General features: G+C 41.1%; 1 long non-coding RNA gene across 1 annotated transcript; it reads left to right on the top strand.

Annotated features, from left to right (window-relative positions):
* The first annotated feature begins 5733 nt into the window (after positions 1-5733).
* On the top strand, positions 5734-19820 carry LOC142830513 (uncharacterized). Its single transcript, XR_012905813.1, has 3 exons — positions 5734-6508; positions 14396-14471; positions 19119-19820. It is a non-coding gene; the product is annotated as an uncharacterized LOC142830513 (long non-coding RNA).
* Positions 19821-65753: the final 45933 nt, after the last annotated feature.

Genomic DNA, 65753 nt, shown 5'->3' with positions numbered 1-65753 from the left:
GCGCCCAAAGTGGCGCTGCGGGACCAACTGGCAGCACCCCAGCTGCTCTACCACAGGCGTCCGGAGAAAACCCTGGACTGCTGGGGGGGAGGAGGTACTAGCTGTGCCCCCCCCCCTCCCAGCAGACCAGGGAGACGCGGGCGGGGGACCGAGATGCACCGCGGTCCCGCCGCCCGGGTCCTCCGCGGCTTTGCTCCGCTTTTCTCCCCATCTCCCTGGTCTGCTGGTCTCCAGCAGACCAGGGAGACGGGCAGCAAAGCCGCGGAACACGCCAGCAGCGGGACAGTGGCAGCGCGTCTGGGCTGTCTGCTGCCCGCGTGCTCCACGGCTTTGCTCCCGGTGTCCTTGGTCTGCTGGAGACGGTCCCCAGCAGACCAGGGACACCCAGTGCAAAGCCGGGGAGGCGGAGTGGTCCCGCGCCTCTGAGGCTTTGCTGTGGCAAAGCCTCAGAGGCACGGGACCCCGCCGCCGCTGCGGCTTTGCTCCCACTGCCTCTGGTCTGCTGGGGACCGTCTCCAGCAGACCAGGGACACCGGGAGCAAAGCCACAGTGGCGGCGGAGTCCCGCCTCCCCGGCTTTGCTCCAGGTGTCCCTGGTCTGCTGGAGACGGTCCCCAGCAGACCAGGGGCACCCGGAGCAGCTTTTCTCACCCCAGAGGTCGAGGTGGCGGGACCACTGCGCTCTGGGCAGTCCCGCTGCCTGCGAGCTCCGGGGCGAGAAAGCCCAGTTCGTAAGTGTGGATCCGACATAAGTCGGATCCGCGTAACTCGGGGACTGCCTGTATTTTGTGATTTGTAACAGTAAACATTTTCTTTGCACTAAAATGACAGTTGAATAGGTGACTCAATTTTAATTTTATTAGAAAATATTGTTATGAACTCTAATTATAATAGCCATGATTTTTTTCCAATGAAAAACAAAATAATTATTTAAACCTTTCATCCAGCATATTCCAGTGTAAAAAGTATTCATTCAGCTAATTTAAGTGGCAGGATTGTTTATGCAAAATTTGGTATCTGTAGGTAATCGTGAAGTATGACTTTATTTTGCACAAACAAATCCACAAACAAACTCTTCAAAATATATAGAAGACATATGTGAGGCAATCTTTACTGCTTTTTCACTTCTTGGATATGCTTCATGAATGCAGAACAACCATCAATTATTATTTTTGTTAGATTTCAAAGGATTATATTCATTTTAAGTAGCACAATACATAAATTATAATTTAAGTTTTCAGTGATGTTGACTTCAATGAGACTACCTATGTGAGTAAGAATTGCAAGACTAGCTCCTATGGGTATGTCTACACTACAAAGTTAATTCGAACTAACGGACGTTAGTTCGAATTAACTTTGATAGGCACTACACTAGCGCTCCGCTATTTCGAACTTAATTCGAACTAGCGGAGCGCTTAGTTCGAACTAGGTAAACCTCATTCCACGAGGACTAAGCCTAGTTCGAACTTACTAGTCCGAATTAAGGGGTGTGTAGCCTCTTAATTCGAACTAGTGGGAGGCTAGCCCTCCCCAGCTTTCCCTGGTGGCCACTCTGGCCAACACCAGGGAAACTCTATTGCCCCCCTCCCGGCCCCGGACCCCTTAAAGGGGCATGGGCTGGCTACGATGCCCGTGCCAGGTGCAAGCTTGCCAGCACCCAGCCAGCAGACCCTGCACCTGGCACGACTCGATCCACCCACCCGATGCCCCCCAGCCCTCCCCCTCTTCCCAGGACCAGGCTGGCGGCTCCCGGGAGCTTGCCCAGGACCGCAAGATGCGGGCACCCGCCTGGTCCACAGTGCAGACATCGTGGACCTTGTCCACGACCTCCGCACTAGGCACAGGAAAGCAGCCGTCTAGGGCAGGAGAGCTGCCAGCCTGGCCACCCAGGAGCAGGTTTGCATGAAAATCAAGGTGGTCCACTGAGACCCCCGACCCTGAGCCCTGAGCTTACAATGGCCGTACTGGGTCAGACCAAAGGTCCATCTAGCCCAGTAGCCTGTCTGCCGACAGCGTCCAACCTTAGGGACGCTGGAGGGGATGGACCAAAGACAGTGACCAAGCCATTTGTCTCGTGCCATCCCTCTCCAGCCTGCCACAAACTTTGGGCAGGGACACCACTCCTACCCCCTGGCTAATACCACTCCATGGACCCAACCTCCATGAATTGATCTCACTTCTCTTTAAACTCTTTTCTAGTTCTAGCCTTCACAGCCTCCTGCAGCAAGGAGTTCCACAGGTTGACTATTTGCTTTGTGAAGAAGAACTTTCTGTTACTAATTTGAAGCCTTTCCTTTGGTGTCCTCTAGTCCTTTTATTATGGGAACTAATGAAGAACTTTTCTGTATGCACCATCTCCACCCCACTCATGCTTTTATAGACTTCTATCATATCCCCCCTCCATCTCCTCTTTTCTAAGCTGAAAAGTCCCAGTCTGTTTAGCCTCTCTTCATATGGGACCTGTTCCAAACCCCTCATCATTGTAGTTACCCTCCTCTCTCCCCCCCTCTCTTCCACCTCCTTTTCCCAGTCTCCCCCAGTTTTGTTCAATCAAGAGAGATTCTATTTTTGAACACAATTGTCCTTTATTTTGTACATCAGGAAGGGGGGATAGGGAGGGGTAAGTGGAAGGAGGTGAGGGAGGAATGGGGTACGAGCCCCCGATGGGGAGGACTGGGCTGGTTCTGCAGGCTTCTGGGGGTGGAAGCTCTCCTGCAGCCCCCCATTTGCCCCCTCTCTCCAGATGGCAGCCTGCGGCAAGTGCAGCCGGTCTGATGGCCGAGTGCTGCGATGTGCCCAGTGTGGGTACTCCGGGCAATCCAAGCCAGGACTGCTTTGCAAGCGGGGCACCCCTGAGAACTGTCTGTCCGGGGTGGGGGTCCGGTCCCTTTAAGCACAGCCCTCGGCTTGCCTGAGACAGAAGCTCCACGCTCTAAGTCCTCATCTGATGCCCTGCCGGCACTGCTTCCGGCCATCCTTAACCCTGGTTCAGGGTCCACTCTGTGTAGACATGCTAGTTCGAATTAGCAAAATGCTAATTCGAACTAGTTTTTTAGTCTGGATGCGTTAGTTCGAATTAGCGCTGTAGTGTAGACATACCCTTATTTATGCATTTTATGACATACAATAGAGTTCCATGGCTAAACTCTGTTCTTTGTTATTGCAGTGCAAACCTGAAAGGTACTTTTGATTTATACTGGTGTAATAAGAGTGACCAGATAGCAATTATGAAAAATTGGGATAGGTTGTGGGGATTAATAAGCAGCTATGTAAGAAAAAGCCACAAATATCAGAACTGTCCCTATAAATTCAGGACATCTGGTCACCCTCGGTGTATTTGAAAGCAGAGTTTTGCTTCTATTTTTGCTTTTTACCATAGCCATCTCTCATGAGAATCAGAGAAAGTCCAAAACATTGAATCTTTTCTTTAACCCACCCTCACACTTTGAAAGTTCAGGTAAAATACAACCAGAAAACAAATTATCCCTAGCTTTGGTGGTGCCAAACCAAAATCAAAACATGGCCACATTAGCCTACCTGTGGCTACGTCTAGACTGCAAGCCTCTTTCGAAAAAGCCTCTTTCGAAAAAGAGCATCTAGACTGCAAGCAGTACTTTCGAAAAAGCAAGCTGCTTTTTCGAAAGAGAGCACCCAGGCAGTCTGGATGCTCTCTTTCTAAAAAGCCCTGTTTGCATTCAAGAATGCCTTTTTTCGAAAGAGCACTTTCGAAAAAAGGCGTTCTTCCTCGTGAAATGAGGTTTTCCGCTGTCGAAAGAAAAGCCATGTTCTTTTGATTTAATTTCGAAAGAATGCGGCTGTAGTCTAGATGCAGGTGAAGTTTTTTCGAAAAAAGGCTACTTTTTTCGAAAAAACCCTCGAGTCTGGACACAGCCTGTGAAAAGAATAGAGGAAAGATGTTCTCCTTTGCCACTTAAAATGAAAACAGATTCTTCAGGTAAAAGAAAAGGATTAAAGTTTTGGAGGAAAAAACTAAAGAGCAATAAAAAATGAGATACTCAGAGATATCTCTTCATTTCTTCCGTATTTCTGTGCAGGATACATGAAAATATACAAAAATAATATTAAACATTGTGTTTGGTGATAGATGTACATGCTGGTGCAATCTAGCCAGATATTCTGAGTTTTTCAAGATTACCTTGCTCCTTAAATATGAATTAAATTAACCCTTACCATGCATGTGCCAGTAGAAGTCATATTACACACGCTATTACTGTTTATCTATCATAAAAATAAATTAGCCAGTCTACATTTTCAGGTTAATCTTCAATTTCATAATTGCATCGGTAATTACTGTAAGTTAACATAATTAGGTGCTAACACTTAACTGAGAATTATTTATTCAGGAATCTTAACTATTGTAGAATTTTTCATAGCTCCAAACCATTCTTTGCAATGCTACAGCCAATAAGCTTAATCAGAAATTAAATGGATATTATTTAGGATCCTGCAGTTTAACAGTTTTCTTTAGCTAGTGTTTAGTTCTATGGCTTCTGTGAAAACAAGAGACAAAAATCAGGTTTTTGACACACTTTATCATTCTACCTCTGTTGTCCTCTTTGCAGAGTAACCAGAACATTATCAAAAAACTTACCTAGAACACACTGAAGTCAATGGGAAGACTCCCATTGACTTCAGTGGGCATCAGAAAAGGTCCCAAGAGGTGACATCATCAATGAGTTGAACCACTTTTGAAAATTAATAATTAAAATGTGTATACCAAAACCTGCAAGGTATTTGATGGACATTGGTTCCCACCTGCCCAAACACACACAAGTAATCTGCTCTGTATCACAAATCTCCAGAGAAGAAATGATTCTGGCTATGTCTACACTACAGAGTTTTTGCGGAAAAACAGTTGTTTTTCCGCAAAAACTTACAATGCATCCATACCTCAAGTGCATTTTTGCACAAGTAAATCGAAAGATGAGAGGGGTTTTTGTGCAATTGGTAATCCTCATTCTACAAGGAAGAATGCCTTTTTGCACAAGAGCTTTTTGTGAAAAAAGGTGTATGTGGGCAGGGAAGAGGGTTTTTTTGCGCAAGAAGAGGGAAGAGAAAAAAAGCACAGGTTCCCTGGTGGCCATTCTGTACATAGCAATCATTGATTACCTGCAAGAGAGCATCCAGACACTCTGGACACTCTCTTTCACAAAAACGCATTGCTTCTTCGATGCACCTTTGCAGTGTGGACGCTCTCTTGCACTAGAAGTTTTTGCAGAAGATCTCTTTTGACAAAAGCTTCTTGAACAAAAAGCCTGCAGTCTAAACATAGCGTCTGTGTGATAATTTTGGCCTTAGCTTTAGGTCTGGGTGGTTAGGAATAAGGGCTAGTATTACTGAAAACAGAATGACACAATTAGAAAACATGCTGGTCTCCAGGAACAGGGATTCAGGATGAAGTCCCAATGTGAGGTGTATCGGCTGCATGAATGGAGTCAGTGGTAGCTATTAGATTTCTCTTTGCCACTTTGAAAGGTATCCCTAGAAGAATGCAGTGCAGAAGGATCATCAGTACACCAGAACCATTTTGATAAACCTATCACCAGGAAAAATATGAAAATATGAATACTGGCTGTTTGTCTTTTTTCCAGAAATATAAATTAATTATGACTACATAAAAACCTTTTACCATAGCTAATTAATCAAAATCTCCTCATAAACTATGTGTTGACAACACTGTATGTCTAATTATCTTTTTCATTTCAGAATTGTGCCGTGGAATAATGAAGAAAACATTACCTGATGAATTCTTTTATTTTATGGTGATATCTCCAGAGACAGAAAAGACGGAGAGAGGCTTAAATGCCATCTTATATTACATCTTGGCTTTGGCGAGCTTTCAGCTGGTTTTGATTTGCATGGAAACCACTTTTTTTCCTAAGAGTTATATTCTCTGAAAAACAGATCTTAAAGCTATAACTAGAATAAATTATCTATAGCTATTTAGGAGGCCATTAAATATAGATACTAGGAACCCTTTTCACATGTAGAAAGCAATGGTACAGCCGTTAATATCTGTCAACCTGTTCTGTGAAAAAGTCGATTGGACAGAGAAGGTTTGATTTGGCTGGTTTTATTAAAATGTCTTTCCCCTCCCTACGCCATCATGAACTACTCAACTTAATTCAATCCAGGCAAACAAACCAGTATGTCTTACAAGTCTATAGAAACAGCTTTTTTTTTTTTTTAAGTGATGACATAAACCCATAACTGTTGGCATGCAAGCTCAGGGTATGAAATTTTTCCCTATGTGACACACCAGTAGGTGGTACATATCTATAGACTGTATTACCTACACTCCCCGCTTTCTCTGGATTGCATCATTCCTACCACAATTGTGTTATACTTTTGCCACAGGCCTGAGGAGCAAATCAACATTGCTTTGGATTTGTACATTTCATCAGTCAGTCTTACGTTTACAATCTAAGTTCTCATTCAATACTACTGTGGAATTTGAAAAATAGACTACACTGCACAGGAGTTCATTGGTATGTCTAGTATAATTATGGTCTGATCAAGTCTTATTAGTTATTTAAATTAGAGCATAATTTGATCTAAGGATGAAATTTGTCTCTTGTTTACTATGGTAGAAATCCATTGAAGTTAATGGAGCAAGTTTGGGTGTACTCCTCATTTTTTGAGAAATACAAGATCTTTTGAAATGGGGCATTTCTGTCAAAAATGCCCCATCTAAACTGCCTTTTTTTTTTCAAAAAGCCCCATTTTGAAAAAAAAGCAGCGGCCGCCATTATACAAATGAAGCACAGGATATTTAAATCCTGGCTTCATTTGCACTTTCAATATGTCTAATTTACATCCCTCTGAGTGCAGAACCTAGCTCTATATATTTAAAAAGTGAGTATGCAAAATGGTGAAGTGAACGATTAAAAATGAGTTTCTCTCCTTCTCACATGCTCTGTTCTTATTCCTGGAAATTTTGTTCCAGATCATACTGTAAAACAGCCTCCAGAAATATGTTGTCTTGCTTAAGCATTAAGTTTTTATCTTCCAAATTCTTTTCTCTGTCAATTCTTGCTGTATTACTTGTAAAGGAAGCCCAAATAACATGTGCAAATTATAAAGTGACTTTGACTTTCAGCATCATTTCAGTATAATGTCTGAGGAAAAGAAGCATAAAAAGATAAGATCTGACTAAATATTATTCTGAAATATGTAAAAAAATAACAACCAACATTTGAGACTACATTTACATATGCATATACTTGATCCAGAAATCTATCAAAAATCTATCAAAAATCTATCAAAAACCAGCACATCATATAAAGCTGACACATGATAGTAAGCAATCTGGAAAAGTCCCCTGAAGTTTAGAGCATGTTACAGAGTCAGGTATTCTGGACTCCATGGTTAATGAATTCCATAAGGAGGGAACAAACACTAAACATGCCCTGTAGCTCAATGTCTTCAGCCAAAAAGAACTAATCCAATTGACTGAGACCAAAGAAAACGACTGAGAATATATGGTTCCAGAATCTCTCTGAGGTATTCAAACCCAAGTCAATTTAAGGACTTGTAAGTTAATAACTAGGACTTTACACGTAATCCCGTACTTTACAGGTAGCCAGTGAAGGCTTTTTACAACCAGAGTAATGTGATTTTCATGCATGGTGTCAGTCAAAATTTCAGCAACTGAATTCCAGACTAACAGAAGTTTCCTGATCAGTGCATCAGGGAGACCTAAGAAATGCTGATATGAAACTGCATTAGCCAACTCTAGAGAAGACACAAGCATACAAATGTATATTAGCAGCAGCAAGGCCCAAGTCAGGATTTTGCTCTATATTTTAGCCTGCAAGGAAACAAAATACTTAGTAACTAAGGTTGTATTTACACTGCACCCATAGCTCAAAATATGCTACACAATTTGAGCTATGCGAATTACACAGCTTATTTCGAGTTAATTTCAAAATAGCTTATTTCAAAATTTGGCGCTGTCTCCACAGCACTTATTTTGAAATAAATCACTATTCCAAAACGTCCCTTACTCCTTGTGGAATGAGGTTTACAGGGACATCAGAATAGCAAGCCCGTTATATTTTGAAATAATGGGCACACTCAAAAGATGCGGAATAGCTATTTCAGGATACCTCCGGTATCCCGAAATAGTGCTGTAGTGTAGATGTAGCCTAGAAAATAAGTCAGAGTCAGTGATTACATGCAAGGTCATAATAAGAGTCTTGTGATTCAGGTAAATCAGGACATCTTGCAGATTTTCATTGATATTGAGAACCACTAATATATGGTTCTCTAATTGTTCATTTACTAATGCTAGGTGGAGTACCTATATGCACAGAGTAGGAGAGAAATGGATTTCTGAATGAAAAATACCTACAATAAAAATATTCACTATTACAGCCACTCCCCGAGTTGCGAATGGTCGAGTTACAACTGTTGACACTTATGACCAAAGCTCCTATGGAGCGGTCGTACAGGCGGTCCCTGGGTTACAAATGAGACCCGCGCTTATGAACAATGTGGTCGCGTGTAACTCAATGGGATCCGAGTTACGAACAGATCAAGTTACGGCCAAGTGTTTAGTCCGTAACTCAGAGAGAGGCTGTATTCCACAAAGTCAGGTTGGTCTTTCCATATTGTCTGTCTTTTTCTTCTCAACGGCAGCTATTGTAATGCTAAGTTTTTTGAACCTTAGAAGATGATAAACAGATACATAGATATTGTAAGCATAGTACCACCTAAATTCATTCAGATGAAAATGGCTTTTCAGTTGCTATCTTCAGATATATTGCTGAAAGTTAAGATATGAGAATCAATCACGAGGGATGAAAGGGCTGGGTATTTGTAGGAGAAAAGGGATATTAAGCAAAGATCAGCAATGTTTTTACCAAAAATAAATCCTGTCAGACAAAATACCACTAAGTTCTTTGAAGGAATGGCAAAAGAAACATATGAAGAGAACGTGGTGGACATAATTTATGTAGACTTCAGTCAGGAATATAGTGGGCAATTTGAAGTTTGTACAACCCCTAACCCACTGCCTGCAGTATCCCCATAATCCCCCATGACAGACAGGCCATTGCATATGATCATTAAAGCAGTAGGCATACACAGATAGAGATTTATTTCAGAATTGTCCTTCCAAAACCCACAAAAAATGCTGACTCCCAAGAAATAAAAGATCCTGATGGCTTTAGAAAATGTTTTTCATTAGACAAAAATAATACACTCAAGTACCAACATGATAATTGCAATCTGGATTGAGAGGGCCACAGTAAATTAGAAACTAGTTTCTATTGAACATTTACGAATATCTTTTTCAAATTATCTCCTGACATCCTTCCTCTTCCTGTATAGCTTCCAATATGAAAATCAAAATCAAATCCATGACATTTTTCTTTTCCCTTTCTCTGACAAAGGTGACTTTATCAAGTTTATTCTCTCTCCTATTTTCATTCTCATGATCCGCTGAACATCACTGATTTTTCTATGTTGTTTCCTAAAGCTATGTCTAGACTATAGTGTTTTTCCGGGATACCAGAGGTATCCTGGAAAAACTTGGCCATGTCCAGGGAATGCGTCTGCTCTTCAGCTTTTTTTTTTTTTTTTTTTTTTTTTGCAGAAGAGCAGACGCACTCTTTTTTAAGCCCTGTCTTCCTCCTCTCATGAGGATTTTTTCTGATATTGCCCCAGTGTAGACGGGCCAATTTCAGAAAAGCCTCTTCCGAAAAAACTATCAGAAAAAGGTACACAAATTGCGAAGCGCAATTTGTGTACCTTTTTCCAAAAAGCCCCTTAGTGTAGACATAGCCTAAGAGTCCATCCGTGGCCATGTCATAAATAATTTCTTCCAGAATATAAGGACTACTCCTCCAATGTTGGCTTTTCTGCTTGGTTCTCTTTTATTCGATGCAAATAGTTCTTAACCCGTATTTGAAAGAATCCCCTCCCAGCCTTTGTTCAACTCTCTTTTAATAGTCACACGGTAATTATATGGTATTTCAGCTACCAGCCACTCTTTCTAGTTCCTTAAGGAAGGCCTATTTCTATACATCTTCCATGCTTGGTTGTCTGTTTAGAGGATTAAAGTCAATCAGTTGGCTAACAACCCTGCTGGTGGCAATGTAATGATTCTATTCCTTCTTAAACTTCTCTCATGTGCTGCATGATATGTGTGTTATTGCTTTCCACCATAGCATGTCCTAACTCCTTTTTTAATTTCCATCCTCCTATATTTAAATAACTAGACATTCATGTTCATCATCCTGCCTAATTTTCGGTAGAACCTTGAAATTATGCTGCTTCTTACAATTGATCCCAGTTCCCCATGCTTGCTTATCCTTATTACTCTTTCTTTCTGCATTTCAATAATATTAGAGTTAAAAATTAAAACTATGGACCTAACAGCCTCAGGCTTAGGAAGTCCTTGGATCCAAATCTGAACATGACATGATGTATCTCCATCTGAAGGTGAATGAAAACAGTGAATTTTGAACTTAGATCTGAATTTTCAGCTGAGGCATTTCCTAAAGGATACTGTGATAGGAATACTTTCTTTCTTTATAAATATGTCTACACTGTAGAGTTTTTCTGGAAAAATAGTAATTTTTCCAGAAAAACTACACTTATGTCCACACTGTTATTGTGCCCTTTCAACAGAAAAAGAAAAAAAATCAGCAGAAAATATGCTAATGATGTCGTGAGTTCCTCATTAATGTATTTTCTGCTGCAAAAACTGGTAGTGTAGACATAACCATGGTGTATCAGGTTGGCTCATTAATGTGCAATACATAGAAGATGTGATGGTTGTGCCCTGAGATGCACAAGCATAACTCCTTTTCACATAAAGAGAGGTGCATACTACTGTCTTCAAACAGAATCTTAATTGAGCATGGGCTGTTTGAGACATTATTCTGCCCCTTGTTAACTAATTAATGTAGGAGCTTTTATCATCATTGTCCTCAGTCTTGTGTGACATAAATTCATAGAAGCAAACAAACCTGGAATTTGTCAAGTCCATCCCCTGCACTGAGGCAGGACCAACCACCATAGATCATCCGTGACAGGTGTCGGTCCATTTATCTTAAAAACTTCCAAAGAAGAGGTTTCTACAACCTCCCTTGGAAGCCTATTACAGTGCTTCACCACCTATACAGCTAGAAAGGTTTTACTGATATCTAATCTACACCTCCCTTGCTGCAGATTAAGCCCATTACTTCTTCCACCCTTAGTGGACATGGAGAACAATTAATCACTGTCCTCTTTATAACAGCCTTTGACCTACTTGAAGACTGTTATAAGGTCCGTCCACAATCTTCTTTTCTCAGGACAAATCATATCCAGCTTTTTTTCCCCTTTTCCTCATAGTTGAGGTTTTCTAAATCTTTTAGCATGTTGCTGCTCTTTTCTGGATTCTCTAGTTTGTCCACATCTTTTCAAAAGCGTGTTTCCTAGAACTAATCACAGTACACTGCAACTGAAACCTCGCCAGCATTGAGTGTCTTATGTATGGGATTTCTCTTAATACACCCCAGAACTATGCTAGTCTTTTTTGGCAATGGTCAAATTGACCATTGTAACCTCCAGATCCTTTCCAGCAGTACTACCGTCTACCTAGTTATTCCCTATTTAGTAATTGTGTATTTGATTTTTATTTTCCTAAATGAAGTGTTTTACATGTATCTTTGTTAAATTTCATCTTTTTTATTTCTGACCAACTCTCCAATTTGTCAAAGTTGGTTTTAATTCTAATCCTGTCCTTCAAAGGGCTCGCAACCCCTTTCAATGGTAGATGTCAACCACAAGTTTTATAAGCCTATTCTGTGCTCCATTATTCAAGTCATCAATGAAAATACAGAATAGTGATGGACCCAAGACTAACCTCTGTGGGATCCCTCTAGATTTGTCCTCCCAGTTTGATGGCAAATGATTGATAACTACTTTTTGAGGGTACGTCTACACTACAGCGCTAGTTCGAACTAACTTAGTTCGAATTAGTTAATTCGAACTAAGCTAGTTCGAACTAACGCATCTAGAACTAAAAACTAGTTCGAACTAGCGTTTTGCTAGTTCGAACTAGTAAGTCCACATTGAGTGGACTCTGAACAGGGCTTAAGGATGGCCGGAAGCAGTGCCGGCAGGGCATAAAAGGAGGACTTAGAGCATGGAGATACTGTCTCAGGCTAGCCGAGGGCTGCGCTTAAAGGGTCCCGACCCCCACCCCGGACACACAGTTCTAAGGGGTGCCCCGCTTGCAAAGAAGTTCTGGCTTGGAGTGCCCTGAGTGCCCACACTGGGCACATCACACCACTCGGCCATCAGCCCGGCTGCACTTGCCGCAGGCTGCCATCTGGGGAGAGGGAGTAATTGGGGGGCTGCAGGAGAGCTTCCACCCCCAGAAGCCCGCAGAGCCAGCCCAGTCCTCCCCATCGGGGGCTCGTACCCCATTCCTCCCTCACCTCCTTCCACTTGCCCTTCCCTAGCCCCCCTTCTTCTTGATGTACAAAATAAAGATAACGTTTCTTCCAACATTGACTCTGTCTTTATTGAAAAAAACTGGGGGAGACTGGGAAAAGGAGGTGGGAGAGGGGAAGAGAAAGGCTGGGAGAGGGGAGGGCAACTAACATGATCAGGGGTTGGGAACAGGTCCCAGATGAAGAGAGGCTACAGAGACTGGGACTGTTCAGCTTAGAAAAGAGGAGACGGAGGGGGGACAGGATAGAGGTCTGTAAAAGCAGGGGTTGGGTGGAGAGGGTGCATTCAGAAAAGTTCTTCCTGAGTTCCCATAAAGAAGGACTAGAGGACACCAAAGGAAAGGAATGGGTAGCAGGCTTGAAACTAGTAAGAGAAAGTTGTTCTTGACAAAGCAAATAGTTAACCTGTGGAACTCCTTGCTGCAGGAGGCTGTGAAGGCTACAACTAGAACAGAGTTTAAAGGGAAGTGAGATCAAGTCATGGAGGTTGGGTCCATGGAGTCCTATTAGCCAGAGGGTAGGAGTGGTGTCCCTGCCCAAAGTTTGTGGAAGGCTGGAGAGGGATGGCACGAGACAAATGGCTTGGTCATTGTCTTCGGTCCATCCCCTCCAGGGTCCCTAGGGTTGGCCGCTGTGGGCAGACAGGCTACTGGGCTAGATGGACCTTTGGTCTAACCCAGGACGGCCATTGTAAGCTCAGGGCTCAGTGTCGGGGGTCTCAGTGGACCCCCTTGATTTTCATTCACACCTGGTCCTGGGTGGCCAGGCTGGCAGCTCTCCTGCCCTAGACGGCCACTTTCCTGTGCCTAGTGCGGAGATCGTGGACGAGATCCACGATGTCCGCACTAGCCCAGGAAGGTGCCCGCCTCTTGCGGTCCAGGGCAAGCTCCCGGGAGCCGCCAGCCTGGTCCCGGCAAGAGGGGGTGGGCTGGGGGGCATCGGGTGGGTGGCTCTGTGCCGTGCCAAGTGCAGGGTCTGCTAGCTGGGTGCTGGCAGGCTTGCACCTGGCACGGGCACCGTAGCCAGCCCGTGCCCCTTTAAGGGGTCCGGGGCCGGGAGGGGGGCATAGAGTTTCCCTGGTGTTGGCCAGAGTGGCCACCAGGGAAACCTGGGGAGGGCTAGCCTCCCACTAGTTCGAACTAAAGGGCTACACAGCCCTTAGTTCGAACTAGCTAGTTCGAACTAGGCGTTAGTCCTCGTAAAATGAGGTTTACCTAGTTCGAACTAAGCGCTCCGCTAGTTCGATTCAAATTCGAACTAGCGGAGCGCTAGTGTAGCGCATAGGAAAGTTAGTTCGAACTAACGTCCGTTAGTTCGAACTAACTTTCTAGTGTAGACATACCCTGAGTATCGTTTTCAAGTGGTTATGTGCCCACTTTGAAATAATTTCATCTTGGCACATTTCCCTAGTTTGCTTTAGAGAATATAATATAGGACAATGTCAACAGCTTCAAAAATCAATATCTATCACATCTACTGCTTCTTTCCTATCCCTACACCAGGAGAGTGTCAAAGAAAGAAATTAGGTTGGTTTGGCGTGATTTTTTCCTTGACAAACCCATTCTGGTTTTTCCTTATGACCCTATTATTCTTACAAGTTGTTTGTTTAACAATTTGTTCTTATATCTTACCAGATACTGATGATGGGCTCACTGATACTTACCTTTTTTTAAAACTTAAGTTTTTGCAACCCTCATTTCTGAATTCCTCTTTCTGAGGCCTTTCTGACTAAATTGTTTTAAAGTTTCTAAGTATCGCACTAAAATAGTTTTGAAGAGATTTGAGCAACTTGCCTTTATGTGAGGATTGTGAGACTGAAAAGATTTAGGCCAATTGTGAGAAAAGTGTTTTATAATAATTCTATGGTCTTTTCATTAAGTCATGTCTGTCCTTCAGTTGATCTTCCCAACCATCTCCTTCTGCTAGGTGGAATGTCAGAATTGATCAAATGTATATGTGTCTATCTCAACATCTGTGAGGGGATGAACCTGACTTTTGCTAGGTAAGTGCAAGTGTTTTGCAGGTTACTGCCAGTTGTCTATTATTTTGTGTCCAATTGGTGTCCAAGAGTGAGACTGCTCTGTACTTTAGTCTATAGTATCTAAGTTCTTGTATCACCATTTTACTTGTCATGCCTATTTTACACATACAAGTGAAACATTTAATTGAACTTTACTCTTCAGCCTTCTTTTAAATGTTTCATTATGATATAGGATGGTCTCTTTACCTACATATGAGTTTCCACATGTTCTGATTCCTGTGCCACACTGAATGATAGAGGCTGAGATCCTGTTTCAGTTTCTTAACACTCAGATCCTTCAGACCATCAGTATAAAATTGGAGTATGCTTCCCTACCTCAGAAAGTGAACAGTGATTGTGGAGAAAAACATCAAGCAGAGAAATATGTGTGCTCATTGAATTAATGGGGCTGCTTTGATTTTGCCCAAGAGAATACAAAAACCGAGAATTTTTTAAGCCCAAAATTGTGATGTCTCCTGGGTAAAGTGTGAGAGTTGAGAAGTATGACATAAGCATTAGTAGCCTTTGTGCCTCTTGATAGCTTTGCCAAGTCTCCCAGGACTCTGAAAGTTGATTTGTCAGCTTAACATTAGCTTCAGCCTTCACTACAGAAGTGGAGAGCTGTTTGTTTCCCCTTTATCAGCAGAAATGGTGGAAACAGCATGTGCACCAGCTGGAAGGACTGATGTGGCAAATCTTTTTTGTGACACCATTCATTACTACCTCTAACCAGCTTCCTTGTGTTCTGTGCTTCCTGACCTAGATAGGCGGAAAGCTTCATCACTCTTTAATTAGTAAAGAGCTATTTTTAAATTTTTTTCATCAGGTCTCTGTGGGCTAAATATTCAAACCTGGCTACTTAAAATTTCACTAGCAATTATATTTTGCATAGCTAGAATCCACTCTAGTGCCTAATAAGTCATTGTCATTTTGCACATATAAAAACAAATGCAGGTCTGCAGCTACAAGTGAAACATAAAACTCACGGGCACAATTATAGTGGTTGTCTGAAGATTTAGCCCATCTCTTGCCTGTCTTCTTTTCTATTTTCTTTCTGAACCTTGCACAAATCCCCCACTCATTTAATCAGATCTGCTGAACAGTTTGGCTCACTGTTGTGTTGTGGGATATTGTTACGCACAGAGATGTCACAATTCCCTTTTCTTCATTTCCTCCTTTGCCTTTTGGTCTTCTCTGCATCTATCACATTTGCTAAAAGTGAGACACACCAGCAGACATATTATGTATGGCAAATACCTCGGTGTGGTGCATTCTTCATCATAGGAACATGGGGTTTGCCATACAGAATTAGACCACTGTTTTCTTCTAGATGCTATGTAGTTAGGGGCAGAGAGTTTTGCGGGGCCCAGGGCAGCACAATTTCGCACATGCACCACGCAATTTTCTGCATGTGCCATGGCCACAGCCAACAGCCCCGTGTGTGCTGGGCCTATTGAAGCATGGGGCCCAGGGCAGCCTCTCCACTTGCCCTGCCCTGTATCCGCCGCTGTGTGTAGTGCTTCACAACTGAATGTATTGAGAGGTATGAAGGATTGAATAAGCATCAAAGCTGGATTTATATCCATCATTCCAAAGGTCTACATTGGCAATTTGTTCCAAAGCCCTATTGTGAAGGCTCAAGATGCCAATGTAACCTGCACACCTTCTGGGTGTGGTGTACTGTCCTAGCTAGGGGCACCGAAACAATTACCGTATTTTAGCAAATATAACCCATGGGTTATATTCGTTTTTACAAACCCCGCACACACACACACACACCGTGGGCTATACTCGTGTGGGGTATACAGGGTTTTTTTTCTGAAAGGAAGACAATACTGACTCTTCCTTTAGGAAAGCAGCATATTTTAATTTAATAACAGAGACAATTATGTTAAAATTCATTAAAATACATTAAAAGCTTTAAAAAGTTTGAAAAGTTTAAAAAGTGTAAAGGTTTAAAGTTTAAAAGTCTAAAATACAAGTTAAAACCAATGAAGGAACAAATGAATGGAAAAGCGGTGTTGTTCAAAGTGGTTATATACCCCTTACTGCTCGACATTATTAGCTGCAGCTCACTCATAAACAGTTAATTACAGGTGCTCTGCATTACCATCATCAGCTGTGGCTCATTAACTGGTGATTACAGGTGCTCTGCATTACCATCATCAGCTGCGGCTCATTAACAGGTGATTACAGGTGCTTTGTACTACCTTTATCCATGGAGTCTCTCCTTCAGGCTATACTCGTGCGTGGGGCATACAGAGTTTTTTTTACTCAAATAGCAAAAACCATGGGGTATATACGAGTGCAGGGTATATTTACTAAAATACAGTGATGAGTCTGCTCTACAGCCTTAGGTAATAGCCAGCTGGCTTTTAGCTTATGCGGTAGAGGCTCATGAATTAAGCTTCAGAGGTCCCATGTTTGATTCTGCCTGCAGTTGACTGGGGTCTGTTGGGGGCATCTACACTTCATCCATAGCCCGTAGTTACGCAATTTGAGCTACACAAATTGTGTAGTTTATTTTGAGTCAATTTCAAAATAGTTTATTTCAAAATTTGGCACTGTTTACACAGGACTTATTTCAAAATAAATCGCTATTCCAAAACGTCCCTTACTTCTTGTGGAATGAAGTTTACAGGGACATCAGAATAGTGAGCCCGTTATATTTCAAAATAACAGGTGTGCTCAAAAGATGCAGAATAGTTATTTTGGGGAACGTCTGTAGCCTTGGTGTTATAACAGCAGAAGCTGCTGTTCATTGGCTGACATTATCTTCTCGATATTGCTGAGAAGATTGGGCAGGGAGGTACCACAAGGCACTAGCTGCAGAGATAATCTGCCTCAGGTGTTGTTTGTACTATCAATGTTGGCTATACTATAACTATCTCCAGGCTGCCTTCCCTGAAGAAGACACTATTTATTTTGTGTCTGTAACAGGCCTATTTGCTCTTCACTGGCTTTTACTAGCTAACAGGGAAAAGGAAAGATCCTTCAGAGACAGCAAGTCAGATGTCCCTCAAGGTAGCTGATTCAGTGGGATCCAGCTCAGATACAGTGTTGGGAATGTTACTGTTCTTTGGCCCTGTTTGGGCTCATCCACTCTGAAGAGTTTACCACACATTTTCTGCAAAGTGCAATATGTTTGCATCATATACTGCTCTTTGGAATGGAATTGTGGCCCATCTCCTTAGAAGGGGGTACAGGCAGACAGAGTCTCATCTTGTATAAAAATTAGGTTCATGTGTCCAGCTAAGCTGAATGGATCTCTTCCAGGAGCACAGTTGTGCATAGTTCTCCTCTCAGGTACAATCCAAAAGCGGGCACAAACTGTCTCTAATCCACTTTCATAGATAAAGCCAGACAGTCGTGTCATGTATTCCCAGAGCTGGTATATGGTAGTTATACTAGGGAGTCACTGTCGACATGCTGAAAACAGTGAGAGTTCTGTGATCAACCTGCAACAAGAGGAGGCAGCTCTTTATTAGTTCTTTTGTCTTTTGCATAGGACTGCCACATTAAATTGCCCTTTGATTTTTAAAGCCTTCAGTTTGTTTGTTTCTGTGGCACAAAGAAACTTCTGAAGCAACAGTTAACATAATCTCTTTTACTTATTATAGTTTTCGATGTTATCTCCCCAGTATCTTTCTTTTTTGTATAAGAATGGAGAGCAGAGCAGGAAATCTATCCTTGCTTGATAATCAGCAGAGAGGGATTCACCTTGATTAACTGCAGAGTATGCCCCAGCATCTTTCCTATCTCTCTTTGAAAGGCTTAGTGCTAACAACAGAATCTGGGACATCAGATTTAAGCAATGTGTATGACATTTGAGACACTGAAGTTAAGGGTGTTTTGTCACTTTCTTTCTAAACCTGGAAGGTTTTTTTATATTTGCACTCTTTCTTCTCTTACACTGCCCCAAAATACTGTTCTCTTCAAGGTGATAAATTAAAGGCTTCAACCCAGAATGAAATATTTGCAAAGTATGATTAAAGCAGCATCCTTAACATGCTTAATATACTAGAATATGTATTACATGGACAAAAAGAAATCCTTTATTTAAAGTAAGATGCTGTTATAGCATGTTGTGAGCTCTCTGTAACCATAGTGGCTGTGTCTAGACTGGCAAGTTTTTCCGCAAAATCATCTGATTTTGCAGAAAAACTTGCCAGCTGTCTACACTGGCCGCTTGAATTTCCGGAAAAGCACTGACGAGCTCATGTAAGATCGTCAGTGATTTTACGGAAATACTATGCTGCTCCCGTTTGGGCAAAAGTCTTTTTCCAAAAGACTTTTGCGCAAAAGGGCCAGTGTAAACAGCACACTAGTGTTTTCCGCAAAAAAGCCCTGATTGCAAAAATGGCGATCGGGGCTTTTTTGTGGAAAACCGCGTCTAGATTGGTCACGGACGCTTTTCCGCAAAAAGTGCTTTTGCAGAAAAGCATCCTGCCAATCTAGACATGCTTTTCCGAAAATGCTTTTAACAGAAAACTTTTCCGTTAAAAGCATTTTCGGAAAATCATGCCAGTGTAGACGTAGCCAGTGTGTTTGCTACAACATGACGATACCACAAGATTTTAATAATGAAATTTCAGCTTTAATCTCAGTTTTCCTTATTGTGTTTTGCAGATGGATCTCTACAATCTTTCTTTCGTATAGACATGAGTACACAGTGTGGGCAACAAAAATACAAAGCCGAATAGTACTTGCAAAATCATCGAGAAGATTCCCATGTTGAAATGAACCTGAGCCTGCTCCCTATTCAGCCAAACTAAACCCAATTCTCTCTCTCTCTGTGTGTGTGAGAGCTTATCTAAAATTGAAATTACCATTCTGTAGGAAATTATGATATTTCAAAATTTGTTTTCATTGCAAAGCAGGACAAAATATTAAATTAATGAATTTTTCAGTAGAATGGAAAATTTCTGAAAAATTTCAATTTGGAAATCTCGAAACGTTTTGTTTTGGTTCAGTTTGATATAAAACTCTGTCTCACTGAGCTACTGCAGTGCGTAATGGGAGTTTGGATGCCTCTTGCCTCAGCATTCCATGGGCCAGACTCTTTGGACACATAACATCTCCCATGATGCATTGTGATAATGTGACTCCCATGATGGCTCACAGTAGTTCGACTGAGGGAGTTCCTGTCAAAATAAAAATGTAGAAAATTCCCATATAGAAATGTTGATTGTGCAGAAGCTATATTTCCATCAAAATATGTTACTGAAAAAATTCCTGATCAGCTCTAATAAATAGATTAGATACATCTCTTCTACACATTATATATATATTTGTATAATTCATTTCAGGTGGTGCCTTATCACATTCTTATTAAATATTACCAGTATTGTATTTAATCCTAAATTTGTTTGTGTGTTTGTATTTGAATCTGACCTATGCTGGAACCAGATTTCCATTTCATGGGAAATGCTGTGATTCTGAATTTTTTTTATCCTGAAAGGGTGCATTTGAGCTAAGGAAATTGTGCAGCTTATTTTGAGTCAATTTCAAAATAGCTTATTTCCTAATTTGGCGCTGTCCACACAGCAGCAAATTTTGAAATAACCCACTATTCCAAAACGTTCCTTATTCCTCATGGAATGAGGTTTACATGGATGTTGGAATAGTGAGCTCGTTATATTTTGACATACTGGGCTTGCTATTAAGACATGAGATAGCTATTTTGGGATACCTCTGGTATCCCGAAATAGCGCTGCAGTGTAGACGTAGCCAAACAGATCAAAAACAAATTTGAAATTTCCCATTTTTCATTAAATTACATTTTTAAAAGTGACATAGGCTGATCAAAATGTTTTGTTTTGATAAAATCAAAACATTTTGTTGACCTATTAAATACAAAGCCATGGATTTCATTCTGAAATGTATTTTGGAAATAAAAAAGCATAATGGGAAATTCTGAAAATGTCAAAACAGGATGTTTTGATATTATCAAAATAGATCATTTCACTGCTTTTTCTAAATACATTTTCATTAACTTTAATGAAAGGTGCATTTTTTACCAAAAAAAAAAAAAAAGTTGAGAAATTTCTGACTGGTTCTGGTGTGAATGTAGGTGTTCGGTTACTTGGTATGAGTCTGATTATAATCCTAATAGAAATGGGTTTTCTTTTCAGCTCCAGTATCCATGTTATGTGCTTCTAATCCTTGCCTGGCAATCCATCTTTCATGTCTGAGGCTGCCTTTAAATTGACCTGAAGTCTACAAATCCCACCACTTCCTTGTTTTATCACCTTCTTTAGAAACTCGCATATCATCATGTAGCATTGGCGATTCTAGGGGGCCTGCTTTCAAAAGACAGTGTAGAAAGGAATAGTGACGTTTGTGCAGTGGGGCCAACTGCCTCGCTGGGCCCCTGGAAGGGGTGGGGCCTCAGGCCGAAGGGGCAGGGCTGGGGACAGTCAGCCCTAAGCACTGTCCTGAGCATGGCATTTGCCTCCTCCAGATATTAGCATTGCCTGGAATATGTTGTGAGGCACTTCAGGAGTGATTTAAAGGGCCCGGGGCTTTGACCACCTCCACTGCCACAGTAGCGATGCCATCGGCTGGGAGCCCTGGTCCGTTTTGTATTGCCGGGCCCCGGGGCAGTTATCCCTTTTGACCCTTCCCCTCCTATCGGCACGCCTGTGTCTGTGCATAGCTGAATTCACAAGGATTATCAAGAGCTAAGAATGGAGAGTCATTAACCATCTAGGAACACGTCTCTGTGCTGAAGGGGATCACCGAGCAGCTGTGTGGGAGGCATACTAGCCTGAGGTAAGCCATCTCTGTTTGGAGAAAGAGCCAGAAGAAGCAGCTATAACTGAAGGCTTGGGTACCATTTAGAATAGAATCCAAACCTTTGGGGATGCATACAGGCTCTTCTAACCTCTGAACAGGTCTGAGATTTGTGCATCATTTGTGGATAGTTCTCAAAATGAATGCTGCATTTTTTTATCCATTCCTTTTATGGACCTGTGCTAGCAGCCTCTATTTAAAATCCTCATTGGTGGATTTGAAAGATAAGTGCCATCTAGTTGTATGCTAGTCAAAGGATGCCACTTTAAGCAGATTATCTTTTGTACATGGTACTTATCACTGCAAAGAACTCCCAGCTTCTTGATCAGAATAGAAAAGAGATTGAGAAATAAATAGAAGCCAAACATGCTGAATACTTGTTCTGGGCATTTATCCTAAATTATCCTGGAATTAAGTTATTATGCCTAGGAATTTATGACATCTCTGAATGGCACAGGTGAGTCACAACTAGCACAACCTTTTCAGACCAAAAAAAAAAAGTTAAAATTATGTAAAACTGAAACTGGGATCTCATTGTGCTAGGGAGTATACCTACATACATGCAGTAGCCCCAGGGAGCTTACAGTTGAAATAGACAGGATACAAGGTAGGGGGCAAAACTAGCACAGTAAAGCAAGATGGCTTGTTACAGAACCCAGGTCTCCAGGCCAGTGCGCTATACACTAGACCAGTGGTTCCCAAACTTTTTGGCATCACACCCCCCTTTTTGATTTTTGAAAAACCCTCATGCTTTGTCTCCCCCAAATAGCAGCAAAACTTGCTGAGCAAAAAAAAAAAAGGGAACTGAACAGGGGGCAGCAAAACTTGATGGGGGGGGGGGGGAAGAGGCTGAGTCACCTCGTGTCCCCTCCCCCCGGAATTTCTTCACGCCCCCCAGTTTGGGAACCCATGTACTAGACCATGCTGCCTCCTCTGAAATAGTTAAGATGGAAAGAGTGATTTAATAAAGTCTAGCTAACTCCCTCATCATACAATGTTTCTTTCTTTACAAAACTTGCATGCCCTTTAAAACCTCCAAATGTTTGCATGGTTGGAAATACAGCTAAGGCATCCAGGCTGTTCCACTCTCTAATTTAACCATTTCACACACATTCGTGGCTTACCAAAGTATCACCTCTTCCCAAACTTAACTTTCACCCCAACTTTTTCAAGAACAGACAGAAAAGTCCGTATAACAAATCTTAACTCTTCCATCACATTTTTTTGCTTATGAATTTACCAGCCTTTCGGTTGAGCATTGATAGTTTGAATCAGTCTGTAGCACATGTCCTGCAGAAAGGGAGCTGTACTCTGACTTTGATGTGAGGCTCATCAAAGCAGATCTCCACTCCTGCAGAATTTAGCAAGACTAAAGGAGGGAGGTATCCCTTGATAAAATATGGGATAGTGGTCAGTGGAGAGCAATGGAGGCATGGCAGCAAGGCTTGTATGCATATTGAAAATTTCAAGTGCTTATAGATTTTATAGCTAGAAAATGTCAAGCATTAGGAAACAATGCAGACTTATTCCAGCTAACAGTCAACCCTTAAAGTTTTGCATCATAAATTCAGAGAAGATTAGGGCTAGAAGAGACCTCAGGAGGTAATTTAATCCAAGCCTCCCACTCAACCCCAATTAAATCATTTGGCCTTTGCCTAGCCTCTTCTTTACATTCACATCAGTTTCACCATTATACTGGCTCCTGTTTAGAACCTTGTTTGAGTAAACCCTTATTTGTCTACCTCAGTGTGTATTATTGAAGCTTTTTTTATATCGCTTTGGAATTTTCTCCCTTTTACTCCTTCTCTGCTCCCCTCCCACCCCTGCCCCCCCCCCCCAAAAAATACAGAAAGGTTGTGCTTCTCAGCACAGCCAGGAAAAATAAGCACATAGTTTCTAGATGGAATTATCTGGGAGTCTTGATAAGCCCAAAATGTTAGGAAAATATCAGAACTGAACTTTAGGGAATATTTTCAATCATGGTAACTTTCCTAATTTTTTCTAGAGATACCTAGATCATCTTGCTGACTGCCTATATATCAAACCATTAAATTTCACCCAGTTTTCTGTGTATTGAACCCAATAACCTATGTTTGGCTAAACCATACCCTTCCAGGAAGCCACATAGTCTTGATCTGAAGGCATCAAGAGATCGTCTGCTTTTCCAATTTCCTAGAAGCTTAGCGAATATTTTTAGAAGGCTCTGTTCTTTTAGGTATAAAACCCTTACATTTAAGGCTATATCTAATTGGAACAACTGATATTTGCAATGTTTTCAGTGATAAATAAATCTACCTTGACAGCAGTGGTGATCTCAGTCCAGGTATTGACAGAGAGCTGGGCAACAGCATTTATTCCAGCACTCTGATCAATTAAATTGCCACAAGATAAGCCTGATGGGCAAAGCTGGATCTACATGAAAGATTGGGATGGTATAAAGAGAGTCCGAAAGGCTAATTATCCCATTAGCCCAGAAAAGAGAAAAGGCACAGGCAGAAAATGCTTGGGAGGCAGGGAAAGACAGAACGAGATGAGATGACATAGGATGAGATGGAAAGGGGCAAGGCTAGCAGGCTTTCGAGAGCTAGAGTGAGGCAAGATCTCTCAGGGTATGTCTACACTACCCTCCTAGTTCGAACTAGGAGGGTAATGTATGCATACCGCACTTGCTAATGAAGCCCGGGTTTTGAATTTCCCGGGCTTCATTAGCATAAGCGGGGAGCTGCCATTTTTAAATCCCCGCTGCTTCGAACCCCGTGTAGCGCGGCTACACGGGGCTCGAACTAGGTAGTTCGGACTAGGGTCCTATTCCGAACTACCGGTACTCCTCGTTTCACGTGAAACGAGGAGTACCGGTAGTTCGGACTAGGACCCTAGTCCGAACTACCTAGTTCGAGCCCCGTGTAGCCGCGCTACACGGGGTTCGAAGCAGCGGGGATTTAAAAATGGCGGCTCCCCGCTTATGCTAATGAAGCCCGGGAAATTCAAATCCCGGGCTTCATTAGCAAGTGCGGTATGCATACATTACCCTCCTAGTTCGAACTAGGAGGGTAGTGTAGACATACCCTGAGCAGTTTGTATCTTGAAAAAGACAGGAGTGGGACATTATTCTGGCATCTCAAAAGCTCTCTGACCTGCAGAGCAGCCAGGTTGCTCTGAAAGATGTGTATAGGTAATTGCTTGCTGTATGTTTAAGCTTCTTGCCACTACAGGTTGAAACTCTAAAATATGGGACTCTTTGGTCTGGCAACATCCATGGTCCAGACAGCCCCAGCTAGCCAGGTTCAGAAGCACAGTCTGAGCTGGGCTGGCAGTGGGGAGCTCAGCCTCAGCGGGGCCAGTGCAGTGGAGAGCACATTCGTGGCCAGACCTGGTGGCAAAGAGCACAGACCCAGTCAGGGCTGGAAGTAGCGGGACCAGCAACCAGGTGCTCAGCCCTAGCTGGGGCTGATGCAGTGGGGAGCTCAGCCTCAGCCGGAACTGGTGCGGTGAGCAGCACAACCTCAGTTGGAGCTGGCATGGTGCAGGGGCGCAGCCCCGCTTGGGGCTGGAGTCAGCTGGGCCCGCAGACTACACCGGCACCGTGGGGGTGGGGGCACAGGCCCGGCCAGGGCTGGAGGCAGCGTGGCCGGCCTCTCTCTGGGCTGGCGTGGTGATGGGATGCAGCCTCTGCCAGGCATGCCAAGTGGAGGCAGCAGCAGGCAGCAGGGAGTGCAGCCCCATTGGCAGCAGAGCCAACAGCTGGATAGGAATCTTGACAATCTGGCAATCTCCATTGTTCAGTTTTGACTCAGGTCCCTGGGGAGGTCCAACCTGTAACTTCAAAGCTTTCTATAACTCTGCCCCTCCCAATTTATTTTCCTTTTCTTGTTATCCCTGTCATCTCCTCTCTGCCAGCATTCACAATTGTGTCCTCCTGTTAGTGATTCCCACTCCATTGCTTCCATGAATCCGCAATCTGTTCCCATGTATTTTATGACCCCTAAACCCATTTTATAACCCCATACAGCAAGGGAAGGCAAAAGCATGGGCCGGATCCGGCCTGCCAAGCAAGTTGATCCAGCCTGCGGCTGTCCTGCCAATCAAGGCCTAGGTCCGCGCACCGGAGGAAGGGAGCAAGAAACGTTGTGCTGGTCACAGCCCCAGGCCAATCAGGGGCTGGGGGAATGGGAAGCATGCAAAGTCTCCTCCTACCCTGCCCCTACCCTTCAAAAATTTCTGAAGTGGCCCTGGTAAAAAATGATTGCCCACCTCTGCCATATGGTATCCATGTTAAATCTTACAGACCCACTTCTGCTGAACCTCCTAGAGTGAATCTAGTGAACTTGTCTACAAATTCTCTACTTGTGATATTCTTGTTGTCTTGTCCTTGTGACTTTGTTTATCATGTGAACTCTTTGAATCGGGGCCATCCCTTCTGGAATGTCAGAAAAGTGCCTAGTTTATTGTTGCCTAGTTCATTGTGCTTAGTTCATTGTGTTTATTCTACCATAAAAAAAACCCATAATAATAATATGTGTTCTGCATGTTGGTTTACTTTAATTGAACACTGTCACTAATTCCACACAAATATACAACAGCAAGCGACTTCATCTTGCCATGAATAAAAGGTGTGGCTTTAATAAGTAGATGTTTTGTTCATATAACACCTATTTGACCACAGTTTTAGCTGGCCTCAGTCCAGCCAATAAATTTACAAGCTTGACTTTTATGCAATGAATGGACATGCAAATGCTCATTTTTCATGTTCTAAATGTGTCTCCACAAGTTTAGTAACTTCAGCAGAAAATTGGTACACACGTATCTTCTCATTCACTGTAAAGGTTAAGTGTAAAATGTGAGATACTATAAAACTGGTCACAATTTAGTAGTAATCATGACAAATGTAGATTATTTTAAAAATGAAATGCTCTTTCATGAGACTTACACAAGCAGTTATGCTCCTCCTATTGGCCCTGCAATAGCAGTCTGCTAGCAAAAAGTGTTTGTCAAGGATCACTGATCGGCACTGCTTTGTACAATGCTATTCAATGTCTATTTTCATAAAGTGATAATAAATATTTTAATTTAATCTCTTAAAAATAAAATATGTGCATCAAAAGGAAAAGAATAAAATCAGTTGAAGTAATATATTTTCAAATGTTATACAGGAGTACTGCAAACAAGAGAAGAAATATCATTCAGAACCAGAACTGGCATTGAAATCAAGCCACTCAAATGATTATTTGGCCCCTGGGATTTTTAAGAATCCATGATGACCTGTATCTCACTGACCAGCTCAATGTTTCCCATAAAAGGTGGGATTAGAGCAACCTAATCTTCATGTCAAAGGGAGGGAGTGAAAAAAGATGCAATTCATCATGGTTCTATCACACATACAAAATCTGAAGGTCTAAATTAGCTTATCATTCAAGAAAGAGATCTTGAAGTCATCATGAATAGTTCTCTGAAAACATCTGCTCAATGTGCAACGGCAGTCAAACTAGCCAACAATGTTAGGAACCAGTAGGAAAGGGATAGATAATAAGACAGAAAATATCATAATGCCAATGTACAAATCAATGCTATACCCATATCTTGAATACTGAAGGCATTTCTGGTTGTCCCATCTCAGAAAACATATATTAAAGTTTGAAAAAGGCAATAAAAATAATGAGAGGTATGGAACAGTTTCCATCCTAGGAGACATTAAATAACGGGGACTTTTCATCTTAGAATACTGACAACTAAGGTGGGACAATACAATTACGTCCACACAATTATGGAATGTGTTGAGAAGTGTTATTTATCCCTTCATATAACCCAGATATCAGAGGTCACCTACTGAAATTAATAAGCAGCAGCAGATTTAAACAAACAAGAGGAAGTACTTCACACAATGCACAGTCAGCCTGTCAAACTCATTGCCAGGGTTCTTGTGAAGGCTAAAAGTAAATTGTCAGGGATACAACCCCATGCTCTGGGTCTTCATTAACCTCTGCCTGCCAGATGCTTGGTCAGTTTTGTTCATTTCCTCTAAGGCATTTGGGCATTGACCACTGCAAGACACAGGACACTGGGCTAGATGGACCATTGGTTTGACCTAATATGGCTTTTCTGATGTGCTTATGTGATTAACCTTTCAGCAGCTTGGGGCTGGCAAATCATAGAACTGAGCTGGTCTCTTAAAAATAATGTCTGTACTAATCATATTGATAATGTTACTGCTGTTTAACACAATGAATGATTGTGTTTGAATGGCAGTTAATATATATCTACAATACATCAATAGAATAGAAATAAAAATTTGCAGTTGTAGATGCAGTTAATACTATCTAAGGGCATGCCATGCAAGGCATTTCAGTTAAATAGAATAAAATACATTTTACGCATATTTGCACTTAGAAACTATTGGGACATAGAGTGATTGGGTTTTACAAATCTGGCCTTAAAGATGTTATTTGAATTGAAAAAAATAACAAATAAATCCATAATCAATCTACTTAGTGAGTTTAGGTATAGATACTAAGATGTCTCTGAGTGGCCAGACGATACTGATAGCCTGTCCACTTGGGGTGTCTGCACAGAGCAAGTCACAGCACAGATGAGTGCTCAACTCATTTTACCTAGCGAGAATAGGTTGGGCATAATTTGCTTTGCCAGTCAACCTGTCAGCTCCAAGAGTTCCATGCAGTGGACCAGCCTACCAAGGAAATGTTCAGTTGCCCAGCAACCCCGTTGGTTCAGATAGCTGGGGATGTAGCAGAATGCAAGAACAAATAGTTTGTATAATAGTAATAGAGATGTAGCTGTGTTAGTCTGGTCTAGCTGAAACAAAAGACAGGACTATGCAGCACTTTAAAGACTAACAAGATGGTTTATTAGGTGATGAGCTTTCGTGGGCCAGACCCACTTCCTCAGATCAATTTCTTCCACAACACATGCACGGCTCCTCCCCCCGGCTCTGCGGCACCCCTTAGAGCTGCCATCAGTAAGAATAAGAAATCCTCCGGAAAAGGCTTTATTTTCCGGAGAATAACGTCTAGACTGGCGCTTTTCTCTGGCTTTTCCCCAAGCCGGAAAAAAGCGGCAGCCATGTTAATGCAAATGCCGCGGGGGATATTTAAATCCCCCGTGGATTTGCCTATTCCAAAGTCTACATTAGCATCCCTTTTCCGGAAAGGGGTGCCAATGTAGAGACAGCCAAAATGTTAATTCAGGGCTTTTTAAACTACTTCAAACATAAACTATCACAAAAGACAGGTGCTAGTGAGCAGTAGACAGTTCACTACTGCTAATTATTGTAGCTTTTGTGTAGTGATCTACAGATTTGGGTTTTTTCCCATGAAAAGGAGAAAGGTGGGGGAAAGATGTTAAAAGATGTTTATCCCACTGATGTTAAAAATGGAAACATTTCTATAATTCTTTACAAAAATTTGCATAATTTTCATTTTGAGACACTTCCTGAAATTAGACCTTTTTCTTTTGTATGTATGTATTAATTACATGTCTCATTTTGTATTGAAACATATATATATGTTCCCAATTTTTTCAAGTATTTGTGGGAAAATTTAACAAAGTCATATTTTTCAGCAAAAATTCTCCCATAAAACTGTACAGTTGATCACAAAATCAGACCAACTTTCCAAATTCCAGTGTATTTGATTTTTCATTGAAATGGTTTCACAGAGCCCTGGCTTCTACTCTGAATATTTGTAAATTAAGCAGAATGGCTGTTGAAATCTAGACCCTTGAATTTCTACAAAATATTTGGATTTTCCTTTTCTTACTCTTCATTAGCCACCCCAGCATTTTGAATTCCCATGAAAAACAATAGCTATGGAAACATCTTGCTAATACCTTGCTAAAGAAAACATCTTGTTAATTAATTATACCTTTTATGGTATAGCAAGAGACTGACCCAGATCAACAGAATTTTGCATAACAACGGCACATCTTGAACTGGATTTTTTTTTTCCAATTAAAATTAACACCTGGCTACACAGAAAATAGCCAGGTATTGTTAGTGCACTTTTCCAAGGTTAGAACATTCCATTCTTACTCTCTTCTCTACCAAGCAACATGATATCTTCTATTTGGATGGAGGCTACATGATCAGAAAGCAATCCATATTGTGGATGACATGTGAAACACAGCTCTACATAATGTATTTGGATAACCATTCATTTCTGAGGTTGGGAGATAATTCTCCACAAAAATTCTGTAAACTGGAAGAAGATTCTCGCCTTACAGATTTTTTTAAAAAGAATTTTTTATTAATGCTAAGATTTTATTTTTGAAAAAAAACCTTCTTGTATATGAAAAATAGAAAGAAATATTAGCAATTTTCCCCATAATCAAAATGCTAAAAATATTTTTTTTCTCTTCCTGTCTTTTAGCTTTCTTTGAAGTCACAATATTAAACCTCCTTAAAAATATTTATGTGTATTTAGTTAACAAAAGCTCCTGTAAGTTGAATCCATGCTGGCAAAAGGTTCAGGTAAGCTCTCTATATAAGCTTACAGACAATTGTGTAAATCTTCAGCCATTAAAGAGAAAGGAGAAAAAAAGCCATCCTCATTACACTGCTGTCATTTACTCTTCATCTCCTGTCCTCTTTAGCAGCATTAAGATGGGATGTAAATTTGCCAGTTAATGCTGTTAGAAAATGGATGGTTCAAGAAGGGCAGGAATTAGAGATCAGTATTAGGTGCAGATAAGCTCCTTTTCCTCCGCAGTGGCGGCTGTTTAACATTCATGGGAAAATCATCATCAAACAGCGTTATCACAGCTCTGTTGATGGCTGAGGAACTTCATCACTATGATAATTTTTTTATAGCTGTGAGCCAAAAAGCTGCCTTTTATTTCTGCTGTCTATAACTGCGATAGAAGCTTGTTTGTATGGATAGGGTATTGCAAACTCATTGCTCTTCAGCCAGGTTTGATTTCTTTCCCCTGCCACTACTCCCCCTCAGCCCCTTGTGTATGTTGCACGAAACAGTCATGCTGATAAAAAAAAAAGAGTGCTCAAACAATCCTTCAAAGCATAACTGATATTTTTATGATCAGTAATTCAAAGTTTGACAAGTGACGCTATTCTGTAATGAAACTGTCATCCATTTTGTTGTGAGTAAAGTGCTGAGATTATAAAGGGAACATGTAGGGGAGAAGTGAATATCTAATCCCATATATCTTGGCCATGAGACAGTTTAAGGTAGTTAAAGAATTGTAACATCACAAATTGTGTATAGCAAGAGTCATTTATTTTTCCTTTTTCATCCTCAGGTTAAGAGATTCATAGCCTATCATATCTTCTTTTGATCCCATTTCTCACTAAAATAAATTCAACCCAGAAGGAAAAAAATGCACTTTTCCCTACAGTCTGGTTTAAACTAGTGTAAGGAATTTTAGTTCATTTGTAAGGTTTTGTCATAATTGGAGGTGTCCTTTTTTGAACTTGTCAAAATTGCTTAAGGACACGTCACTAAAAGATAGTCCTACCTTATTCTCAGCCACCTTCCAACATACCAGAGATGCGGGTCATGGTCATTTTTTGCAATGTACTGGGGAGAGGAAGAAATGCAGCTTCAAACTGTATGTATTCTTCTAAAGCAGATAAGGACACTATGCAAGGACATTTTTAATTTATTAAAGTTCTCAAGCTTATGCTTCTTTGCAGCTTTGACCTCATTTTTTGTAGTTTATCTGCTCTACATGACATTTCTCATTTTGAATATAGCTGGAAAACATTGTGCTAAACAGCAATTTTGTAGCTTCTACATCTACAGCAACTCACGGTAATTTTGATATTTCCATTTTGAGTTCAGTATTGATTTGATTACTTAGGTAATTTACTTTTGACACAAGCTCATGCCTTGTCTTTTCCTGAGCAGGGACTTCCAATCTCGCCATGTGCTGAATTATGTTTGGAGTTTGGAGATAAGGACTTTTGTCTCCCAGAGACTTCGCTTAGGCCACCAAACTCATTTCCCATAGGAAGAGGGTATGAATCCAGTCAGGATCCTAGAGGTGAAAGGCTAGTGCTTTGTAATTTAAATATTACCATATAAAAATAAGTGTTACGCTGATATCGTGTAGTTGAGGGAATACATCTTTCCTACTTGGGTAATTTTGACAGAAATTCCAAGGAACTCTTCCCTAACAAACAAGGGTGCCCAAAAGGCCTCCAAAACTGCTGACTTTCAAAGTTCCACATGTTTCTTTGGGTCATCCCCCTCTTAGTAACTGATTGCAGATTCATGGTAACTCCTTCTGGGCCAGGCTCACAGACTCCTTCTCAGACTGCTTGTCACACTTGGGAATGGGCCTCAGAAACTCCCTGAGCATGCTCAGTGAGCTTCTCCAGTATCCTAATGCTAATAGAGGAGCATATTGTTAGCATTGCAGGGAATAATCAGCCAGCTAGAGAAGGAATTTATAGTGGCCATTACATAAAATAGGCCTTCCCTAACTGAGCTTCAAAAAGGAATATGAACCCATGGAGATAAAGGGGAATGTGGCTCCAGAGATTACAACCTCTTTCACCCTTGCAAGAAAAAATGCAAGTGGAAGAAATGAAAACAGTTACATTCCGTTCTGGATCTAGTCTTCCATCAGTGCCTATCTTCTTCTTCACACCTGAATGGGCTCAGCAAATAACACTGTCTAGTTTTCCCAGCAAGGAACTTGTAGCAATGGCTTTGTACATTTTCAAACTATGAGCTGTGTGGAGTTTTATCCAGCAACAGCTATACAGGCCTTTTCACAGTTCTCTCTCTCTCTCTCATTCTGTGCAGAGATGGAGAAAGATTGTGTTTTCCTAAAATCAACTTTAAAGTACTTACATATTGTTCAACACATTTTCAAACCTCACCTTTCAGTCTCTTTCCCACTAGTGTTGCCAACTGAATGGCAGAATATGTTGAAGTGATCCATTGGTGATTTTTAAGGATATATTCATGACCCATTTTAAGATATTGTATTCCATGCACTTGCTATGGAAATATCACAGTTACACTAACTTAACTGCCAAAAATATGCTTTGGGTTCACAAGAACAAAAGACAATGACTGTAATTTGCTTTTGCCCTTTAGCAAAGCAATCAGCAATTTTCTAATATTTTACAGTCATCCATCTATCTATTCATCTTGTAATATCCTTACTTTTTTCTTGGAAATATTTAAATTAATTAACCTTTTAGTAACTGGGAGCCATTAAAATGGTTGACTGCACTAACAGTGAGAACTTGTTTCTATATAATTTTATGGGCTAAGAATTAATGTGATTATTTCATTTTTTATGCAAGTGCATTCTTAATAACTGGCCAGTTGCCACAGATAAATTCACCTTCCATATCTGCAGTATTCTGGGTACTTCCAATATTAAAGTATAGGTAATACTTTTATAACCATACACCCACAGACCTTATAAAAAAGGGTCATAGTGTTAGGAGTAGTCAATGTAATCCTATAAGGAAAGATAGTTTTATGGTATCTGGAATAGAGTGGAAGGATTCTCCTGTTGCCATACTCTGTCATACCTTTAAGTATGTGAAGATTAATTACTCCTGATTCACTGGGGCAGATGTGGCTCATTAGATTCTACCCTGGATTCAAGAAAAATGGGAGTAGCCATCTATGAGCAGGAGGCCAGATGCTGACACATATGAGATGGGTGCAAGCCAAGCAAGAGCAGAAGTTGTTCAGGCCGTGGGTTGTGTTATTCATAAATTACCCTTTCAGGTAATAAATCCAAACCTCATGAGGCCTCTCACAACAAGGGCTTATCTATGAAAGGAAACTATTGAAAAATAACAAGAGTGTGAACTTAAAACATATAGACATTTCACATTAGCTCCCCATGTGCATTCTCTTATTCCTCTTCTAAAGTGCCTTTGTGTAGTTTAGTTTACAGCAATCTAGCTCTCAGGGTACATTTAGACTACAAACCTCTTTCGAAAGAGACTTTTTTGAAAGAGCTCTTTTGAAAAAGCCTCTTTCAAAAGAGAACATCTAGACAGCCATAACACTTTCAAAAAAAGCGATCCGCTTTTCTGAAAGAGAGCACCCAAGCAATCTGGATGCTTTCTTTCGAAAAAGCCCTGTTTGCATTCAAGAATGCCTTATTTTGAAAGAGCTCTTTTGTTTCAGCTACACCAGACTAACACGGCTACATCTCTATCACTCTTTCGAAAAAAGGCGTTCTTCCTTGTAAAATTAGGCTTACTGCTGTCGAAAAAATCTCCACGTTCTTTCGATTTAATTTCAAAAGACTGTGATGGCAGTCTAGACACAGGTGAAGTTTTTTTGAAAAAAGGCCACTTGTTTTGAAAAAACTCTGTAGTCTAGACATAGCCTCTGTGTGGAATAAGAATCTCCACTGAGGAAGATATTGCAGAATAGTGATTTTGGGTTATATCCCCATGTAGTCAACTCCCAAATGTGTAATTTATTGGAGATGGATATAGCCAATTTTTATGCAAATTATTATTATTTATTTCATTAACCTATGTAGGTGTCTCAAGATATCAGTGAAGATCCTTGGCATTTATTGCTAATAAGATCTCAACATTATTATGTTCAATGACACAGAAGAACACTGATTCTGTCATTTTTCCCTTTAAGCTGCACTGATCCACCATGAATGGCTCCTGAAAATATGTAATTTAAAATGTGGGATAAGCTATGGTCTTCAGATATCGTTTACAGATGAGGGTTGGGTGAATGATTCAGGTAAAAGTAGCTGCTTTGTTTAGAAATGGGTTTAATAGATGCATAGTTTCTATGATCAGAAGGGACCAATGTGGTCATCTAGTCTGAGCTACTGTCTAACTCAGATCATAGAACTTCTCCAGAATGAGCATAGCTTGTTGAAAATATCCACTCTTTTCTTCAGAATTGTCAGTGATAGAGAAACCATCATGATCTTTGGTAAATTGTTCCAATTATAGCTATCAAATGGTTAAAAAAATTAATTGTGAGATTTAAAAAAAATCATAATTAATCCCTGTTTTAATCACACCATTAAACAATAGTAGAATACCATGTCTTTAAATATTTTTGGATCTTTGTGACATTTTAATATATATTTATTTCAATTGCAATACAGAATACAAAGTGTACAGTGATCACTTTATATTTATTATTTTTGGCCACTGTGTCACACAGGGAGTTCATGTTCAACTGATTATCTACTGCAACCTCCTATCTGTTTCAGAGTCACTGTTTCACAGGATAGATTCTCCCTGCCCCATCCTGCAAGAATGCCCTACATTCTTTGTTCCTAAATTTATTTTATATTTAGTTATATTAAAAGGCACATTGTTTGGTTGCATTCAGTTTACCAAGCAATCCAGATTGCCCTTAACCAGATTTGCCCTCTTCATTATGTACCGTTTCTCCAGTTTGTGTGTCATCTGCAAAATGTCATTGATTTTTTGTTTTTTCTCCCGGTCATTGATAAGTATTTTAAACAGAATAGAGCCAAGAACCAGTCCCTGTGGGACCTCACTGGCAACATACATGCTCAATGATGATTCCCTATTTAATTACATTTGGAGACCTATGAGTTAGCCAGTTTTTAATCCATTTAATGTGAGACAAGTTCATTTTATAGCACTATAATTTTTAATCAAAATGTCATACATTACCAAGTAAAATATCTTATAGAAGTCTATTATGTCAACAGTATTACCTTTATCAATCAAACTTCAAAAATCAAATTAGAGTGACAGAATCTGTTTTCCATAAACCCATGTTGACATGCATTAAATACATTGCTCGATCCTTTTATTCTTCACTACTCAAGACCAATGTCAGCTGCTCCATTTTCGTGGTCTGATAGGCCTATAATTACCTAGGGTCACTCCAATTACCTATTATAAATACAGATTTCCTCCCCCGCCCATCTTCTGGGATTTCCCTAATGTCCCAAGATTTAGTGGAAATCAACATTAACATCCAATACTCTCCTCAGCCAGCTCTTTTGACACTCTTTGTAGCAACTCATATCCAGAGCTGCCCATTTTTAAAATGTCTAATTTTAGTAGCTTCTGTTTGACATCTTCCCGAGATTCTTGTGGAATGGAAAGTGTTTATTACCATATAATCAGAAGATATCATCTGTGGGGTTTTTCTGCAAACACTGAACAGAAATATTTATTGAACACTTCTGCCTTCCCTGCAATCTGAGTTGGGTAGTTAACATAGTATTGCAAACATTGGTTAAGGCCATTCTCAGCTAAGAAGCATTGGGGTTCCAAGACTCCATTGCTGGTGACAAGAGTGTAGTTTGGTGTCAAATTCTGACCAAGCGTGTAGGTGGATATGCCTCCATTGACTTCCACAGTGTTTAGCCTGCATACATCAGGTCTGAATTTGGTCCCAAATCAATTTTTAATTATCCCTTTCCCCAGGGGAGCTGATGCCTCTCTTCAGCAACTATGATCTGAGTTCAGGTTCCTGATATATAGGTTCTTTTGAGCTGACATTACACTTTGATCACATTTGGAATTCTGTGATGTTGTGGGATCCTGTTATAGGTATAATCCTTTTCCAGACATGTGGCCCAATCCCTCCTGCCATGTGTGATTAATTGTGAGTTGTCATCGAAGTATCACCCTATCATCATGAAAGATGCTCACATTTAACAAATATTGTAGCTAGACCCCAAGCCTCAGCCAATGAATTTCTGGGGGGTTGCTCACACCTGACTTAGGCACAAACGCGAGACGCTCACACATAGCTAATCTGAGGTGCTGCTGAGCCACAAAGCCTAAGTGTTCTGCGCTCTCCCCATCCATTTTAATATGTATGGGTTTTTGGCACTTTGTGGTGGTATACTTGTGTAGTGAGAAACTAAGCAGCTGTGGGAAATTTATCTGTAACCTTTAATAATTTGCTATGCATATCCACTCTTTCCTTTGTTATATTATCAATATTCTGCAGTGCTACTGGTTTTAATAAGAAGGCTTTTCACTGGTTTTCTTTGTTCTAGTCATCTAATCTCCTAATGGAAGTTTCTAATTAAATTCCTGCAGCCATTTTTTAAAACTGTGTTTCGAATAACAAAGTCTATCAAATGAAGAAAGTGCATATGCCTCTAGCATAGATGTCCTCCCTGTCAAACGGCAACTGGCAGACAGAGGCTCAACATCTGCAGCACATCTCAGCAGATTGCAGAGAAGATCCAGGGCAATACATCGAAGCAGGTGAATAGCTGTCTTCAATGTACAGAAAAAATCCAACAAGTTACACAAAGAACTCTTGGATCTTGTCCGTGATGATTCCAGTGGGAATGGGAGAGTTTTCTGGGGCATAATCTGGACATAAATTACGCTCTTGTGTTGAGATAATATTTCAGTGGTCTGGTTTAATGCCCATTGGCTGAACATTGGCCAGTCTCTAGCTGCATATTCCTTTCATGCAATTTCATAAGGAAAAACATTAACCAAATGCACGATCAACAAGGCAGAGAATGTCACTCTTGTGCTTTCCAGAGATCTGTGATGAGCCTTCTGCACAGCATATCATACAGAGAGCAACACGCCCTGCTTGTATAATGTTGCATCGAAGCAGCACAGCTGCACCTAATTAATCTCCCCTTGAGCTGCTTACAACTGAATCCTGTCAGGGAATAGCTCTCAAAACTTTTGACCATAGTTTGTCTCAATGAGCCTTCCCACTAGGACTCTGGTGGACCATGGTACTGTATGCTCCAGTCACAGAAGAGTTAGGCTAACACTAGGTAGTCTGCATGAATATTTATTTACATCTTTGCTATTTTCAAAATCTGTCTCTCTTGTCACTTAGTCTCCTCCATCACTGCACCTCATGTTTCTTTTCTGGCTGTCTATCTGGCTGGTCTCATCCAGACTATTCCTATTTTGGGTTCTGGCCTCACGCAAGGTTTCATTTGCGCCAACTGAATTTTCTGCTTGTTTTCTATGTTTAGAATGTTGTTAAATAAAACAATTGCTTCAGCCATTTCTGTTTGACTTGATTAATACACGGTGATACATATACAGTGCAGGTACCACTGGCTGCCTCGCCCCATGGAAGGCAGTAGCCACTTTTGGGGCTCCCTGCCCCTGTCCCACATGGGGTGGCAGTCTCTCCCAGGGCTCTCTACCCCCAGGTCATTGGTCCTGCAGACTGCTGCTGACCAGACAGACTTTACTCTCTGCCTCTCTCAACCTCTGTAGTCAGGGCTCTCTAGCCTAGCAACTTCTATAGTCCTGCCAGACCACGGATGTTGCTGGACCACAGAGTCCCAGACGAGAGAGGTTCAACCTGTATGAAGACACGAACAACATACAAAAATAATTTTTCACTGATATCCTGTCCGACATTGATCCATACCTGCTTTTTACAACTGTGTTCCACTCTGTCTAAGTTATCAAACCCTTACCAGTACCAGGTATTCCAATAAAATCTTGTCATGTATTAAAGATACCAAAGAATTTTAAAGTCATTCAGATGACCAGATGACCAACTCATGAATATTTCAAGTAAACTGTGTTCCTTGCTGTTAGGTCAACTGATGCTTTTGAAGAAGCTTCTAGTATTCAATTCTTTATTGAAGCCAGTTTTGTACAACTAGACTGAAAGCAAACTTTTCATTTGAGGGGGAAGGGAAAAGAGGAGCCACTCAAAAATATGCTTCTGTTTTGTTTTTGAAATAATTTCCTTTCTTTTAACATATTCAGAACATTCATCTATTTGAAGTCTGGCTCCCAAATATGACAGGTTTTATCTCAGAAGCAAGAAAAATATGGTAATTAAAAATAAATAAATAAACTAACAACCAAAAGAAAATGTATTTTAAGCTGTTTCCAAATGATTTGTGTTGTTTGGTTGTAGGAGGTGCCTACATTTGGGGTCTAATGTAGACTAGAGAATATTTACTATATCTTTCTCTATTTTGTTTTTCTGAATGTAATTCATATCTACATACTTAAATAAACATATATTCTCACAAGCATGCTACTTTCACATTTTCTCATTTTTCGTTTATCACACCCCATATTTGTTGGCTCATTACTCTGCTGACTTTTTAAAAAGTGGGAAAAATTAACAAACTACTTTAGAAAAAAGGCTGAGTTTTTCGAAAATATGTGAGGGAACTAAGGTGCTCATTTCTTATTAAATTGTAATGGGATTCAAATGACTAACTCCCTTGGGTTCCTTTGAAGATCCCAACCTAAAGACTTGATCTTCAAATTCAAGATATGTGATTGCACTGCTGTTTCCATGAAATCAGTGGGGATCCATACAGAAACAGCAGTCTGTCTCTATGCAATGAGTATGAGGATAGGTGCCCTAAGAAGGAGTATACCATATCACACTATTGGTCCTTTCAGTCCAGCATCCAGTCTGTGATGGTGCTTCTGAAAAAGGTACAATAAACCCGACAGTGAATAATTATAGAATAAATACTCTTTAAGGCTATTTTCTTCCTAAACCTATCATCCAGAGGTTGATTTATGATCTGAAAATGGAGGGATTTTATCCCTCCTATCTACTGTAACTCAGGATGCTCTGATTATCAATTTCAGGGTCTATTTTCATGTGGTTGGAATGCCTGGCTCCATGTGTAAGTTAGACAGAAGGGTGGCAGAATGAAGACCTATTTAGTGCTGATAATCTGTATTTTTGAATCATGCCTAGTAGGTAAAAGAAAATAACATTTATACAGAAAACCCGCATTACAAGGCTATCTGTCCAATGCTATTTCCGAAATAAGGCTTTTGGAGGGGGAGATAACTCCTCTGAACCATTGTACAAAGTAGATACAGTGCATTGTATTATCTAACAACACTCTGCTTTTCCACTCAGGTAGACAGACATTAAGGTGCATTAGTACTATCATTTGTATGTCTATAAATATCAATAAAGTATGTTATTTGGCATTCACATTTACACAATGAAGGACGACAACTATCCTTTTCAGGAGACATTCACAAACAAAAGTTCAGTAATTTAATCTTCCAAAAGCTCAATAACACTAAGTTCAAAATTGCAGGTTTTAAACTAACGTACCTGATAAGTAATGATGACAGAATTTAAAAGGTCCATTATTTGGTAATTTAATATTACCAATCCCAATTATCTGTCAAAGAGAATACTCTCCCTTAAACAGTGCTAATGTGTTCACATCTAGATTAATCTCGTAGGGAGAAAAGAAGCATTCTTCACCGGCTTTATCTGTTTTCAAATGTCTGACTCCACAAGGAGCCATTTTGCACTGCTGATGAGGCTATGTAAATGACTCAAATGTCTTTGTCTGATAGGTGCTATTTCTTACAGATACACATGATACCCTACTAGCATGAGGAACTTCCCAGCAAGCCAACCTTTAGTATGAAATGATCTTTAACATACTGTGTGCTTGGTGCCTTCAAATCCTCTGCTGATGCCTCACTAAATTTACAAAATAAACATTGTGGTTAAACTTGTTTTGTCCTCACACCCTCATCTTGCATGCCATGCTGTTTCTAACATTCATGGAGCAGTATTAGTTGAGGCAAATTCTTTCCCTTCTTTCAATCCTACCAAGGATTCCTTGGCAGTGGTAACAAACAGTATGGCATGGCAAGATGATGCAGGAAATCCCTGTGTAGTAATGTTTAAGGGCAGAGGTAGGGCCAGAGAAACTGCTGCTCTCCAAATTCCCTGGCCTTCTTTCCCTTATAGAAATACACACATGCCATTCAGAGGTCAACTTTGACTATCAAGCTGATGTAACCCAAGCAGAACCATTCCACAGCTTCCCTTCCTCCTTGGGGGCAGAACTCCTCTCTCTAGCCCACTGTCCCCTGTACATTTACTCAACGTCCAGTTCAGCTCCTTGAGCTGGTCACTGCAATGAGATTTTTTACCTTAGAGAGATTAAGTATAGGCCCCTCCTCTAGTCAATATTCAACCTGATACTGGGCTTTTCATGCTGTCCTCAATAGAAGATAGATAAGCAAATTTTCCTCTGGGATGTAAAGTGTCTTCTTAAATATGGAATCAATGCAATCCACATTTAATAGTAGTAGTAGTAGTAGTAGTAGTAGAAGTATTTTATTTATTTTGAATTACTGTCAGGCCTAAGGAACATCAGCCATACACCAGGGCCATTCGTTTTTAGCATAACCTCCTATTAAAGATTGAGAAAAGTGAATGAAACTCAAAGGAGAGCCTCACATTCTGAACTTAATTTGTCTTGTGCCAAAACTCAGGGGCTGCATCTAGACTGGCAAGATTTTGCACAAAAGCAGCCGCTTTTGCGCAAAATCTTGCCGCCTGTCTAGACTGGCCTCAGGTATTTACTCAAGAACACTGACTTTGTACTGTACAAAATCAGTGGTTCTTGCGCAAATACTCCGACGCTCCCGCTCAGGGATAAGCCTTCTTGCACAAGTATTCTTGTGTAAGAGGGCCAGTGTAGACAGACAAGTTAATGTCTAAAATGGCCATTGGAGCTTTCTTGCTCAAGAGAGTCTCTACCCTGGGCACGGATGCTTTTGCACAAAAGCAAATCTTTTGCGCAAAGGCTCATGCCAGTATAGATGCTCTCTTGCGCAAATACTTTTAACAGAAAATTTTTTCCGTTAAAAGTATTTGCGCAAAATCATGCCAGTCTAGACGCAGCCAGGCAGTAATACCCAAGCATAATGACACCAATAGAAGTCAGAGCAGCATGGCTGACACCAGCTTCAGAAGGTTATTGCCACCATCATTCTGGCTGTGACTGGGACAGTCAGGTATTCTCAGGCCCTGTAAGCCGGATCACAGGGCACAACATTACAGATTCTCTCTCTCTCTGTCTTTTGTTTACAATTTTGGATACATTTTAAGACATAATATCATATCTCCTGTCATTGCACAACTATGAATGGTTATTGTTCATAGTTTCCTGGTAATGTAGGATTTGTGGGTCCCTTCCCCCTGTCAATATGATGATTTTTCAAAATTTCCAACTATCTTTATCTCACACTCCTGAGTTCCCTATTATTATATGTATACAGTAATTCCAAGAGGCCCAACCAGGCTTGGACACTAAGTTCTTTGGCACAGACAAATTACAGTAGGCACTAGACAAACAAATAGAGAGTCAGAGTCTGTGACAAAGAGCTTATTGTCCAATAACAAAGAATGGGTGGGGAAACAGAGGCATAGCAAGGGGAAGTGACTTGCCCAAGGTCACAGCAAGTCAAAGACAGAGCTGGGAAAAAACCACAAGACTCTTGACTTCTCATGCTACCCTGGGAGAAGCCCTCTGGATCTTTACTAGAATGGTTCACTACCTTTGTCTGAGCCCTAAAGCATTGCTATTGCTATTTTTTTGGCATACTGGAACGCTATGAAAATGTCTGGATGCCAGCAAGCCTCAGTGAATTTTGCTTTAAATGAAAAAAAAACCACTTTTTGTAAACTTTTGTGGCAGTAAGTCTGCAATAGGGTCACTTTGGGCAGAATTCCATTACTGGTAACACCATGACTGAATAAAAGCATGGACAACAGGGACTATATTATTATATATCCCTCAGTTTCCCAATCAGATCAATTCATAACAAGTAAGTAGCAGGCTAACGTAGAGAAGCAAAGGCCAATGAACACAAAGAAACCACTTTTTGTAATTTAGCACAGTCTACAACTTGATCCCTGGAATGGCGCCATGACATTTTTTAGACTTTTCTGACTTTTTCAGTCTCATGCAGTAAATAAAAATTATATATACAGACAGAACTCTGTATTATTTTGCATGTCTATATACTGACTGTCAGAACTCAATGGCAAATACCACAGTGAAAAGTAGAAGTTGAGCCTTTCTAAATCACTCAATGCATCATTATAAACTATGTATTTGCTGTGCTGAAACAGAGCAGTGAAACAAAGTGGTTTTTCTCTGGATATTATACAACATTTTACTAAATGGTCGCAGTACAGTACGTCAGTAAGAGGCAAACTCCTATGATGGTGTTGATTCACTCAAGATTTTTTTTTTTTTTTGAACAACTCAAAAGGCACCAGCATGTCATATGTTTTCCAATTGTTTTATCTTGATTTTCCAAAACAGGAAGTGCTCCATTTTTACCTGATCCATTATATCAGATTGCCACTACCATATTAATATTTATCTACCCAGGAGAACCATTTTTCTATTAATTTGAAAATATGATCAAAGGTAATATTATTCATCTTAAATTATTGTATGTAAGGAAGAGATTGTATTGTTTGGTCAATTATTCAAGGTAAATAGGTTAATCAGGTTTTTTAAAATGTGTGTTTTTCTAGGTAATTCCCTTTCAGTTTATAACAGTGCTTCACAATTAACTTCTGCTTTTAACTGCTTCTGTGATAACTCAAGTTTTCCTTTCTTTTATTGTTTTATTGTACTTTGGATACTTTTTAAAGCTCTTTTCAATCACAGTTTGTTTTGATTCATTCTTCCGTTAAATAACAGACTTTCCCCCAATTCAGTTTAGCTAAACATTAACTCAAACATACAGAAGTTTTGAGATTTTAGGCTAGTTCTTATGTCCTAACAGATGACAACAAAGTTGCCAATAATCATTTTTTAAAGCCAATTCCAGGCCTGCCTTAAAAAGTCTGGATTTGAACCTCTATCGTTGTGTTTTCTTTTTTTTAATTATTTTTAAAATTTGCTCTACGGGTCTTTAGCTTCACCTAGTGGCTCACTCCAAAATGCAAATTTTGTTCTATGCCTTAATGTAATACTAAAAAGGTAGTGATTTTGTTAAAATTACTGTAATGTGAGATGGAGAAATTATTTGCAGATGTCATCCCTTTCAGGCTGTTTTGTGGTAACCACAGACTTCTTAAAATGCTGTAAGTGCTCTTCTCTTTCAGATTACAAACTGCTGAGTTATCACATTGGACCAAATTCTTCCCTCAAGTGTGGACATACAAAACTCCCCCTCACTTGAAAGGCAGTTATACACATGTATCTAAAAGCAAAACCTAGCATTTTATTTAATAACAGCTATTACTTACTTCTGTATCTTAGCTCTCAACTCCATGTCCTGTAGTTATTTCAACCTTGGTACAACGTGTAAATACAAAAAAATAAAATATTAGTTTTTTCAAGAATAAGTGGAAATACTCACAACTGAAATGTGAATGCCTTGTTCCCATTCTTTTTAATGTAAACCAGGGCTCAGATTCTCAAAGGTATGCAGGCACCTAACTCCTGTTGAAATCAATTGCACCTCAATATATTTGAGGATCTGGGCCCACAGGCAGATTTTAAAACCTCAGCCAAGGTGTCTACAATGTGGTGTTGTCCTACTTGGCATCCTTGCACATACACATGTAGATATCATATGCCTCTTAATTAACTCTCGCTCGCTCGCTCTCTGTGATTTTTCTCTTGTTGCATGCACACAATTGCTGTTGATGTAAATCAGAATTTGGGAAGCCACTGAACTAAATGCTCACATTCTTATTCCTTTTTCACAGAGTCTTTACTCAGTAATAACTCTCACTGAAGTCAAGAAACAAGTAGTCCTGTGGCAACTTAGAGACTAGCAAACTATATATATAGTATCATGAGCTTTCCTGGGCAAACATCACTTCTTCAGATGAGCCAGAGATTCAAGGGGGGCTCGTCTACACTGGCCCCTTTTCCGGAAGGGGCATGTAAATTTCATGAGTCGTCGTAGGGAAATCCGCGGGGGATTTAAATATCCCCCGCGGCATTTAAATAAAAATGTCCGCCGCTTTTTTCCGGCTTTTAAAAAAGTAGGAATAAGAGCCTTTTTTCCGGCTTTGAAGTAGGAATAAGAGCCTCCGGAAAAGGGCGCTTTTTCCGGAGGATCGGGGCCAGTCTAGACTCTCTTTTCCGGCTTTTTTAAAAGCCGGAAAAAAGCGGCGGACATTTTTATTTAAATGCCGCGGGGGATATTTAAATCCCCCGCGGATTTCCCTACGACGACTCATGAAATTTACATGCCCCTTCCAGAAAAGGGGCCAGTGTAGACGTAGCTGGGATGTTTTACCTGAGTGGGAATGACTAAAACCTATATGAAATAATCTGTTCCTATGGAGCTAGAAGTCTGTATATACTGTCTTGTTTTTTTTTTTTTTTTTTTTTTTTTTTTTAAGATATTGGTAGAATAGCTGATGTGGGCACCAAGTAGGGGAAGTCTTCCAGAACTTTGCATGGAAAATGTCACCTTAGTGTTTGTAAGATTTTTATGTCCTCAGAATTTGACTATGAAATTCTGAAGGCCGAAAATGTTTTTTGGAGATCAACTTGCAAAATTAATTACTGCTCAGAATTTCACCCATTCTAAATTTTCTGTGGAAAATAGGATGGCAACCACCTTGGGAACACTTTATTTATTGTGAAAAGATAGAAATGATAAAAGAGAGATGGATGAAATAATATCTTTTATTGGACCAACTTCTGGTGATGGGGAAGGCAAGGTTTTGAGACCCACAAAGCTCTTCAGGTCTGGGAAGAGGACAAAGTCAGATGTAGAAAATAAAAAACATTAAATTTATTTTACACACACCCACATTCCACCCACACTGGACCAGTGAAAGTCGGAAATGATCAAAGATGTTTATACTCTGATCCCTTGTCTTGCAATGGTATACAGGGTCCTGGAATAAGACCTGAATATATCAAAGTGACTTTAAACCAGAGTTTTGGACATCTGATCTGAGGGAAGCCTGTTTGAATCTGATGGGGGCAGGTAATTTTTTTTGTTATTTTTATGAGGTGGCAGTAAATAAAGCCAGCCTCTTTGCTATCAGGACTCAAGGCTTTACTGATTCTGTGTTGCATACTTTGGGACTGATTTCAGGCTGCAGACCTCTAGAGCTAAGAAAGGCCATCTTGGGGAGGAGTATGATGCCACAAGCTTCCAGCCATCCCCAGATCCCTGGTAGTGGAACCAGCCAATACAGCTGAGAAGTGGGAATGAACCCTTTCAATCAAAGCAATTTCTGAGATATATTTTGTTCACGGTGGTGGAACAGCAACTACTCCCTTTGGTTGTGATCCTCCAGCTATAGCTACAGAATAGTTAGGGAAGCCTGACACCTGGAATTGGTCATTTCCTTTCGAGGTATGGATGAGTTTTCCCAGTGACAGGGTGCTGTATCTGTATCCAATGGGCACTCTAGGCTTCTGAATAGACATGCTATATGGTAAAAGCAAGATTCAGTTTACAATTTGCAGTACTCCAGTCAACACTTCCCCCTCAGTTTGCAACTGGGTACTTTCTTACAAACTGATGTAAGAACATGTATGTTTGAACCCTTCCACAAATATGTTAAATCCTTTGTGCAGCAAATGTGCCTGGGCTGACACTCCAATCTGACCCCCAGTGACACATGTCAGTCACTATTGGGTATATTGGCACCAAAACAGCTGTTGGCTCCCACGTGAATTCAGCAACCCTCTTATTGAAACACAAGAATTCAGATGTCTGTTGTTTGTTCAAAGACCTTCATTGTTTCCACTTCATTACTCAGTTACTGAGTTACAGTCTGTCCCTGATGACTGTCCTTCTAAAATGCCATATGATATGGTAGCACATTCCTGGATTTCACAACTTTGCTACTTTTTCAATAAAATTCTGGTGCCTACTGTAAATAATTAACCTAGACTACAGTATCCAGACTTTGTGTCAACACATTGCTCCACTAGGAAACAATCCATTCTGGGAGGCCTAACCTTGCTCATCATTCACAAATTGTTACAGATCAGTTCTACACTGTTGGCTATGAGACCTTTCCTAGAGTGGAGCAAAGCACCACAGTGTATTATGAGGTTTTAGGTCAACATCTCATCCAAAGCTTTTGGCATTTGTCATTGCTGGCAGCCAGTATTACATACTTTCTAAAACACACACTTGTAGGGTATGTCTACACTACCCTCCTAGTTCGAACTAGGAGGGTAATGTATGCATACCACACTTGCTAATGAAGCCCGGGATTTGAATTTCCCGGGCTTCATTAGCATAAGCGGGGAGCTGCCATTTTTAAATCCCCGCTGCTTCGAACCCCGTGTAGCGCGGCTACACGGGGCTCGAACTAGGTAGTTCAGACTAGGGTGCCTATTCCGAACTACCGGTACACCTCGTTTCACAAGGAGTAACGGTAGTTCGGAATAGGACCCTAGTCCGAACTACCTAGTTCGAGCCCCGTGTAGCCGCGCTACACAGGGTTCGAAGCAGCGGGGATTTAAAAATGGCGGCTCCCCGCTTATGCTAATGAAGCCCGGGAAATTCAAATCCCGGGCTTCATTAGCAAGTGCGGTATGCATACATTACCCCGCTAGTTCGAACTAGCGGGGTAGTGTAGACATACCCATAGAGAGTAGGTTCTCTACGGTGATATATACGTATGTGTATATAAAGTACACATAAAACGTATATAAGGTTATTTCCTTTTGGGAGACAAATGAGTTTTCCTAGGATGCCGTATCTTAGTCCAATTTAATTATAATAGGTGCTCTATGCTTCTGAATAGCAGTCTTATATCACAAAAGTAAGCTGCATCTTACAATTCACAGGGCTTCATATAACATCTCCTTCTCAGTTTACAGCTGGACATTTTCCCAGAATATATATGTTTTAACCCTTCACCAATTCATATTTTGTGTGGCAAATGTGCTTGGGCTGACATTCAAAATTACCACCCCATGACACATATCAATCAATAGATTTCAGGGTACATGTACCAAAATATACTCTTCCACCAGTTTTTTGGGTTTGTTATCTCTCATAGCTACTTCCAGTGGCTTCCAATATAAATATTCTCAAAAGCAACAGGCCAAGTAGAATCACTAAGTTCTTCTCAAGCTTCTATTGTCAACAAATGAAATGTAATTATACAAAAGTAATAACACATTATTGTTGTGCTCAACTAGCAAGCGTGCCAACAGAACATTTGGGATTACTGCAAAAATGTATCCACTAAGGGTATGTCTACACTACAGAGTTTTGTCAGAAAAATGGCCGTTTTTCTGACAAAACTTGAGGAACGTCCACACTGCAACTGCGTTCTTCCACAAAAAAATCAAAAGAACAGAGGATTTTTTCTGGTATTGGTACTCCTCATTCTACAAGGAAGAAGCTTTTTTTCTGAAAGAGCTCTTTCACAAAAAGGCATGTGTGGACGGGGAAGAGGAAGTTCTTCGGAAGAAGAGGAAAGAGGAAAATCATAGGTGCCCCAGTGACCATTCTATCCATAGCAATCACAGTTTACATGTGAGAGAGCGTCCATTCAGTCTGGACTCTGTATTTCGAATAAGCAGATTGCTTTTTCGATGCACTTTTGCAGTGTGGACGCTCTCTTTCAGAAGAAGTTATCTCTCCTTAAAAAAAGCTTCTTCCGAAAAAAGCCTATAGTCTAGACGTAGCCTAACTCAGGGTGCCTTAAAATATTTGAAATTGTTCTTTAGAAAAAAAAAAATAGTCCACACTTTGTTTGAAATACTGTGGCCTTTCAAAGTCTATGTAAAGTATTACACAAGGAGACAAAGCTATTTTACCAGGCAGGCAGATATTCCAAATTACTGGCTCTTAACAAGCATGGTAATACATCAGTCAAAAGCAATAAATTTAAACTTAATGAAATCTCAATTTGCCTACAGTGCATTTCACTTTGACATTTTCTACATTGCTACGGTGCTTTGATAAAGTTTTTTAAAATGCAAAGAAAGTGTCTGTAAGGCTAAAGAGCAGACTTGGTGCCATTGTGCCCAATGGAACATTATAGTACTTAAGTTCCATCACTCTATGCCCTGTGGCATACTAAGCCTGAGTGGTAACATAGGTTCCGTTTTCATTATCATCATGTGATTATCCATTTTACTGCATTTAACTGATAATACAACTACCAGCTCACCTTAAAAGAATTAGCTTGGAGGTTTCATTGCTTTCCAAATGGAATTCATTTGACAAACAAATGACAATTAGCTGAGTCTCCCTGTTCTGTGTCAGGATGGTTTTTGATTGAACCTGGACCAATTTACAATTTTTAAATGAGTTTAGACATTTACATTTAAAATGTCTAGAGGAAATTAGCCCTGGGACATCTAACAACCAAAATGCTTTTTGAAGTTGATTATTATTTGATCTAGTACCCTCTACCTGCACATTTTGTTCTGACTTCAAAGTTTTGGAATGAAAATGCCACCTATACCTCAAAGCACAGGGAAAAACTTAAAAGCAGTTTTACTCATTATGTTATGCAAAGAAACCTATATTTTAATATTTGTTTAATATGGTTAGTTAGCTTTAATGACACCAGTTTGACAGTGTCATAGTTTTCAAGTATAGGATATTGATTGAAGTTTCTGATTCCTGCCATTTTTCATAGATGGAAAGAATATATTCTGAAGGTGAGATTTAAATGCCCAACTCTACTATTCTGTCGCAGCTAGAAATGTAATAATTTATAGATGAATGTGTGGTGTGCCCTTGTGAAGAAAGTAAAACATGTCTTCTCATTTCTGTATTGTTGTGTGTACCAAAGCATTACTATAATTTATTTTGTATATGCTAAGTTCTTCCAACTCCATGGATGTTTGTCCTATAGCAACGATATCTACTTCCAAGAAACACACAGTAATTCCATGATAAATATCTGGATGATGAAAAAGCAGCCATGAAAATTGGGTTGAAATTAGGCATAAGATTTCAGTCTCAAGGTAATTGGATTCTTATTATTTTTATTTGTATGTTACTATGCAAAACTGGAAAACAGTGCATTTGGTTATTTTATAATTCTAAATGCAAAGCTAATTGCCCCTGGTGTTCATTTATCCAACTGAAGTCAGTGGGAGTTTGGGATACTAAGCACCTCTGAAAAATAGGCCCATTTTATTTTGGATAAACCACTAAGGGTTTAACTCTCAAACACCGATGACAGCACAAGTGATATGCCTAGAGCTGCATTATCATGGATCCCAGCCCTACTAGCCTCCCTGTTTCCATGAGCAAAAAATCCCCATTTCAAAGGGGAGCAATGATTCTAGAAAAAGTTGGATTTCATTTATTATTTATAAATTTCATTTTGTACATATCTTAGGGGACATTAAGAGATTAGTAGTCATGCAGTTTGTTCTGAGCATTAATGCTAATCCTTCAAGATAGGTGAAGGGTAATTTCATTAGTTTTTGTAAAGATTTGCAATAAAACTAACCATTCAGTCAACAGTCTGAAAGGAGACATTTAGCTTGCCGCTGCCTTGCATCGCAGCAGGGTCCCTGTGCTCATAGTAAAATGTCAGTAGGAACTGGCATCTCAGCATTATGAATACATTCTACAAAGGTTGTTTTATGTAAAATAGGTGAGTCCCTCTTTCCCAAATATGTCACACAAGATCATTGTCTCTGGCATGACATACGGTAGTTCAGGAAGGGAAGTTAATCTAGGAAATAAAAGGGACGACAGACTATTGATGCCAAAATCAGCAATTACATTGTATGAGATCTCATGAATAATTCCTGAGCCTGTGATTTAACATTAATCTGGGTGTTTAGTACAAAGCTGGGCCGACACCAATAAAATGCTGACTGATTTGTTTTAAAATGGTACTTCTTCTGATTTCATTGCTGCGCTCTGTAGTAAATGCATTTGGGTACGGCTCCAGGGCCCTCCCAACCACACACAAAATATTTTGTTCTACTCTTATTAACATCATGTTGTTTTTCACACTGAGGACAAAATTCTTTTCCTTGACAAACCACAATTAAAAATACAGGTTACATAAGGGTGCATGCATGGGAGATGATGGAATTCTTCTCCCAAGACAATTCTTAACCAAATAGATCCCTTGACTATTCTGTGGTGATGACATTTGCTATCTGTTATCTATGTTAGATTCAAGTGCTTCAAAATCAAGGGTCCACTCGTATAGAAAAAAAAATCCAGCCAAAACCTACGAGATTTTACTATTTTACAGTTTTCTTTCTGACAGATACTTGAATATTATTGCTTCCTGATGCACCTAAAATGAAGATAGAAGAATAAGTGAATGAAACAGTGATGTTTATCTTGAAACACAATGCATTTATTCTGAAACTCTCCCACCTGTGCGTACTTGGAAGTAGCACTTGGAATTAGCGCCAATCTTATGAATGATTTCTGTCTGTGTAATAGTCACTTTATGGTTTAATAAGGGTTAAAAAAGCTAGATGAAAAGCCCTCTTCTTGTTTCTTAGTGTGCTATAACAGCAAAACCAGGATTTGTATATTTGATGTTTGTGTGAGTAAAGATTGCCTCGGTGGAATTCTTATTTCAGTGAAGTTACTTCTGATTGTTATTACCCCCTTCTTCCATTTGTTCCTGTCCATTAGCTAAGGAGGATGCTAAACAACATCTGCCAAGGAAAACCATTTTAAAATCAGCAGGTTCACAAAACTTGCAAACAGGAGCCCTACAAGAGTTGGCAGAGGAGCTCTCTGGCTGTTGAGGTTAATTTTAAATACATTTTGGAATACCAAGAAAGTTCCAGAAGACTATTGTGCCAATATTCAGCTAGAATAAGGGGGATGACCCAGGTAACTAATGGCTGGTTAGCTTGACACAAAAAAGAAAACCTGATACAGGATTCAACTGATAAAGAATTAAAGGCTAGGAGTATAATTCATGGATTTATGGAAATATCCATTTACATGGATTTATGGAAAATAGGTCTTATCAAATAAACCTGATTTAATTTTTTGATGTGATTACAAGTTTGGATAATATAAGTGAAAGCTTTGTTATATGGCATTCTGCTAACCAAAAAACTTTGTTAACTGGCATTGCCCCCAACCACAATATCGCCGGATATTCAGACGCATGTTCCTGACTCCTGCCTGTCCAGATGACTGTTGCAGGGCTTCTGACAGCCAACACTGCCAGCTGATGCCATTAGCAGACACCTCCTTTCCCTTAGCCTATCTCGAGCTGCCAGGAGCCACATTTGCCGGTAGGGAGTAGGAGCAGAGCAATGAGCTTTGTTATCTGGCACATTCAGTTAACCGGCAACCCGCATTCCCCATGAGTGCCAGACAACAAAGCTTTCAGTGTAATTACTAATATATTATGGCAATGTAATGTAATATAATAATGCAATATTTGATAACTTATTAATAAGCCTCTTGAATACTTTCAAAGGAAGCAACAGAAATCAAAGTTATCAGCCCCAGCTCTTAGTTGGACAACTGCTTTGAATGATAAGACACAACTGGCATCATATTTGCTTGCATGCATGCCATCTGGCAAAATTGAAAATGGCCCACACAAATGCCCACAAAACCATATTTTTCCAGAATCTCTGCATACGGTGCATATCATGATGAGAAATCTGCTGAAATTTTGAGAAGTATTCCCCTCCATGTTTTCACAATGTCTCAGCAAATATGTGACTTGCAGAGTGTTTATTACTCAGGTACAGTCAGAAGGGGATTTTGCTATACAACTTGAGTTCTGATATTTCAAATTGCACAACACCGTTTGTGAGGCAAGATAACTTTATGGAATATTCACAGTGCTTTCTGGATTTATGAACAAAGAGGAGTATAGATATTTGAAGCACTACATGACTGGAAAATACAAATTGGACTGTGCTAATTAGAAGGGAATTACAAGTGGTGGTTCAGCAACTATGACAGGTAGAAATAGCGGAGTTGTGAAAAATAATCCAAGGCAGCTAGTAATGATCAGTGGTCAGTCTTTGGAATCACTATTTGATTCACAGTGAAGCTTTGGCATCCAAGGGTATTTCCCCTAATCGTAACGGCAGCACTGAAGGAAGTACTGAAAACTGTTAATCTCATTAACAGAAGGTCATTGAACACTTTTGGAAATGTTATGTGCAGAAGTGGGAGCAGAGCATACTCATTGATAGTTTCACACTGAAGAATGGTAGCTGTCATTGGTCAGGATACTTACAAGGCTACAGGGAAACAAAGGGCACAGGTGACCTGCAATTTAAAAGGGCCCAGGACTCCTGGCTGCTGCTATTGGTACCACAGCAGTAGCAGCAACTGGAGTCTTGGGCCTTTAGATCACCACAAATCCCAAGAGGAGCTGAGGGCTGATTTGGAGAGGTGCAGCATGGTCTGGGGGGTCAGTGCTAAGGACTGGCTGTCCCATAACCCTGGCCAGGACCTGCCCCTTCTGGGGGCCCCAGAGATTATTTCCCCTTCTCACACTGAACGGAGCATCATGACCTCTTTTGCCAGTCCTGCAAGGATATATGAACTCAGGAATTAGATTCACATTTTTCTGGTAGAGAAACAGTTTACCTTGGCAAATGTATTTGATGATGATGACTGTTGGTTTGTAAAGTTGCCCTTTCCAGATGCCATTTTCTCAATTTTAAGTGAACTGAATTTGAAGTTACAAGGAAGAGGTGACGCTTTATTTAGACACTGCAGATACAAACATTCCAAAAGTCATTCGCACTTTGGCAAAGATGACTGAAAAAGTAATTGTCCAGGTTACCACACGTTCCCAACACTGAGGAGAACAGCATCGGTCAAGAAAAAAATGAATGAAATGAAAAGTGTCACACAATTACATCTCACTGCTCAATTTTAGTCACTACTTCCCTGCAGAAGAACCTGGAAATTTGAAGGAAAAGTCTCGGGTAAAAGAACCTTCTGCTTTTGAAAATCCTGACTCAATAACGGCGCTAAACTTGATATCCGAGCAAGAAAAAGAGTTGGTGCAACTCGCCTGTGATAATACAAGCCACAAGTTCATTAAATTTGCCATCGTTTTGGATAAGTGTTTTCAAAGAATATCCACTGTGAAGAAAGATTAGTGTTCTTTTGCTGTTGCTTCTGGTCACAACAACCTCTGTTCACAACAACCTCCATGTGCAAAATGGGATTTTCAACTTTGATAATGTTAAAAAGAAAAGAAAGACACTGACTCAACTGCGCTGTAGGTAGAGTTTTCATCTTGTGATCCAAATTGGAATGAAATCATGAACAACAGGCAGGACCACTCACCACATTCAGTGAAATGCGACCTCTTTTTTACTGTATTTAAAAATATTTTACAAGTAACATCAATGTCTAATATTAGTTAATTGAAGTGAAGTGGTTACAGCTAGCATGTATTGCCCTTTATTGTGATTTGATGAAAACTCTAGTCAAAGATATTACTGTTTTGGGTAAGGGAATAAGTGTTTTTCTTCCAATAGGTTGTGAGGGGAAAAAACACACTCTGCTAGCCCAGGAATATCAGAACACAAGATATACTGATCATTCCCTATATCACGACACACATACTCCCCTATATCTGGGAATAACCTTGGCATCAGATCTCATATTGTGTGACTTTGCTAGATAATTAAGGACTGTAAACACCTACATCAACTTGACAGTTAAAGACAGACTAGTTAATCAAGGAGATGAAAGAGGAAAATATATGGCTTTCGATAGTTGTACTTAAACCAATTTATACATTCAGAATACATAGTCAGATCACTGACAGTTGAATAAATATGGTGAACGTTACCTGGGCAGAAGTTTAGACATTAAAATTAATGAACAAATGTGTGTTTGTACTTTACAAAATGAAAAAAACATATAGTGTCAGAAATGGTTTTATCTCCTGTATATATATATTTTTAAAATGTAATAAATACTATACAAATAGCATTGATTTATCCAAGGGAATACTGAAATCCATTAGGAATGCACTTGGAGTAATCTGATTCAACAAGTCAGTATATTTTTCCCCAAAACATAATATCTGCACTACATTGTGTGAGATGAAGGTTAGATTGCATTTCTTGCCAGTGCAATAATTCCCACATCATAAATTCTGATGAAATTATATCAATATATAAAGCAAATGGATGTCTGACCCACCATCATTTCCTAGTCTTCAGATGTAGAGGCTGACATACAACTAAATCCCCAGCTGCTTTGAGCAATACTATTACCACAGTGCCATTGCCTGGGAACTGTTATTAGCTATCTTGACCAAGAAGTGGCTGTTCGACTGAGTTTGTGGTTTCTGCTCTGAATATTAAACTTCAATGGACAAGAGTCCTTATTGTAGGGAACCCCTGGAAATCGTAATGCTAAATTGCTTTATATTTGCTGGATTTGATTGCTTCAGATGATACAGGCCTGGCTGGTGGGCCTCTCTTACTGCTTGTATTTCCAGATTATAAATCATTCCTTTGACAGGCTATCTGCCATAACCAGTTCTCAGTTTCCGTCATATACCTCTTTATATTACAGCTGGCCACTGGTATTCTAGGCTGTTCATGTGGATGACACATTGTTCATAATTTATAGGAGTGAGGCCAAGACTGAAGCTATTACAGGCATTCCAATTTTTATTTCAAATGTCAGTGGACTTCAGGATCTATGGTTCGAAGACTGGTTTGTAAAGAGTGGATTCCACTTTCTATGGAACATTCATCTTCAATGTACAAGCTAGTATTGAACCCTGGTATTTGTTATCGTAAAAACCAATCAATCTGAAGTTCTACCTCTTTGAAATAGTGCTTAGTAAATTGTGCTTAGTAAATTGTGGGCACTACTGGTAATAAATTATACTAATGATTAATTTATTATCATTAAAAACTACAAGGAGTCCTATGGCACTCTAAAAATTAATCAATTTATTTGGGCATAAGCTTTCATAATCTAGGGCTCACTGCTTCAGATGCCTCATGAATGAGGCATTTGACAAAGTGAGCGCTAGCGCACGAAAGCTTATACACAAATAAATGTGTTAGCCTTTAAGGTGCCACAGGACTTCTTGTTGTTTTTGCTGAAACAGACTAACATGGTTATCCCTCTGAAAATTTATTATCATTGTTGTTGTTGTGACATCACAAAGTAAGAAAATGGCAGGTCTTAACTATATCTTGAGGATCAACTTGTGATAGGAAGCTAATGTGACATTAAAGGCATATGTAGTGTAGTTGTAGCCCTGTCAGTCCCAGAATTAGAGAAACAAGAAAAGTGACTTTTCCTGGACCTGAAGAAAAGCTCTGGGTAGCTTGAAAGCTTGTCTCTCACAAATAGAATTTAGTCCAATAAAAGATATTACCTCAGCTATTTTATCTTATTAAAAGGCTTAGGTCAGGGGTGTCAAACTCCTAGCCTACAGGCCAGTCCCAGCTGCGTGCCACTTTCCCGGGGCTCCTGTCACTGCAGGAATGCAGGAGGGGTATGACCACTGCTGCCACATGATGCCAGGCCCCCCCGATGATCCCCAAAGCCGTGTCTTCAGGGATGGGTGCCATGATGGGAAGAGTGATGGCAGGAAGGGGTGGGACTTGGGAACCAGTAACAGATAGGCCTCCTGGGCCCACCAGGAGGCCCAGGCCTGATTGCACAATTGTCCCAATTGGGACTGGCCCATGGGCTGGGAGTTTGAGACCCCTGGCTGGGGTCTTAAACTTCCTGCTTGTAGGCCAGGTGTTTAAAGTAGAATAATATTCTGGAGAACATTGACAAAAATCAGTAGAATTATAACTCACTATCCCATGAAGAAAGGAAAAAAAGCAGTCAAAAGGAATTTTGGCCATGATGTTACAGTAATAATTTATGACTAACAACTACAATTTAAGACTTTTAACCATTCTTAACTTAGAACCCTGAATAATCCTTGGCTCTCTCATTATGCCATTATTACATTCAAGTCTTGATATTTTATGCACTATAACGTTAAAATGATATGATGGGTGGTCAAGATCTGAGGATTCCAAGTATTTGCTCAAACATCTTCTTACTGTTCAACTGTCTTCTCATAACAGGTGATTCAGGCAATAGCTGGTCACATGGTGCAAAATTCTACCTCATATAAATTACGTTTGTTTTTTAAAAACCTTATATGTAAATGACTAGGGGTTGTGTATAGAGACAAAATAAAGAATAAAGGTTTTCTCAGAAGTTAGTAATAATTATACTAAATGTGGAATCATCTTTAAATTACTATGTAACAACTATTTCTGACATAATTATTCCTTTGCACTATGATATCTTCTGAAAATGGGAGCTTCTACTGAACTGTGGGACTGATTGATAGAGAAGAAGCTAAAGAAAGAGGATTCTGGGGGTTTTAATGACTTTCCGTGGTACTTGCATAAATCATTTACGGTGGAATTTTCAGAAATAATTAGAAAGAATGAGAAGAGGGGGTTTTTTTTTCTCTCTTAAATCTTCTAGGCTTTTTTGAACATCTCTCCCATAAATCCAATTGACAATCAAAAGTGAAAACTAACAAATCTTGGCTTTTAAGTCAGGTAGAAACAATGAGGAGTTCTGTGACACCATACAGACTAATGAGTTTATTAGCGCATAACCATATCGCCTAATCAACTGGTTAGTATCTAAGGTGCCACAGAACTCAGTTTTTGCTGAGACAAACTAACAAGGCTGTCCCACAGCAACTAAATCAGGTAGGCTCTTTTGAAAATCCCACCAATAACTTTGATCTGTAGTTTCACCCATCTGAGAAGTGGACCTAATAAAATGTACTTAACATATAGAGGTAACTGGCAGAAGCTTGAACTAGATGACGGGGAGCACTCGATAATTGCCCTGTTCTGATCATCCCCACTGAAGCAGGTGGTACCAGCCACTGTTGAAAGACAGGATACTGGACTAGACAGACTGACTCGGTATGGCCATTTTTATGTTCTTAAATCTGTGAGGCATCTGATGAATTGAGCTAAGATTTTCAAAACAGACTAAAATGTTTGGGTGTCTAACTTGAGGCCTCTTAAATGGGCTTGATTTTCCAAGGGTGGATGCTCAGGTCTTTCTGAAAATCAGGTCCCAATAAGGTATCTCAAGTTGGGAATCCAAAATCACTAATCACTGTGGCCTTAATTTTTATAAATTCTCAGAGTGTACATTCAAGGTATTATAGTAATGCACAGGTCATTTACTCAATAGGTTGAAGCAGCAGACATGCATGCCATCCAGTAAATCAAGCTGCTAAAAATCCTTTTGATTATTCAGCAGATAATCTACAGCTTGGCTACGTCTACACTGGCATGAATTTCCGAAAATGCTCTTAACGGAAAAGTTTTCCGTTAAAAGCATTTTCGGAAAAGTGCGTCTAGATTGGCAGGATGCTTTTCCGCAAAAGCACTTTTTGCGGAAAAGCGTCCGTGGCCAATCTAGATGCGGTTTTCCATAAAAAAGCCCCAATCGCCTTTTTTCGGAAAAAGACTTTTGCCCAAACGGGAGCAGCATAGTTTTTCCGGAAAAGCACTGATGATTTTACGTGAGATCGTCAGTGCTTTTCCGGAAATTCAAGCGGACAGTGTAGACAGCTTGCAAGTTTTTCCGGAAAAGCAGATGATTTTCCGGAAAAACTTGCCAGTCTAGACACAGCCCTCATGTCTTGTAATTGACTTGTCCTATCTCTAGTTCCAAAGTATTTCCTCCCTCTCCCCTACCCTTATCGCCTCCCCCCCCCCAAGAGCTTTGATCTTCCAATGACTTCATTTAGATATTCCAGGGCTACATCTACACTGCGGGTTTCTTGTGAAAGAACTGTTTTACACAAGAGTTCGTGTGCAAAAGGTCTTCCACAAGAGTGCATGTGCTTTTGTGGAAGACATGTGCTTTTGCACAAGAGTGTCCATGGCAGTGTGGACGCTCTCTTGCGCAAGAAAGCTCTGATGGCCATTTTAGCCATAGGGGTTTCTTGCGCAAGAAAATCATGCTGCCTGTCTACACTGCCTCCTTGTGGAAAAGCTCTTGCACAAGAGGGCTTATTCCTCCTGGGGAGAGGAATAACTCTTCTGGAAGAAGGCCTGTTTTCCGACGCTGTACTGTAAATTTACTTGTGCAAGAACGCACATGCAGTGTAGACACCCAACAAGTTTTTGCACAAGACTGCAGTGTAGACGTAGCCCAGGAGTCTTAGCACATGCTAGTGAGTGCCACCTTCCTGTGACTGAGAAGCATTTGGCTCATGCTGAGGTCAACAAGGTGCACTGTCCTTATAATTTGGATAAATTCCTAAAATCAAAAACCTGTCAGAGGAAACAAACTTGGAGAAAGCTGCACTTGCAGCTGTAAGAATAGAATTATGGAATGCAGGTTACAGAACGAGCAGCTGATATTTGTAAATAACTACAGAGTTCTTTAGTGAGACAATGGAAAATAACCTTTAACTAAAGGGAGCCTGCACTGGTTGTGGTCTATTCCAAAGCATCTTTTCTTTAACATTCATGTGATGTTGTTCCTTAAGATATTCAAGAGGGCTGAAAGCATGGCAATCTATTTCCTTGTCATTCGGTCAGCCTGAAATAAAAATACACTGTTTGTTCATCACAAATATAAATGTATAAGAACACACATGAAAACATCCCAAAATCACATGACTTACAGTAGCCTAAAAATAAATCCTCTTGGTAGACGTTGATACTTCAGGAAATTAATTTTGTTCATCCGGGAGAGGATATGAACTAATTGCTTATTTAATCATGTTCATAATTAAACTGGATACAACAATGATTCACTGGTTAGTTCCTCTAATTACAGAGCCAGGCCAGTTTTATTTGTTCCTCATGTTTCTCTTCTTTAGGCTGAAGATGCTTTCTGTCACCAACCATCTGGCACTCTGTGTAAACTGGGCAGATGTGGACAATGTTAAACCTACTTTTCTCCTAGAGGAATGAGTCTGGTATGATCGATTCACTTATTTCTTTAATGAGCTATTGCGCATTAGCTAGCATGCTTTCTTTGTGAACACTGATTTGGTATTCCTGCTTGATGCTACTGTAACTTGCAGGACCATGGAATTGTTGGTCCACCCTCTGTCCTCCATGGATCGCCATTAACTAAGTAGCGACAAGGAGTCCTATAGCACCTTATAGACTAACAGATGTATTGGAGCATAAGCTTTCGTGGACAAAGACCCACCTCGTCAGATGCAACTGACAAAGTGGGTCTTTGCCCACGAAAGCTTAAGCTCCAATACATCTGTTAGTCTATAAGGTGCTATAGGACTCCTTATCGCTTTTGCAGATCCAGACTAACATGGCTATCCCTCTGATAATTATCTGAGTGTAACTATTGGAAACAAATCCTGGTCTTCATGCCCGGTTTTCCTGTGCTCAACACCAGCTATTCCTTGGTGCAACTGTATAGCTCCCATATGGCTGCCTCGCACTGTCTCATCTCAATGGTCAGTCTGTCTGACCACACCCTCAGCTTCTATCATGGCAACTGGAGCTTTGGGGAGTGGATGACCTCAGGGAAGATAACAATCCCCTGAGGTATGGGCAGGGGATAGATGGAGTGTTCTTGGGTAAGGGAAAAGTGTGTAGTCCTGAATGGGCTGGTAGATGGAGAGATAAAAAGGCCTAACAGTCAAGTTCCCAATGGACTATTTGTAAATGGATCCATCAGCAGGGGAAGTTCAGGCTCATCGTTCCCACAGCAGCTTGGACCAGGAAGAGAGGGATCCTTCTACAGGTGACTCTTCCATAACTCTTTGTAAAAGGTAAAAATCTAAGAGACCTGCTCTACTCCCAGCCCCTAAAATAGTTGCTACAGCTCAAAGCAGGGGCAGACAGAGTCTGCAGAAAGCTGTTTGTGGGGAGAGAGAAATGAATTGCAGAAGTTTCCGAACCCTTACCCACCCTGCCTCCATAGGGCTGCTCCAGGGGTGGGCAATAATTTTTGAGTGGAGGCCACTTCAAAAATTTTTGAAGTGGTCCTGGGCCACCCCAGAAGGTGTGGGGCCTTGGTTGGAAGGGGCAGTGCCTCAGATGGAAGGGGTGGAGCCTTTAAATGGCAGGGGTTGAAAGGGCTCATGCCTCCCTTCCAGCTCCCAGACATCATGTTAGCTGGAAAGAGTTGCTGCAAGCCCTTCCAATTCCTGCTATTTAAAGGGCTTGCTGCTCTCAGACTCCCTGCTAGTGCGTTGCCTGGGAGCCAGGGACATGCGAGCCCTACCAACTGCTTCTGTTTAAAGGGCTTGCCTCTTGCCTGCAGCTGCCAGGCAACGCATTGCATGACAGGCGCGGGGAAGGCATGAGTCCTTTAAATAGTAGCAGGCTCAGGCTCCCAGGCAATGCTCTGGGGGCGGTGCCTGGAACAGCCACGCAGGCCAGATCAAAGCCCTAGGCAGGCAGGATCTGGCCCACTGAGTGGCTTTTACTCACCCCTGGGCTACTCCATCATATCAAACTGTGTTTCTGCAGGTTGGGCACATCACTCATTCTCAGGGCCAATCAGGCCAATGTGGAGTCAATGCAAGCAATAAGGGCTTCTATCACCCTTATGGTGACCCCAGGCTGAATCAGGCACTGAACCATGGAAACTAATGATGGATAAATGCTCTGAAGCCATATAGCCCATCACCCATCAAAGCAAGACTCTCTCCTATTATATATTCCTCGTGATATATCAGATCTTTTAGTAAAACATTCCCAAGAATAGGATGCAAAGAATTTGCACTGATGTTAGTGAGAGTTGAGTGTAGTAGTCCCAAATACAATTTTGGGTCCATTCTACATAAGTTTGGAGCTGAATAATTATTGTCAAATGCCCCTTTCTTCTGGAATTAACAAACATTTTTGAATAACTGATGTGCTTTCAAATTTGTCACTATATCTCCTTTATTACACAAGAGTTACCAGTCTGATTTTGAATCTCAGCATAGTAAATCTCCCTTCTTGTCAAGATCATGTTGGCTTTTTTTTATTGGTTGCATCTTATTCAAATCCCTCGTTCTATATGGATTTGTGGTTAATTTCAGTAAAACTTGGAAGCTAAAAAATCAGATTACAACAGCAGCAGCTATGGTCTAAAGCTACAGAAGAAAAAATTAGGCCAATTTAAGACAAAATTGTTAGCTATTAGAATTTTGGTCACTGGCATAAACTCCTGATTTTATGTTCAAAACCACTCTGCAAACATTACTTCGTTTATGTTCACTCTACTTCTATGAGATAGATGGATCACTATTAATACGTTCATTTTACAGATGGGAAAACTGAGAAAGATGAAGTGACTGCCTCAAGATCAGACAGTGACCCAGTGTCAGACTCATAGAGCTCAGAGCCTCCTGACACCCAACTCACCCAACCCAATAAAGATATTTTCTTTATTTAGTTTCCTCTTTAAATTTGCTTCCTCCATAAAGTGGATTCAAGACAAGGAGATACAGATGTTAAACAAAATACTTAAAATGTTTTGACCCTACACTTTCATCTGATCAACCAGTGAGTTATGCCAAATTCTGCTCTCCTTTACAGCTGTGTAAACCTGGAATCACTCCACTGGTCTCTGAACTGTATGGTCTGCTTTAAAGTGTAGGGATTAAGGGCTGAGGGCTTGACTCTGAGTTCATTTACAACAGTGTAAACAGGAATAGTTTCACTAGAGTGGAACTTGTGGGTGTAAAGGAGAGTGTCCTATGTTAAAGGTACTATAAGTGAAATTCACCCCTGTGCAGAATGCAAGCAGAAGACCTATGCACAATTTGTGGCCTGCTTACAGTGTTGTTAACGCTCATGACATATGTCATATTTTATAAAGCCACAGATCTTGGAGTCACGTGAGTGTGAGGATATCAGCTTTCATTTAAAAAACAAAGTCAGTTTCCAGTCTTCATTACTGTGGCAAAAAACTTGAAAGCTTGACTCAAGTGCACCCTTAAAGATCCAAACATCAGAAAAAAAGGTTCAAACATAACAAAAGCACCTCAATGCATTGTTTTTAATCTCTCATTTTTTGAGTCCATCTCAGCATTATAGAGGATCTGAGTCCTGAGCTCAGAATGCTTGGATTTGACAATATTTAAGTAAGATCCATTGTGAGGGCTTAAGTGGGACAGAATTGGTGTATAGTTCTGCCTACTAGCATGGGTAAGGTGACAGTCTCCCTATATGAAGACTACCAGGCTGTACATAATGATAATCATGACATGCTGTACATAATGATAATCATGCTCTTATACAGCACTTTTTAATGCATCGATCTCCTGGCACTTTGCAGATAAAGGCAGAATCATTGCCCCATCTTACGTATGTGGAAATGAAGGCAAAGGGAGGGAAATGACTTTCCCAGAAAAACATCAGCAGAACTGGGAATTGAACCCCCCACATCTTCTCAGTTTCATCTAGTGACCCTAGCCACTAGGCCACATTGAAAATGATAAAGCAAAGATAATTGTATATAGTGTAAATAGGAGAAGAGCTTTTTCATTTACCTGTTATAATCAAAAGCAGTGGTAAAGAATACATCTGTGAAATTGCACCATTGTATTTAAAGTTCTGTCAGCCCTTCCATTAGAAAACCATATTTTCAGCAGTTTAGCAGGAACACTGTCATCAGAAATTCACAGCAGGAGGAAACTCTCTCAGCCCAAAAGTTAATTATTTAAAACCCTTTTTTTTCTTCAAAAAAAAATCCATTTTTCCCCCTTGGGGATGAGAGTTCGAAAGAGTATCCTTGTTTAATATTTTTTTTCTTTGCTACTGAAATTTAGTACTGTTATATCTATTAATAAAATAAATGCTGGCAACTTTAATCTGCAATGTGGATCAATTACTGTTGGTACCTTGGAATGTTTAAAAAAAATCAAATTCAAGACTATCAGAAGCACATGGATTTATAAGGGTTTTTTAGCGTGTGTTCAAAATTGCTGTGTTCTGAGCACTTTCTTCAATGTGCTGAGTGCCCTGACTTCCTACCGAACTGTAGAAGGTAGAAGGTATCCAAGTTTCTTAGGGTACATCTACACGAGGGGATAAATTCAAATTAAGATACACAACTCCAGCTATGTTAATTGCGTAGCTTAAGTCGAAGTTTCTTAAATCGAATTTTGGTGCCGACCACACTATGGGTATGTCTACACTACAAAGTTAATTCGAACTAACGGATGTTAGTTCGAATTAACTTTGATAGGCGCTACACTAGCGCTCCGTTAGTTCGAACTTAATTCGAACTAACGGAGCGCTTAGTTCGAACTAGGTAAACCTCATTCCACGAGGACTAAGCCTAGTTCGAACTTACTAGTTCGAATTAAGGGCTGTGTAGACCCTTAATTCAAACTAGTGGGAGGCTAGCCCTCCCCAGCTTTCCCTGGTGGCCACTCTGGGCACAACCAGGAAAACCCCTCTCCTCTCCCACAGCCCCGGGCCCTTAAAGGGGTAGACTCTGGCCAGACGGCACTTGAGACAGCCAGCCCTGCCAGTGGTCTCTGCCCCTGACCCAGTGGCCCCACCATGAGCCAGGCAGCCAGTGGCAGCGAGCCGTCTCCTGCCCAGTCCCCCAGCACTCAGGGGCCAGCCAGGGGCCGTAGACGGCGCACGGCCCCCTGGACTAGTGCGGAGGTCATGGACCTCATTGAGGTTTGGGGGCAGGCCCCCAATCTCCATGATCTCCGCACTAGGAGGAGGAACGCGGCCGTTTATGGCCACATAGCAACTGCCATGGCCCAAAAGGGACACAGGCGCTCCCAGGAGCAGGTGCGCATTAAAGTGAAGCAGCTGCGGCAGGGGTACGCCAGGGCCACCAGGGGCGGCGCCGCTGCAGGGGCTGACACCTGCCCCTACTTCCCCGCCCTTGACAGACTCTTGGGGGGCGGGGCAGTCCGTGCCAGCCCGGGGGACAGCGAGCCGGGACCGGAGAACCCTGACCCGGGCACACCGGAGGGGCCACCGCAGGATGTCCCAGCGTCCAGGGAAACCGTACCGGGTACGTAGTTCGAATTAAGTAGTTCGGGGGGGAGGTGGAAGGGAGACCAGAGACCGCGCGTGTGGGCCATGCCTTCCACGGATCACGCAGACACCTGTGCACGTGCTCGCACATGCCATGCCACCCTTGGGCAGGTGGCTCCCGCTGCGTGACACCCAGGGGCCATGGCCCAATAGGCACATGCTTGTGCAAAGAGACCTGACATGTTCCCAACCCTGGGGCGGGACCCAGCAGGATGCTTTCCCTTCACATGTCCCCTCTACACGGAGGCAGGGGACATCTCCCCCTCCTCCCCGCCGCCCCAGCCACACTATACATGGCACAGGGACATGGGTGTGGTCTTGGGACAGCTCCCAATCCCGGGGAGAGCCAGACATCCTGACCATGGCCTCCGTACAAGCACTGCGGCTCTGACGGTGCAGGACATGGTCACCCTCACGTTGCGGGGTGGGGGAGAGGGCTGGGCATCATCCTCTGCGTCCCCAGGGAGAATTGACCACTTCTCTTCTTTCTCTACAGCTGCACCAGCTGCTCGTGCAGGGCGCACCACCCCGCCCGGGACATGCTCCCGCACCCGTGGCCTGCTCCGGACCGCCAGCATGGAGCAGGAGTACTGGGACCAGCACCTGGGGTCCTTGCGAGCCGTGCACCGCACACTGGAGGCCTGGATGCGGGCAGACCTCCAGCTCCACCACGAGCTGCTGGCTGAGGTCCAAGGACTGAGCACAAACCTGCAGGTCCTGCTGCAGAGCATGGTGCCCCGTGCTGGTCCTGCGCCTGCTGCCCCCCCAACTGCTGTCCCTCCTCCCACTCCTGCCCCCCTCCCACCTCTTCCTCCTCAACCCCCACACCCTCTTCCTCAATGTCCACACCCCCCACCTCAACCTCCGCACCCTCCACCCCATCCCCCCGGGGACGCCGAGGCCCCCTCCCTCGCCGTGCTGGGAGGCGGTTGGCCCAGCGAGACCCCCACCCCTGATCCTTGAGTTTCCCCACCCCCTCCTTTCCCTTGCTTCCCCCTTCCAGCTCCCTCCTCCCAGTTTTCCCCCTCCCTTCTCCCACCCTCTCTCTTCCCCTCTCCCACCTCCTTTTCCCAGTTTCCCCCAGTTTTCTTAAATAAAGAGTTTCTATTTTTGAACACACATGTCCTTTATTTTGTACATCAGGAAGGGGGGTTAGGAAAGGGTAAGTGGAAGGAGGTGAGGGTGGAATGGGGTACGAGCCCCCGATGGGGAGGACTGGGCTGGCTCTGCAGGCTCCTCAGGGTGGAAGCTCTCCTGCAGCCCCCCAATTGCCTCCTCTCCCCGGATGGCAGCCTGCGGCAAGTGCAGCCGGTCTGATGGCCGAGTGCTGTGATGTGCCGAGTGTGGGTACTCCGGGCACTCCAAGCCAGGACTGCTTTGCAAGCGGGGCACCCCTGAGAACTGTCTGTCCGGGGTGGGGGTCGGGTCCCTTTAAGCACAGCCCTCGGCTAGCCTGAGACAGCATCTCCACGCTCTAAGTCCTCCTCTGATGCCCTGCCATCACTGCTTCCGGCCATCCTTAAGCCCGGTTCAGGATCCACTTAATGTGGACATGCTAGTTCGAATTAGCAAAACGCTAATTCGAACTAGTTTTTTAGTCTGGATCTGTTAGTTCGAATTAGCTTAGTTCGAATTAACTAATTCGAACTAAGTTAGTTCGAATTAACGTTGTAGTGTAGACATACCCTGAGGGAGTTCAATGGGAGTACACTCTCCCTTCGTCTTCCCTTACTCCTCAAACAGTCCCGAGGAGTCCTGGGACTGAGCATTCCCGACTCGCACTGGTCCAGGATGCTGCGCCTC

The sequence above is a fragment of the Pelodiscus sinensis genome, chromosome 8 (assembly GCF_049634645.1).
Source record: "Pelodiscus sinensis isolate JC-2024 chromosome 8, ASM4963464v1, whole genome shotgun sequence".
Classification (NCBI taxonomy): domain Eukaryota; kingdom Metazoa; phylum Chordata; order Testudines; family Trionychidae; genus Pelodiscus; species Pelodiscus sinensis.
The sequence above is the reverse complement of the archived record's forward strand: the minus strand, read 5'-3'. Positions and strand labels throughout refer to the sequence as shown.